Source organism: Plectrocnemia conspersa, unplaced genomic scaffold, assembly GCF_051122295.1.
Source record: "Plectrocnemia conspersa isolate PC_06_02 unplaced genomic scaffold, ASM5112229v1 ptg000002l, whole genome shotgun sequence".
Taxonomy (NCBI): Eukaryota; Metazoa; Arthropoda; class Insecta; order Trichoptera; family Polycentropodidae; genus Plectrocnemia; species Plectrocnemia conspersa.
The window spans coordinates 13,978,592-14,050,680 of NW_028277166.1; the positions used below are offsets into that span (position 1 = coordinate 13,978,592).

The 72,089-nt window shown below is 27.7% G+C and overlaps 9 protein-coding genes across 11 annotated transcripts; 8 read left to right on the top strand and 1 right to left on the bottom strand.

The window, feature by feature from the left end:
* Positions 1–629: 629 nt before the first annotated feature.
* On the top strand, positions 630–1,250 carry LOC148237764 (uncharacterized). Its single transcript, XM_088181367.1, has one exon. It carries the CDS (start codon positions 630–632, stop codon positions 1,248–1,250), a length of 621 nt encoding a protein of 206 aa, XP_088037493.1.
* A 25,669-nt stretch (positions 1,251–26,919) lies between these two features.
* On the top strand, positions 26,920–27,761 carry LOC148237765 (larval cuticle protein 1-like). The gene is made up of 3 exons (XM_088181384.1): positions 26,920–26,973; positions 27,051–27,181; positions 27,263–27,761. The coding sequence occupies exons 1-3, from the start codon at positions 26,965–26,967 to the stop codon at positions 27,489–27,491; spliced, it is 369 nt and encodes a 122-aa protein (XP_088037510.1). The 5' UTR covers positions 26,920–26,964; the 3' UTR covers positions 27,492–27,761.
* Positions 27,762–33,278: 5,517 nt separating this feature from the next.
* Positions 33,279–34,144, top strand: LOC148237766 (larval cuticle protein 1-like). The gene is made up of 3 exons (XM_088205606.1): positions 33,279–33,360; positions 33,462–33,586; positions 33,691–34,144. Exons 1-3 carry the CDS (start codon positions 33,352–33,354, stop codon positions 33,896–33,898), a joined length of 342 nt encoding a protein of 113 aa, XP_088061732.1. The 5' UTR covers positions 33,279–33,351; the 3' UTR covers positions 33,899–34,144.
* Positions 34,145–38,778: 4,634 nt separating this feature from the next.
* Positions 38,779–39,459, top strand: LOC148237767 (larval cuticle protein 16/17-like). The gene is made up of 3 exons (XM_088205418.1): positions 38,779–38,835; positions 38,913–39,034; positions 39,114–39,459. The coding sequence occupies exons 1-3, from the start codon at positions 38,827–38,829 to the stop codon at positions 39,319–39,321; spliced, it is 339 nt and encodes a 112-aa protein (XP_088061544.1). The 5' UTR covers positions 38,779–38,826; the 3' UTR covers positions 39,322–39,459.
* Positions 39,460–39,750: 291 nt separating this feature from the next.
* Positions 39,751–40,395, top strand: LOC148237768 (uncharacterized). The gene is made up of 2 exons (XM_088181369.1): positions 39,751–39,856; positions 39,973–40,395. The coding sequence occupies exon 2, from the start codon at positions 39,985–39,987 to the stop codon at positions 40,393–40,395; it is 411 nt and encodes a 136-aa protein (XP_088037495.1). The 5' UTR covers positions 39,751–39,856; positions 39,973–39,984.
* Positions 40,396–40,786: 391 nt separating this feature from the next.
* Positions 40,787–42,816, bottom strand: LOC148237769 (endocuticle structural glycoprotein SgAbd-2-like). The gene is made up of 4 exons (XM_088205441.1): positions 42,657–42,816; positions 42,465–42,595; positions 41,282–41,357; positions 40,787–41,212 (listed from the first exon to the last, which is right to left on the bottom strand). Exons 1-4 carry the CDS (start codon positions 42,663–42,665, stop codon positions 41,024–41,026), a joined length of 405 nt encoding a protein of 134 aa, XP_088061567.1. The 5' UTR covers positions 42,666–42,816; the 3' UTR covers positions 40,787–41,023.
* A 5,164-nt stretch (positions 42,817–47,980) lies between these two features.
* Positions 47,981–52,128, top strand: LOC148237770 (endocuticle structural glycoprotein SgAbd-2-like). The gene is made up of 5 exons (XM_088205472.1): positions 47,981–48,025; positions 50,534–50,724; positions 51,227–51,317; positions 51,670–51,745; positions 51,818–52,128. Exons 1-5 carry the CDS (start codon positions 48,014–48,016, stop codon positions 52,018–52,020), a joined length of 573 nt encoding a protein of 190 aa, XP_088061598.1. The 5' UTR covers positions 47,981–48,013; the 3' UTR covers positions 52,021–52,128.
* A 220-nt stretch (positions 52,129–52,348) lies between these two features.
* LOC148237771 (uncharacterized) lies at positions 52,349–54,316 on the top strand. Of its 3 annotated transcripts, none has more exons than XM_088205476.1 (7): positions 52,349–52,474; positions 52,539–52,615; positions 52,685–52,865; positions 52,936–53,661; positions 53,725–53,819; positions 53,882–54,059; positions 54,136–54,316. In XM_088205476.1, the coding sequence occupies exons 1-4, from the start codon at positions 52,466–52,468 to the stop codon at positions 52,966–52,968; spliced, it is 300 nt and encodes a 99-aa protein (XP_088061602.1). In that variant the 5' UTR covers positions 52,349–52,465; the 3' UTR covers positions 52,969–53,661; positions 53,725–53,819; positions 53,882–54,059; positions 54,136–54,316. The 3 variants fall into 3 exon arrangements, with proteins under 3 accessions (XP_088061602.1, XP_088061603.1, XP_088061601.1); XM_088205477.1 differs by having other exon boundaries at positions 53,899–54,059; XM_088205475.1 differs by lacking the exons at positions 52,349–52,474; positions 52,539–52,615; positions 52,685–52,865 and having other exon boundaries at positions 53,531–53,661.
* An 11,141-nt stretch (positions 54,317–65,457) lies between these two features.
* LOC148237772 (endocuticle structural glycoprotein SgAbd-2-like) lies at positions 65,458–68,162 on the top strand. The gene is made up of 5 exons (XM_088205473.1): positions 65,458–65,626; positions 66,182–66,366; positions 66,876–66,964; positions 67,372–67,545; positions 67,617–68,162. Exons 1-5 carry the CDS (start codon positions 65,618–65,620, stop codon positions 67,724–67,726), a joined length of 567 nt encoding a protein of 188 aa, XP_088061599.1. The 5' UTR covers positions 65,458–65,617; the 3' UTR covers positions 67,727–68,162.
* The last annotated feature ends 3,927 nt before the right edge of the window (positions 68,163–72,089 follow it).

Genomic DNA, 72,089 nt, shown 5'->3' on the forward strand with positions numbered 1-72,089 from the left:
AACGCATCGCGGAAATTCGTTTTTTTATACTTTAATTTATGAATCGAAATTAAATTATGTCATCAATATTTCAATGATAATTGTGATTTGTAAATACTTGTGAATATATTTATACGTTATTTCGACTGTTTTAATATTGTCAACTGTTTTTGTGATTGGTTTTTATTGTTTGTAATAATTAAATAATAATAATAATAATTACTATTAAATACTTAATAATAAATATAAATAAGATATAATTAATAAAATATTAACATTAACTCTTAGTAAATATTAAATAATAATAATAATAACAAAAACGATTCCTTGTCGTAGCATCATTTTATTTTACTTGTTCTATTATTTTATAATTTATTTGTAATGTGTTTATTTATTTACATTAAATTAATACCATCGTGACCTAACAGGTTACCCCAATGCGTCACGATGGTCGTTAAGTTTATTATTTATTGTATATATGGCGATCCCGAGACGACCGTCCGGGACGCATCATACGCAAAAGTGAAGTCCCGCTGAGCCGCGCGCCCGAACTAAGCGGCGTCGTACAATGACGCCGCATTCCCGCAGCCGCAAGCAACGCGAGGAGTGGGGATATAAGGACGACGGCGTATCATCCCGCGGCAAATGGGATGGTCGAACGGCTCCACAGACAGCTGAAAGCCGCCCTCATGTGCCATCAAGACGAGCAATGGACTGAGTCATTACCCGCAGTCTTGATGGGAATCCGCGCAGCTTGGCGAGAGGATCTAAAAGCGACTTCAGCCGAATTAGTATTCGGACAACCTCTCCGATTACCGGGAGAATTTTTGGCTCCACGCACGCATAATTATACGTCACCGACTCCTGATTATGCCGAACGACTACGACAACGGATGGCCGAATTGACACCGACATCGCCCAAGCGGCATGGACCACATTCTACCTTCGTCTTCAAGGACCTGCACACAACCTCTCACGTTTTCGTGAGGCATGACGCAGCACGAGGCTCACTACAGCCACCATACGATGGACCATTCGCTGTTATTAGCAGAACGGACAAATGCATAACAGTGAATATTCGAGGCAAACCGAAAACCGTTTCAATCGACCGTTTGAAACCGGCTTACATCCAGACAACGGATCAAGATACGGCGCCTATTCAAGAAATACCAGCGGATTCTACTCCACGGGACGAGAAGCCGCCTGAACGCGTTATCAAACAGACAAGATGCGGAAGAACAGTGAAATTCCCAAATCGCTTGAAAGACTGAGCATCCAGCAACAGCTTCACAAAACGACAGACGAGCTCTACACAAATACAGATAACGACGCAGGCAGTATCTTGAAATATATTTTTTTTATTACAGTAATAATATTATTTATATTTTAAGGTAGAACTATGCACATTAGGACACCATTGGAGGACCATGTCATGCGCAAGTGACAAACGGACCCCGAACCCCTACTTTTTCGTTAGCTGAGAGTTTCGTAAGGGCCACTTTGTACAGTTCGCTGTACATACGTCCACACAATCATCAACCATCTGGTTCTGCTTCATCTGCGCCGACCCACGCTGCGCACGAAGACCACATCAATTAGAACGAGCCATAATTTCTCCTCTTGGTTGAATTTCGCAACTGTAAATTGCTAAGAGGGGGAGTACTATGGCGATCCCGAGACGACCGTCCGGGACGCATCATACGCAAAAGTGAAGTCCCGCTGAGCCGCGCGCCCGAACTAAGCGGCGTCGTACAATGACGCCGCATTCCCGCAGCCGCAAGCAACGCGAGGAGTGGGGATACCTTAACGCACCCGACCGGGAATATAAGGCGGGGCCAAAAGCTCACTTTACACATTCTACTCAGGACTTCTGACACTGCAACACTCACTGGACTACACGGATTCTACACCTCGCCTCCTGTTCGAGCAACCATCTCCAGGACACGCGCTCGAGGTTTAATATCGACGACTGTCGAAGGATCCCAGTCAACACGTGTCAAGAGCGTACCGGACGATTTCATAAGGGCCACTTTGTACAGTTCGCTGTACAAACGTCCTAGCACAGATCGTCAACCGGACTGCCGATAACTACAAAACAGAAGCGTAACCCACGACCGCTTCATATATATATGTGTGTGTGTGTGTGTAATATATATTACATATTCCGCCTGGAGTGTAGATATGTTACACTCTTGCCGGTCCCAAGCCCGGATAAAGGAAGAGGGTTTCTATCATGAAGCAAACCAACCAACGTGGATAAATCCAAATAGTTATGAAAAAATCACAAAGAAATAATAAATCCGCCCCGATTCATAATGACCTAGACCAGAGGTCGGCAAAGTGCGGCTCCGGAGCCGCATGCGGCTCTTTGGTCCCTTAAGTGCGGCTCTGGCACAAATATCCACGGGCATTCGCACCAGATTTAAAAAAACAAGAAAATATGGAGCTCTAAATTCGAACGTCTTTGTGTTGATTTGGAAAAGTATAATAAAGGTTTGCTAAATTAATAAATAGATTTGGCTCTCAATTTTTTTTTAATCGTTGTAATGTACATATTTGGCTCTTTGGCTAATAAGTTTGCCGACCACTGACCTAGACGATCGAAATCTAGATAAACGATTGGACTTCAATTTTGGAAGCTGGAATGTGCAATATTACAACCAGGAAAAATGCAAACAATATCGGAAGAAATACTAAAACTCAAGATATATCTAGAAGCCCTACAAGAAATTAGGTGGAAATGCCAAAACCGATTATCGGTTGTAGTGCCGTGGAAGAATAAGAAGAAGAATATGTATATATTATAAATTATACATATAATTATATATAGTTAAATGTAACATCGTATCTTGCTATCAAGTTTTATTATTTATTATTTTTATATATAAAGAAATATGACAACCTTCAACAACAACCAATTGCAAACACCATTGATCAAAAACAAACGGTTTGGTTATTAGGGTTATTTTTGTGTACGATATATGTGATTTTGTATGCATCAAAGAAATGTTGTCGATTTGTAAATTTTTATAACAGGATGTAGGTCAGACGAAGAAAAAATGCGTTGCAGATTTATATATTAAAATTGTCTCAGTGTGAGCATGACCCTGCTTGTCGTTCGCTTGTATAGTGCCGCGCGCGTTCATGTGTGTGTAGGTGTGTGTACGCGAGCCAACTCGCGGCCCAACGAATAGATTTAGTTTTGTTCACTCCATATTTCCAACAATACGACTAAAAATGTTTGTTTATTGATATAATTAGAATGTTTAAACCATGTTAATCATACATATATAATTTTAAAATATAAAAATTGAGTATTTTGGCTGTAATGATGTGTTAAACAGAGTAAGTAGCCAAAAAATTATATCGCTAAAAACGCATGGCGTACAGCGAGTAATTAACAATTTACCGGTCGGCGGTCTAAGGGTTAATTATGTTTTTGTGAGAAATACTTGTTCTGATTTATTTTCGTCATGTTGTTATGGCCAAGAGATGTTTGACTCGAGCCAAGTAAGAACTCCCGCTCGGTCGTCCTTGAATTACTGGCTTAAGCACTGCACGGACGTGATAATGAGCCCACTTATGATTATAATCCGCACAACTGTACGTCTCATTGTATATTTCGCACTAAACATATAAAGTAAACCTAAGTAATATTATAATGATACAAATGTTGCGATGTCGCAACTACTGCTCATAGAGTCTTATTAGATGGGTCCAAGTATTAGCCAAATAAGTAAATAGTTTATTAATATTTAAATAAATGCACACTGCCATCTCTGTCACAACAACAGTAAACTGTGATAAATTACGATCTTAGAACTAGAAAGAAAATTCATATAAATTTTTTGCTAAATATTGTATGACACGTTACAACATGCAGACGAGAATTCACGAATTCAGTGTCAAAACAATCAATGTTTAAAATTACATTTACTAATAAAAAATATTATAAAAGATAAAATATCAGATAGTAATAAAAAAATATGTTGCAATAACTAAAACACAGATATTAATACTTTTACAGATTTTCAATAGATGGCAGTTTAAGATAAAAAAAATTTTTTTTATTTTTTTTTGAATAATTAAAATAAATAAATACATTCACAAATTAATTAAATCATTTTTGGTAAATACTTCATTTAAATATTAAAAATACTTTAAAAACAAAATTTTACGACTTGTTGCAAGAGTCGTTAAATTAAAATTTACAATGAATTTACATAAGATATTTTTCTTCTTCGCCTTTTTAGTCACATCAAGGGCAAAAGGTACCATCAAGTTTTCTCGTTTGAGTGAAGATGTTACCTTTATGAATACAACACAAAACCGGATTGTTTTGAAACTCAATTATGTCGAACCCAGAAAGTGATAATGCGCCTTTTTGGAAATAAAACGACTATAACTCTCCGTTTTAAAACAAAGCCATGTTGTAACCTAATTGCTTGCTTGATTTTTTGAGAAGAATAAAAAATTGCATCCTTTGAGATGAACGAAAAAAGAACGAACAACACTGTGGGAGCCGAACGCCAAGGTCTGCTCGTCTTCAATCTATCAATAGATCAATTTAAAGAAAATGTCAGGTTTTTTTACGGTCAAAATCGAAAGCAAGAGTGAACATTAACATAAAAGTGCGTCATAAATTCTTCACACTTAAACTGAAGAGGTTTCGTCGTTTTATCGACGCTATATTTTCTTTTGAATTAATCGTTGACCTTGAATCCGAAGCATCCAGTTGCGAATCGAAAAGAAATGGCGTTATGTAAAGTACCATATTTGTTGAATCAAGTTTTGCAAATTTTTTATTACTTTTTTATGTATTCATATAACGTCACTGTGTATTATAATTTTTTGGAAATATGCGAAAAATGAAACAATGATGTAATAGTATATTTTAACTTCATAGTAAGTTTGTTAAAAATTATAAGCGTGTCTGTTACTATCTTGATACACAAAACAATACTTATATCTTTTCGATTTCAAGATTAGACTTAAACTTGCTGGAACAAAACATTACTTTATATACGAATGTACGAATATAGCGGCTTTATTATTGCTTTTCATTACATATATACATTTTATATATTGAAAAGCAAGCTGTATTGATATTAAATATATATGTTAAATTAGTGTAGTTTAACAATTGACTTAAGCTAATCGACACATTTATAATATTATAAGCACATATAGCTTGAGAAGCTGACAAATGCGTTGGCTCTGACGCAATCTGTTTTTATGCGCACCGATTTAATATCGCAATAATTCGGTGTCTATAAAATGTATATATGTATACACATTTATTTATATATATCTAAAATTTATAAATAAATATTATATTTTTTAAGATTATTTATCTTTTGAGATAGTAAATGGATTATATAAGTTATTTTTTCTTCAGCCGTTGAACCAGTCAGCATATACTAAATATTTTTACATATGCTCCTTTTATACTCACCGTTTTTTATTAATGAAATCGTCTGATTTTCTGTCTCTCTTACGCACACCAAAATAGATAATTTAATCTGCCATTAAAAACAATTCATTGTAAATTAAGATTTTAATTCCAGTATTTTGGATTATTTTTCAATACCGTTATTTGTTTTTGTAGAAGTATCGGTAGTATAGTATTGTTTATTAAATATATTTTTTTCTGTGTAAAATATTTCAAATATATATATATATATGTTAAAGTATATCTAAGGTGAATTTGTTTAGCATGAAAAGTTTTAGTAATAAAAAATTCTAACTCTTTTATTTCTATATTTTTGCATATTATTGGATACATGGAATATATTTATAGAATATTTTAAGAACTTTATTTAATTGATTTTCTATTTGCAAAGTATCATTTGCTGACCTAACATAAACATTGTTCACCATCTATGCAAAACATATTAAGTGATAGTGATTCTCATCTACAATATATTTATTTTGCTTTTAAGAAATATCTATATGCTTTGTGGTTTGTTGATATGTTTGCTATATTGTCGAACTGCTATTTGCAGATTTAATGATACAAAGGTGATCAAGACACACTATCATAAGTTAGATCCATAAAATCGATACGATATACATATACAAATTAAACATTAGGAATTATACTGTAAGGATTTTGATCTGTCGATGATGTCGCAATTGAAGTATTTTTTTATAATTAAACAGAACATTTTATTAATTAAAAAAATACATTAAAATATATATACTACAATAAAAAATCATATATAGAAGGCTAGAAAAATATGCCAATGAAATACTGGGAGAATATCAGTGTGGATTCCGAGCCAATAGGTCTACATTTTGCTAAAACTTATTTTCTTTTATAGCAATATATTTTTATTTACGACTTCTCTTATCTTGAAAATGTAATATCTCTGATGGCGTAGTCAAAATTTATTATTTTTTCTTTCAGTATAATATAAAAATATATAGCATAGCAAAAATCTACTAGCATTTTATTTCGAAATTGAATACACACTTCACATTTATAAATAAAAATATTTCTGATATTACTCATTTAAAAATTGATTCCTTCGTCCTTGGACCAAATTATTTTATTATCGTATAATCATTAATAAAATAGAAATATTATCTTTAATTTATTATATTGCAGCTAATGGTGTCAAAGGGCTAGGCGTGAGCTCATTAAGCATATGATTAAAGCCGCCTCTTAACAATTTTCTATTTTAGGAATTATCCGAGCTACCAAACTATGGCTAAAAAGCGAAAACCAGCCACATTGTGCTTATGTGTGTGCCCACAGTTATGTAAACTAGTGGGCGAATGGGATGATCACCAGTTGACCTTGCGAGATATTAATGCCTCATTGGTCAAAATGGTATTCCGGTCAATAAATATCACACACTGGGGAAACGTCAAGAATGTGTACGTTAATTTGAATATTGACCTTTAATTAAATTAGTGAAGAGATGTATATATAAAAAATCATACAAAATAAACTTAAGAAGACACTCGAAGTTGTAATAAAAAGAAAAAAACATGTATGATTAATGAGTGTTTATTTCGAAACAATTTTACATTTTTCATACATTTTTAATTAGGTTGATTGGTTTCGTCATGGATATTATATTTTATTAATTATGTAGTTTAAGATCGAGAAAGTCATTAGAAATATGTATGCCATGTAATAAACACTAATTAAAAATTTAAATATATTTTAGAACAGTGTTCCCATCAGAGCCTCTTTTTTGCATAATTTTCAACGAAATTAAAAAAACCCCAAAAACTATCATAATATAAATGAAACACGGGCAAAACTTGACATTAATTAATAAATATACATTATATATTATAAGATATATATGAAACTCATTAATGTGATCCTTGAGATTGATGTCTATTACAAAAAACATGTAGATCACACACCATTTTGCTCATGCTATTCACAATAGCAAGTACAACAGCATATATAGTCAATAAGTTATTCAAGTTTTTTAATGAAACATTATTTTGACAATGTAATTGCAATGTAGGCAATTATTTATCATAAAGAATATATTCTTCTTGAAGTTGCTTATTTAACATATTCAGTTTTTCGAATATAGACATATACTATGTCAAATACTTTATAAATGCTTGACCATCGACTGTTCGTAAGAGTTTCATTTCAGGTTTGTCGTTTACAAATAGTATAGTGAATCATGAATCTTCTCAAGCAATTCCCCCGTGGCAATCTCATCTCGGTTTAAAGCAATAGTCTTATAAGGTCAGAGTTTTCATCTTCACAGCATTTTTAAAGAGGTGTTCAAATTTGTCATTAAAGTACGATGATATTGTGTCGCTATATTTTTTTTTGTGAATAACAAATACAATACATAAGCAATATTCCAGGTTTGTAATCCTTAATTAATTTTAAATAGCCACGATTTTTTTTCATTACAGGAGCATCATCAGTAGCATAATTATGCTTTATGTATATAGTTTTTAAATGTATTAAATAGCAATTGTAGAAGTAATGATTTTCAATGCTTCACCATTGTTAATATATTTTTCATAAGCCTTCAATACAGCTTCATTGTGTTTTAAATTTGATTCGTCTTATAAGTATTTTGGTAACAGTGTTTGCTATCTTTGTCATTTTTAATCAAATTAAAAATATCTAGAAAAGATTTAGTTTTTAATATTTTTAGAATGATATGAAAATTAATATATAGGGATAGCAATATTTCACCACTGATTCCTCTAACGTTTGCTTAATTTTGGTGTGGCAAAAATACTAAAAATTAGATTTTGGAAAAAAATTGAAAAACGCAGTTAAGTTTTTTCAAATTTGTGTTTCTGTTAAAATAAAGTTTGTCAATTTTTCTAATTAATAATTTATTAAAAAAAAAATATTATTCGATTATGTTTCTTAAAAAAACAAAATCTTTAGTGAGTAGAATGCCGGTTAAAAGCCAGTCAAATGTCTAAAAAAAGCGCAGTTAAATGTACCTTTGCATTTTTTAAAAGTAAAATAAAAGTAATTTTTTCACAACTAAATATCCACTAAGCTCATTACACAATTATCAATAAATATCAACATTTTATTTTGATGAGTTTTCCACACTGATTGTCACATTTTATCAAAAAGTAGTCGTCTGTTCAGAAATAACAGTCAGTAGGCAGCGTTTAATAAAATATTTAATTGGCTCATTATCGCCGAATCAGTGTATACATATTTAACTATTTAATTTGTATACCTATACTAACTATATATCCTGCTGTAAAAATAGGTTTGAAATACATTAGCAAGGACTAAATTTTTACCTATTAAAAACTTAAAATATTATGTGTATTAAAAAGGAGTTTTAAAAATGTGCATATTTGAGAATACCGATTATTTTTAATGATTAATCTATTGTTTTCAGTTGCATTTGCTAAGTGCAGTAGAGATGTATTGTATATTATATTTATTGTTGTGTCCTAATTTATAAAAAAAAGGTTTATATGTAAAAAAAGTAATTAATTTAGTTTAGCGTATTACAGCAACAAAAAAAATATGGTAAAAAAGACGAAGGTCGTTTAAAAACTCATATAACTTTCATTTGTATTATATTAAAAAATATTATCGAGACGAAGAAAAAAATGAAAATAGTTCCTGGTTATGACTCAATCTCTGGGGTCCTATAAAACTTCTTAATTCAGCCAAAAGGTTCGTGACGAAGAGTTGCTTAAATTATTCTCATTAACAAATCCGAATGCCCCCTAAAAATGAAAATATAAACCCATTAATTTTCTGCCGATATTATAAAAAGTATTCGAAAAATTTGTCTTAAAAATACTGGAACAAATCTTAAGTGAACATAAGCTAATTCTGGAACATCAATTCGGTTTTAGTCACCACTGTCGCACCACAGTCGAACAAGTTCATTGAGTCAATCAAATAATCAATACAAATTTTGATGAAAAAAAATATTTTCAGGCATTCGATAAGGTCCACACTCCTACTATTCATAAGCCGTACCTCAAAGAAAGATTACTTTTTCAATAATCAAGAAAAATTATGATCGCTCCGCGAGATAGACGCAGGGGCTCCACAGAGCAGTGTCATGGGACCAACTCTGTACTTATTGTATACCGCAGATATTTCAACGTCTAAAGACACCATTACTGCCACATTTGCAGCTTCTTCACAATGACTTAAAAACGTAAACAAGATTAAGCATTGACTTAAAATTGACAAATAACTTTCCCAATGAAAAGAAGAACCTGCCCACTAGTTAGGCTGAATGATCAGACACTACCTTAAGAGACTCGATAAAATATCTATTGATGCACCTAAACAGACTATCTGGGCTAAACGAGAATAACTAGGCCTAAACTTTGGCTCTATTGGCTACTTGGCCGAGCATTAATCTATAAAAACAATACTAAAAACGATCTAGACATACGGGATTTAACTTTGGTATACAGCCAAAAATTCCGACTAAGATATAATCGACGATTTCAATCAGAAGTCAAAAATTCTGGAAAAAAACCTGGATTTTTGATTTCTGATAAGGGATAATTGTTTTTTGCGTTCTTCTATTGGGCGACATTTGGTTTAGATGAGCTTTATACGATTCTCACTCGTAATATTGTTATAAAAAGACTTTAAAAAAATAATAATAAAAATCATATCGACTATGTAGGCGTATCTTAAAATGTAAAAAATAGGAGTGAAACTGAAATATTGCTACTTTTTTTTACTAATGAATATTTCTGAAAGAGATGTTCTACGTACTTCAATGACTGTTATTTTTGAATGAAGTATTTGAATTTAAAAAAAAATAATGCAAAATATTTGTCATATAGACGATTTGGAAACACTGCTTCAGAATTAATTTAATGAGAATTAATTTAATTAAAAAATATATGATTTATCTTGAAATATTAAACACGAAACCCAGTGTTAAAAATTTGACCTAAAAATGACGTGCCCTAGAAGCATTTCTTAAAGAATTTTTGAGATTCTTTCTAGTTCGTATTTATAATAAAACATTTTTAATTAACTAATACTAAACAAGTAATATTATTATGAAATATAATAATCAATATACGATTTTTGTGTTAGTAATATCATTGTACATATGTAATTATCAAACATGTCATTGGTCACTAACCAAATGATGAGGTAATAATTATTTCTTTGGCACATTTAACGTGATGTTTCTGCCGTATGCATACATATATTACGTGCATTAGCGATAATTTAACTCCAAATTAATACTCTATTAATTATAAATCGATGCGCGAACGAGGACAAGGCTGCAATCAAATTATTTATACCAATATGATGTACATCAATGATATTATTTGGTGTTTCATTAAAAAAAAAACAAATTAAAACACACAAGCAATCAAAGAGTTACGGCTAGTTAGAGCATCGTGACATTTGAGATTTTAACACGCGAAAATTAAACTTGAACGCTTTCGATTCTACTAACGACGATACGTAACGTCTTCTGGTTATGATTGATAGTTTAAAAATTGAGGCTGTGTGTATTGATGGGTCGCAAGATCTGATGCAACTCGCGAACAATTCGACTCTTATGCATTATGTGATGAAAAAAATCGAGCTAATCATTGCATCGTTAGATTTATTAGATTGGAATATTAATCCCAATCGTTTGCGTTCAGTTTTGCGAACGTCGACGTGTTGGGATATAACTTTCACCGTCAAATTCCCGAGAAAATGTCAGGAGGTCGCCGTCTGACCCAACCGAGTACTGCGACTTTGTGCGATTCTCATAGTGAAACATTTTATATACATATATGTACACGAAATTATTAAGTCAATTAACATCCAACGATACACATAGAAAAACTGGTTTTACGCAGTTTTAACCTTGGCCTTTATCGGATGTTCCAATTAACTTGCACATGTGTTTTAAAATCAAAGAAGATCACGGTCGCTGCTTAAAACAGATAATTTAACTAGCATTCTATAATTTATTACATAGAGCGATAGTACAGTAAATAGTTTGACTAATAAATTTGTAATATTATTATGAGAATGCAATTTTATTGAAAATGATTTCATTGATGCATAGATAAAATATTTTAATCAATAGTCAATTATCAATATATTATAGTTAGACTTTGATGTGTTTTTGATGAGGTAGTAAAAATATAAATCTTGTAGATAATATTGTAGTATTGACTTGACACAATTTAAAGCATTTAGTTGCGAAGTTAATAATAAAATTAATCAATAGTTTTGATCATTAACCTTTTTATATACATATATAATAAGCATTTACTTTTAAATGAAATACATAGATAATTTCTTTTTATATATTAATATGGTTGAAAACTGCATGTATATAATTTATGTATATTTTATTTAATATAAATCTTCCGTTGCAACATGACAGACTAGTCCAATGCATTACAACAGGGTAAACACTAAAAGTAAGTAGTGAAACATAAGTCTGAAATTAAAGTTTGTAAGTTATTGACATTCCTTTCATTAAGTATAAACTAGTATTACAACTTACAATCAATAAATGTCACTATACACGACATAGATCGATTTAATTTTAATTATTTTTCACGATATTCATTCGTGAGATTAAGTTAATCTAGAAAAATATAATCTGTGAAGATCGATTGGAACTAAAATTATTTAATAATCACTAATTTCATATGGAATTTGATCTCATATAGATATTATTGTTTTTTAATTTCTATTGTGTCTGGGAGGTCAGAATTAGTGATTATTAAATAATTTTAATTTCGATCGATCTTCCCAGATTAGGTTTACCTAGATTTTTTTAATTTCCCGGATGAATATCGTGTTGTGTGTTTTAATTTATTTCGGTCAATTCGGCGTGTTTTCGTTTGGTATGAGTTCAGCTAAACTCTTGTTTATTTTAAGTGGGAAGAGAAGTGGTAGTGTGGGGACCACATAGCTATCTTTTGTGGGAGACCTTATTCTTGAAACTCGTGTAATTACTGTGACCAAAAATAATTATTCATTAATAACGATCAACTAGACATTAGCACGATCACAAAAAGGCTCTCGTTATGACTAGAACTAAAGGGTTCTCCTATAAATAACACTCAAGGGTTCTCCGTTGCATTTAATGAATATTTATTTGTTTGGAAATAGTCACGGGAAACAATATATCACCGTAGGGTTACAATATTCCCGTTATGCAATTCACCTCTGATATATCAATCAAGCAAATATCACTTTCTAAAGTCGTATACTTATTTCATCGTTCTAAGAAGCGAGTGCAATGATTGGCTGAATAATCGTTGCATAATTTTTATTGGTCAACAAGTTGTGCAGCCCTGAATATTTAAGCCTGGACTCCAATAAGGAGAGAGCAGTCACAAGCAGTCACCTGGCAGACTCCGGAAGACACTAGAAAAGATGTCCGCCCGTCCACGGACAACATATCAAGGACGCTCATATCAAGAGAAGGACTCCACAATATAAGCACCGTAGCAGAGAGGGATCAACCTCCGCTATACTGTCGCTGACATATCACTTACAATGCCTCTGAGGATCTTCCACCGACAACATCCCTGCGCCAGTTTCTCCACCACTGTTCGGAGAAAACATCTCGCCCATCATAGTCTGTCGCAATATGTACCTAATATAATTTAATACAATTCTAACTAGTTTCCACCTGGTCGCTAAGTCACACCCCTTATGGATATCAAACGTTAACCCTTAAATGCATGATTTTCCAAATTCAAAAATAATAATATTTATATACTAAAATTAGGCTGAAAATAATAGTTATATTCCGCTTTAAATTACCTAACAATTAATTATGTTTATATTGTCGGTTAGATTGACTTTTAAGTAAATTTTAAATATATTCAACGTAACATTTTAATAATATTAGATTACTAATGAGACTTTCTAGAATAATAGTGGAAAGTAAGTAATAATGCTTCTTAAATTAATTATAGTGTTTCTATCACATAATCATATACATTTGATTACTTCTAGCATAAGTGTTTCCAAATTTTAAAATTTATGAATACATTAATTAAAGCTATCATTTAATAATTCAATTAAGTCTATTAATTTAATAAATAATTTTAAGTAATTTAAAAATATTTATTTTAGATTATAAAAATATGCAATATGTTTATTTAAATAAATATATTTTTGATGATTTTTTCGCGAAACGACTTACAATAAAATTTGATATCGTATTGACTTGATTGCCTTCGTTTCGAGAAAATTTCATAATCTCCTGTTGTTTCACATACATATAATACCAATTAAATATAAATTTGACATCCAACGCGTGAGTTTTAATGTAATTCGATTCCAAATTTGATTGATGCACACATGAGATTTTTTTTAAAATAAAAAACTACTTAGCGAAACTTTACTAATTAACGGTTGTCGTAATTTATGATGTTATGTAGAGATTAAATGTGATTTGCAGATTAGAGATAATCGTGAAATTAATTTCACAATAATAATATTGAATAAATATTTTCCTAATAAAACATATATTAGTTTTAATTTTTCATTTTATTATCATATCACAGTGATCAATTAAATGTAATGGTTATCTCATTTACTATTCATCATTTCAATATTCTCCATTTTTTTAAATATAAACTTGGAAATAATCAGCAGTTATAATTCATAAGATAATTTTAAATCTAAGCATTATTATAAATATATTTTTAATTCAACTAATAATATTTTATAAACAGAAGTAAGTATTAGTAAATGAGATATTATATGTAATATGTTTTATATTGCCATTAAAAAAATTAATAGTTCTTTTTCTAATATTTAAAAACAATTTTTATTAAAGGTCAAAAAAAAATATTTTTAATTTAAATATTTGAAGAGTCTCGACATATAATAATATGTCCTTGACCTTTAGCGACAAGTTTAATAAATTTTATATTATATATTTTTATATAAATGCAAAATGACCTTAACCCATGCGCATGTCAATTTGGCATCAATTTTCATTTTCTATGGTTTTATATATGATTAATAAACATTTTTTGACCTTCGTTCGCGAGCTTTCCTTCCACTTATTTTCATAAAATACAAACAACTTGATTTTGAATACGATATTTTGTATAAATTGTTTAATAATACTCGCGAAAGACCTCCAGAAGTTATTAAATTCACAGTTATTAAAACAGCGAAATAAAATTCTCAATGATTATATAAATAATTAATTGTTAATGAACAATAAAATATACTTTTAATTTACCTACAATATTATAGCGTTTTTATGGTTTATTAAACAATTCTGACCTCGAAATTGTATGAAGAAAATATAAAATTTCATGAATATCATCATCGGTGGTCATTCGCTTTATACTTTTGGCATATTTATTGTTCTCGTCAAGCGTGTTTGATATCCTTGAAATAAATAGAGAAATATTGCGAAAATCCTCTTAAGAATAGTATATATTGTTATACATATTTTAATAATTAATGAGCAAATAAGATAATAATTATTTCTGAATATTATTATTACATAGGTATTTATAAATTGCATCACTAATAAACATAAAATATTAATTTAAGTTTTCTAGTGACATGATGATGAATCAGCAACTATTTCTCTATAATAGTCTATGATCAATTTTAAATGACTTTTTTGCAAAAAATATACAATATGCGTTTTGTTACGATGCATAAATTGCTATTAAAAAATAACCCCAATTTGACCTGTGACCTTTTATTATCAAATGTCTTTTGCGCGATTCATACGTGTACAAATTTTTAACATTATATGTTATACAACAGCTTCAATCAATCAACTATTTGTAATTAGAAAAAAATAAATGACAATAATTTGACCTTTTTAATATAACTTTTTTATGATCCTGTATTCGATACATATCACAAAAACCTCATAAACTAAATATGTTTTAATGTTTATATTATATAACAAAATCTAACGATTTATTAATGGTATTCTACCACGAAAAGTGCAAATAGCATATACTATAATTATCTCAAATTTCCTATATTATTTAAGTTTGTGTCATATCAAGCGTTGACATTTCTTTTATGTGATTTCATACACTTTTATAACAAATCAATTAAACATTTATTCTCTTTATGCTTTTAAATTGGCATTTAATTATTTTTTTTCCTAAATAGTGGAGATGTACAAAAGACAGTTTGTAGGCATCATACCAGTTCTTGTTCCTTTGAATCTAAAAATCATGTTAATGTAGTCTGCACTGATTTTTATGTGAGCTATGGTATTCGTAGCTCATACGAGTATTTTGTCCTTAGAACATGCTGGCTCTTCAGAAGCAATTATTACTAGAGTTTACTGCCACCAGTCGAAGCCCAAGAATTATTTTATAATTTTTATTTTTTGATTATTTTGTATTAGCTGCATTTTCCAAATCTCTCTGCTAGTGATTTTGTCATCGTTGAACTGCTCAGAGAGGCTATGGGAGGATATATTATATGTTCAAGTTTAGCGAATAGGTGCTGCAGGCAGTGCACGAATGTTTGCACACTCAACCAAAATCTAAAAATATGTAATAGCGTTAGTAAACTTGCATTAAATGTTATAGATCTAATAGAAATATAATTTTTTTAAAGCATTTACGTTTAATTATAAATTACGATATATATATATATATATATATATATATATATATATATATATATATATATATATATATATATATATATATATATATATATATATATATATATATATATATATATTTTTTTTAAGATAAGCTTTTTTAATGCTTTTATATAAAATAAAACATTCAAGTCGGTAAGTTTCGTTTGAATTGCATATAGATTATGACTCTGAATAAATTATTTTCGTGTGACAAAAATGATCAAGAATAAACTTATATATACTACTGTAGAGTTCACAACGTAACAAAAAACTTGTATGTAAACCACTTTTTTTTGTGAGCGAATAGAAACCCAATCCAATGCAGTAGTCAAATATTTTTTTTTACGAATTAGGATTTTTTCAAAGGCAATATCAGTATTCTTTATTATTGTTTTAATTTATTAAGATATAATTACCATAAAGTATTGATTTTTTTATCAACTGGCGTCTATCAACCAATACACACTTTAAACCAAAGCATTGTTGAACACATTAACACAAAATCTTATACAAATATGGCATATAAAGTTTATTGTACAGCGTAGTGTGAATTTTTGGATATTTACTTTATACTGAAATTTTCTTTAAAACAAATCTTAAGATAAAATAAAATATCTAGCGTGAAAATAAAAATATTATGCTAATCAACTAAGATCTTCCTTGATAGTTAAAAATAAAGATTCACAAAAAAAAATGTTGAGGTTTAATTTGTCAAGATTTTTTAGGTACAGACATGAATCTTTATAAATAGTTAACTATTAAATAGCAATTTTATAAAAAAAAGTTTAAATAATTTTAAAGGTTTAGTTGATAGTAATGTGAGAATATATAATTTGTGAATTTTACTCAAAATTGTAATATAGGGATTTGAACCTTTTTTTATATAATACATTTCCTATATTATTTTATTTATGCTTTATTCATCAAATTTGTTTACCTATTGCGTTGCAACAAAGTAATTACAATTAAGGGTAGTACATCAGACTTGAATCAAAATCTGTAAATTAGTGCTCCATTCTCTATTTATTAATGAATATATATATATTTATTTATTATTGATAAACAATTATCACAATCAATATAACAATCAATATATGTTACTATCCATGACCTAAATTTGATATTCATCCATGAGATTAGGAAAATCTAGAAAACAATTATTTCTGATAATCAATTACAATCGCATTATAATAATATATTAATCACTACTTTTAATGAAACAAACACGATATAAATTAAAGACATTAGGGTTCATACGGGATTCAAATTCAGGTATTTCGGATATAAGTTACCGATTTTTACTGCCCATTGGTTTATTGTGCTAGTAATGTAATATTATACATAAACTACTAAATGCGCGCGTAGAGAAAGCATTAAAATTACTTAAACATAATATCTTAGTAATAACCAAACACATGGTGGGGGTTGGGAGGAGGAGGGGGCAGAAGAGGTAGCTGCTCCGGGTCTCATCTTGGTAATTCAATATGTTGAAATTCTATCTAAATTATTAATAATATCTCACTGTCTTACACATTAAGATAAAAATATTTTATTGAAAAATTCATATTTTTATTAAGTATTATTTATTTTTCCGTTGTATACTGACAGGCATAAAGCCCAATGCGTTACAACGGGGTAAATCTGTACCAACTGAGTAAGTCAATCAGATATAATGAAAACCTATAAGTAAGTATTCCCAGACTAAAAGTCTGGGAATGGGTGACATCTGTAATTATAAATTATTATGTGTAATATAATTTATAAGTAATAGATATTATTGCAGATAGGGCCGGTTTTTTTATAGTAGCTCATTTTTTATAAATACAAAATTCCAGTGCCGCTGCCGGGAGCTCGAACCTGTAGCCTCAGAGATACTAGTGTGAGAGGTTACGGACTACCTACGTTATTCATACGCTATGTATATATTGTGCAAGAAGTTTTTCTGCTTGAATATAGCAATTGTACATTTTCTGGTTGTGGGAAAAAAAAAAATTTTTGCCCACATTTTTTTAATATTTGAAGGGCCTACAATTTTTGTCCCGGGCCTCGCATTTTCTCTGAAAGGTCCTGATTGTTGCAAGTTTTAACAAGTTGTGTTAGGATCAAGTACTTTTATTAATTTAATTTATGTTTAAAAATGGTTCAAGTGCCACGGAGTTCTACTAGTGATTGTATGGCTTTATGAACGGATGGATGTTTCCTAATTAATCAAATCATTACTACCTTAATTCGCCCCCAAAGTTGCTGATTGGTTTTAAGCAGTCTCTTCTTACGCTGTGAACCGTATACGTATGTACCTTCGGGGTGTCTCTCTTTTATGGCGCCCTTACATAACGCCATTAGGCTTTCAGTATGACACGGCTGATTTATAGTTGGTCAAATGCTTAGGCAAACGCGATGGGTTCGTGGCCCAGGTAGTTGGTAAATTGATAGCACGGGTTACGCCACCTGTGTTGCAACCTGGCGGGTTCGAATCCGACTCGTTCAAAGTAAATAAAGAGCTGTCCCAGAATCGACGAGAGCGGTTACGACAATTGAGTTGCCTATTTAATATATCCTCGTTTCACTTTCACACCTTTGGAAAAATTATGTACAACAAACATTCATGTGGTATCATATAATAATTGATATTACATCACACGCCGCGGACGATGACATCTTTTTTATTATGTGTATATGGAAAACGCATTTACGGGTCACATTTTTTTATTATCAGAAATGTTGGGTAATTTTGAGTGTAAATGTGACATAAGGCGGTCCCTTTTTGCGCAAACGTCTGCTTTCACGATGTGTTTATTGATTAAGATTTGTTTTAATTTATCTTCTATTATTTTTATTGATCAATAAAAGTGTATTGATGTTTTTGGATGTAAAGTAGTCGTTGTGAGTAATCATTAAATAAATCTTGTTTATTTTATATAAGAATAAGTAGTGTAGCTAAGCATTTATAATTTAAAATATTGAATTCTGTTATGGTAGAAAAAGTCAGGATAAATAAAAAAGCCACAAAACTGGTGACGGTCGAGTTTACTTCTGATATAACTGGTTCAATAACATATGCTAATTTGAGATATTTCCTACAAAGCACCTGCTTTAGAATAATATTTATATGTGAAAAATGCAGTGCTGCTTACCGAGTAAAATAATACCCTTATATTTTTACTGACCTTGTATTTCTACCTCTGAATATACCTCGTATTATATTTTACTGAAAAATGTTATACAGCACTACAATGTTATAACTATTATAATGCCTAAAACCTAATAATTTTTGTGAAAAGTCAAGTATTAGAGAGGTCAATGTTTATAAAAACGAAATTAGGTTATGTATACAGTTTAATAATAAATTATAAAATAAAATTATACTTGAAAAAGCATCTTGAAATGTAAAAAAAATATATCCTACGTGACTTGGTTACAATACACATATTGTTTAAACGAGTATTATGTCACAAATAATTTATTCATAATAAACAACTTTGAGAGCTGTTTTTGTGCCTCTATAAAACCGATAAACTTGCAATATAAAGACAATAAAATGATATAAATAAAAACGTCAGATGAAAATGGGACAAGTTCAAATTTTTTAAATCAAAATTTAAATGTAGAAATATTGTGAGATCTGTACCATTTTTTACTACTCTTGCAGACAAAAATGTGAATCCACGAGTTTTAGGTATCTTAAATTTTTTTTCGTGAACACTGAAAAATATAAATTTGCTTAATATATAATATGTTAGTAACTTTTATGAGATAAGCGGTTTAGTGCTACGATAATAAATGACATTAATATTATGTTAATACCCAATAAGTTTCAGTGAATATATTATACAATGATTCGATTTGAAACATTAGTATGTTTGAGGTCGTATGGGGGTCAAATGTCGTTTTTCGTTCACGAATCGAGTGTGTGAGCGCTACGTGTGAGAAGCTTGATTTATTCAATGGTTAGACTGCGTGGAAATACTAGTTACAATTAAATTTACATAAGACTAGCTTTTTACAAATGTCGTTTTTAAGCATGGATAATACATTACAGATGTTTATTTTGGGCGAAAAATTATAATATTATAATTTCTTATGAGATTTAAAGTTGTTCGATTGATTTGTTATATTTTTATTATGTGTGTAACAAAATTCTATTGAGATATAAAAAAAACAAAAATTGAAACTAAGAAACATTTTTTTTATTATGTGGAAAATATTAGGAAAGATCATAAGTTATATCTCTAGAATTCTAGATTATAAAAATATAATATAAATATTAACAATTTCTGTTGAAATTACTGTCATGCATTTATTTTTGTATTTAAGACAAAGTTATTTTTTAAATTATTATTATTATTAATATTTAACATTCTTAAATCCCGTAAAATTGTTGTGTTATTACTTATGAATTTTCTATGTAACCGTAGCCTGATCTGCATCTTGTATAATCCGTCTGGAAAGTTTGGGTTCAACTCTGGATTTACGACTTTGTAGCAACTTCATGATTAACGAAAAGTGGGAAGCAGCTGCTTCCTCAATCTTGATGCTTGGCGCTTCGCATGGTACAAACGAACTCTCGTGGTTTCTAATTCGGGAGTATCTTGATGAAAATTTCTGTATTTAACTTCGCTTAGGGGTGCAATAAAATCTATTATTTCATGCTGTTTTTCTTGTTGAGAGTTGTCAATACAATACAATAACATTTGTACAAACACAAAATGGCCATTACTAATGATCTATTTGTGGATGCATTTTGATCGTCATGTAAGTCGTAAAACAGGTTTCATTCAGATTTATTATGCTTTTAACATGTATTTGCGTCTCTTTTCTTACGAACAACGGGTGGTCCTGGAAAATTCCAATAAAATTATATAATGGCATAAAATAAAATATTTATTAATTAATTTATTATTTTGTTAAAATACACATAACTTATTTATATTTATTTATTTAAAAATAATTAAAATTGATTAAATTAATATGTATTATATATTAAACTTTTAATGTTTTTTGAGTCGAGTGCCGTATAAATGACGTTTTATTTCAGAAACATATATAGAGAAACATATATGTGCATATTTGGCGATGAATTTAAAATTATTGATCTATGATATCTTTGCTGTATTTCATATGAATGCATCATAATACCTGCAAATAAGTATAAATCAGCAGACTGAAAGTTTGAGAATCGTTGACGTCTAAATAATTTATTTGAAACTATTATGTATATAATTAATATTGCAGGTTTTTAATAGTAATGCATTTTTTTACTTGCATAACAATACCTGATTTTATAAATATAATTTTTAATTTTTGCATCAATTATGCAATTTTTTATTAACTATTTTATTTGTGTTTGCAATACTTTTTTAGATTGGCAACACAGTAATATGAGCAATATTGCTGTCAACTGACAGATACTCGTGGTTCATTGTCAGCTTTAGTGAGAAAGTGCACTTAGAAACCCTCAAAATAATACGTAAAATCAGTATAAAGTTCAAGGGCAGTTCCTGAAAGACCGCGGTTGACAATTTTTGTTACATATGTGGAACATATATATCTGTCAAACAGATAAATAATTTAATTTCAAAAATTTAAACTGTATTTTTCACTACTTCGGGTGTCATATTGGTGATCAAGACAAATTATGGGCTTTTTATGTTTGCTGCACATATTTTAAGGTAAACCAAACTCAGTGGTTACATGGAAAAGGAAGAACGATGTCATTTGGTGTTTCAATGGTATGAAGGAACCATGAGGTCATGTAACAAATTGCTACTTCTGTCTTACTGACGTCACAGTATTCACAAGTAAAAATAAATATTGCAAAAACTTTCATTTGCCATAAGACAATGATTATTTGTATTTTAAATATATTTTTTTAATATTAATGTCGACTGTATAAATATTATGAAAACTTTCTGCTTACAATCATACATACAAATTAGTATGTCTTAGTGGCAAAAACGTTAAAAAAGTTAAACTATATATTTTACATTTTACATTATAACTATTTAAGAACGATTCTTGTACAGAATGCTAAATAAAAACTGCCAATTGATTCAAATGAATATATGCATAATATATATACAAGTATTTTACTATGCATTATGTATAATATATGTGTTTACAAGTATTTTGTCAAAATAAAACTATTGACAAGTCTATAATTTACATATAGATCAAGTAAACTATCCTAACAACTATATTTGTTGTGTTATTTACGAACTATTTGTGGTAAAAAATGTACGATTTGATAAAAAGTATATTTCCAATCTAACTGACAATTTCAGGGTTATTAAAACAACGTATTTTGATGCAGAAATGCATCTATAACATATCACACAAATTTTATGCGCGTCAGTCTCTCGAGCCGTCTCATCTGATTAAAATGTCACTGTTATTAATCGATCGATTATCGAATAAATATTTTCTATATGGGAGTCAAGTTGAGGAATGCAATTGATCATCGATTGCGAAATCCTCCTTCGGGCCAAATGCGATTTGTCGGTTGGTTTCTCCATTTTTCGGATCTGTGTCATCGTTGACCACCTTGGGTTGGGTCATTGAGTGACATCGGTCGAATTTTGCTCTATGATGTTGCGACAGACTCTCGAAAATCGTGTGCAAAAATTAATTATTATATTAAATTACCATCGCGAGTGCATGTGCTAATGCATCGTTTACGTAAAATTTTAATAGATTAATTGCGTGCGGTGTAAAGGTCAAGCCACCGGTCGCGAGTATATTCGCGAAAAGGTCATACATGGTCTAACTCTTGTCTATAGCCGAATGAAAATTGTATGAAAAATTTACGTTTTAATAAGGCGAAGATGTCCTTAAATGTTTAAGATGCAAAAGATTTACGGTAGTTCAAATCAAGTGTATTCTAGGGCAATAGCCATGTGTGTCGATTATATCAATCAGTCTTGTTTAATTCCATAATTTGTATGGAATAATACATGCTTATGTTTCAATATAAATAATTAATAGAACGATGTTCTTCTTTATATGCTGTTTTTAGTTTATGTTATATTTAATATAGTTAATTTATGCTAAACAAGCACTTTTTATTTAACTTTGATAAACTCGTACATAAGATGACCTAATACTATTAATTTTAATTCATTGAAATATTAATCTACATTTCAAGATTTAAAGAGACTATTCAAAGAACCTAAAACAATACTAATAGCAAAAATATGTATATACACATGTATCTTAAATTATATTAAATTATTAAAATATTATTTTATATTAATTTGTGATCTGATTTTAATTATTTACTTTGCAATGTTATAATGGATATTAAATTTATTTACATGCTATTAAATTATGCCACATTATATATATATAATAAATAGATTTATAAATAATTTTTTAGACCATATTTCGACTATGGATTATTTAAATACAGATTATATGAAATTTAAGTAAATTTAAAATATTTGCTTAGAAATAATATACAATTTTTATTTATGTTATAAAGATTTTTCTAACGTAATTATATGTTAATCAAATTTTTCGTACAAGGTTAAGTTTTTTTAATTGATTTTTCACTAAACCATTTTGTAACCAAATTGATAACCAAAAATTTTGTAAGCAAATTGATTTTAACATATTTTTTCACAAATATTAAAATATATTTATTGTAGCTAATATAATATGGAGAAACAAGTTTTATAATTATGTTACTTAGATCATTTTTTAAAGTTTAAATAGTAAAAAATAAATGCTCTGTATTTTTTGATATAAAATGTGTAAGGTATATTTTTTTTTACTTGATTTTACATCGATTTGATTTTTATGTAATATTTTTGTTTCACAAATACAATTTTTTTTTGATATAGCTAGTTATGGTAAAACTCGTTTTAGAATATAGTTATTTGGATAATTATTGTAAAAAAGCAATTGCTCCGTCATTTTATTATAAAAATATTGCCTATGAAATCGTATTATTAGGAATATCTCAGTTTTTTACTAATTTTATAAAAATATATCTGCAAATACTATTTTAAGAGCATATAAAAATATTTTATGGAATAAAACTATACGTATAATGATCAAAAGTACATAAAAACATTATAAACTACTTGAATTATTTTAGTTTTTTTTTGATGAGATTATGAATGTTTAAGAAAAAGGTACATGGAAATTTAACCCTTTTTTTTAAACATATTAAAGTTTTTGATATGTGCATTTTAAGTTACTGGGCTGTTGGCAAACTTTTTAATTAACTTGAAAGCAAATTGATATTCAGATTTCTAGTTTGTAAAAAAGCAATAAATTGTTCAACATCGCGATTGCTATTTACTTTCCAAAGAGCACACATAATTTTTTAGCGAATACATTAATTAAAATGTATTTTTCCTTCCTGATGTATATAAATGCATTACTAGTTGACATTAATAATACGTGTTGAAATAAGCGATTAAATAATATTTTTAAACTAGCTTAGCACAAATTTAGTGTGTCGGCAAATATTGCTTAGCTAATTTACTTATTTAATTGATATTTATATTTCTGAAATATATGAAGACATTACAAATAGGTATAAATTTATAAAATAACATAATTATCTAATCAGGTTAATATAATTGAAACATATAGCTAGTATATTAGTATTGAAAGTGTTTATATTAATAATTCATAGTGTTAATTCTAGACTGAAATTAAATAAATTTATTTTGATTATTAATATATATTGACACTCATAAATTCGGAACATTATATGTAGATAATTATGACGACCTTTATTTTAGTACTATTTTTTTAATTTATATTAGTAATATTTAAACTCTGGATGTATGCTATTTATTTAATACACGAATTGTTATCTTATTGATATATTATAATACATAAAATAATAGGTGTATTAGCATTATTTAGATAAGCAGGTTTATTTTTTAAGAAAATCAATTTTTATTGTATTCACGTGTATGGAAATTTATTATATAAATTATTACTTAATTATTTAAACACCCGGATAAGCAGTGACTATTTGTATTTTATTGTATTAATTATTGTTATAAATGATGCATTGGAGATTATGATTAATGATTACTGTTTTTATTCATTATATATATGTAAAATTAGCTTGAGATCTGAATAAATTTGTAATTAATTTAATTTTTAATTATAATAAATGTTTTTTTTAATATTTTCTTACCATTAAAAAGCCTGTTTATAAAATGTCTTTAACGTTTAAACGATGTCTTGTCTCGTATTTAAAAAAATCCATAATTCAATTACAAAAAGCTCTCTTTTGTAGATATATTTTTTTGTATAAAGGTCAGTTTTAATATTTTTATTATTTTAGTATTTGAAGGTCACTTAAGTTTTTAATATTTTTATTCCATACCTTTATTATTTTAAATATATCTTTCACAAATTTAGAGCATATATATAATATTATAATATTCTAAAAGCCTATTTGGGATATATTCACATCATCGCCGTTTTTGACCGACCTTCACTTTTTATCGGAATCTTCTTCTTTAATTTATTTGCTAGTTCATCGATAGCTCGTAGTGACATGGAATCCTTACGACTTAGAAAGTTAACAGGTTAACCAAGGTCGACCTCACCCCGGAGCTTACTATTCTATTAACCATTTTAGGACACGTACATAAATTTATAATATTATTTCTCGCAAATATGTGAAACTAATAAAAGCAATGCTGTATGAAATGTGTGTGAAGTATGAAACGATTGCAATTGCAACCGGTCGGTTAAACAATATGTGATAATTGATCGTGCATTTGATTGCTTAACGTTTTTGTGGAAACGATTTGATTATGAAAGATAAATACATTTCTGAACACGCTGTGCCATTATTTGTTTGTTCAAAAAAATATAAGCGTATGCATAGCTATTCAATTTTTTTATTTCACGCAAGAGATTAAAATTGGCATATATAAAATAGATAAAAAAAATTATTTTGTATATTTAAAACGAAATTTAAAATATTTTTTTAATGCTTTACTTACTTTTAATTAATCTAAATATTATTACAACAAATTAACTTTTAATTAATTTATTCTAAATAATTGACATTTCAGTTTTAAATAGCAGAAAAATATGATTTTTTGTATTTATTTATATAAACGTTTTTTAAGAAAAGAAATTTTAATTTAAAGATAAAAAACCGCTTCTGTTCTTCGAACAATTAAATATATCATATACTTTATATTATAATATTAGGTATTTATAAGTATAATGAAGCAATGTGTATGTCATGCTTACGAATTAGAGGTCATTGGTTCCAATCCCAAATAAACTCTGATTAGTTTTCAATTTTCTATAGAATTTAAGAAATTTAAATTATTGATTATAAATTCTATTATAATACAAAATTCTTAAATCGTGCAAAATTAAATTAATATAGCACATCTGATTATTATATATGTATGTATAAATATTACTTTTATATATTATTAAAAAAAGGTCAGTCAATATGGCTTACTTTTCTTTCATCGAATTAATTGTTAAGTATATTATAAAATATAATGATTGTAAATTAAATAATTCTTTAATCAAAAATAAACGAAAGTGTTATGCCATTTGATAAATGTAAAGCGCTTTAAAACGAGTTAAAAAATAGGAAATATAAAGAATTAAATGTGCTTCTTCAATTTAACGACATTAGTAAAATTTATACTGGTTTTTTTTTTGGCGATTAAAAGCGGCTCTAGAGCTTTTATATTATATTATACATTTCATTCAATATCGAATTAATTTTAATTTATTCAACTGATATTATAATGTAAGATACATAAAAATCTACACCGCACACAGCGACAATTTTTTAGTTGTGACCAGTTTCATATACGTGAAAAATCAGTATATAAGATGTTGAATTTGACGGTACTTTATCAGTCTCCTAACAGACGTAGAACGTCCGTAAAACTAAAAAATAAAAATGAAACAGGTTACACAATTTTCTTAAATGTAGTGCTTGTTAACATTTATAATTTTATTAATGTAATATTTTTTGTGACGTTCCAGACATTCCTTTTCTTCTTCTTGGTGGCACTCGCCTTCGTTTCAGGAGCCCCAACTCCTGATAAGGAAGTGCCATTCATCAAGACCCTTAAAGAAGCCTTCGATATTGATCCAGCGGGTTCATATTCCTTCGGGTAAGTCATATAAAAGCAAAAGAATAGGGATATTTGTGTGTTTTTTATGTGATGTATTTATAATATTTGGTATTTTTACAGATTCGAAACCGAAAACGCCATCGTTCGCGATGAAGTAGGAGAACTCAAGACCATCAAGAACGAAGAAGGCAAAGACGAGCAAGTTCTAGTCGTTAAGGGATCTTACTCTTACCAAGATCCCGAAGGAAACCCAATCACCGTGACATTCTACGCTGATGAGACCGGCTTCCACCCCGAAGGTGCCCATCTTCCCGTCGCTCCCGAAGTAGTATCCGCAAGGAAGAACTAAGTGAATTAACACCAAAAGAGGGTAGACACTAAAAAAATGCAAAGGACACGGATTAATGAGAAAAACTAGTGATATGACTGATAGTGAAACTACTTACGTGTTTCCTAAATTTTATTAGGGAACATAAACGTTTACAAACGGTGGAGACAGTATTATTATTTTTATTTAATGATCGCTGTTACACTTAGCAACAACCCCTACACTATACCAGCAACGATGTAAAAAATATGTACAAAGAATTGATACTCAATAAAAGAATTCAACTGTAAATCGTGTTATGATTTCAGGTTTTCTATAATTAATAAGCATTTTCTTGATAATATAAAATAGGTATTTCAAGTGTTCTTATTCATATAAATGACTTTAATATTCGAAAAAAATACTAACTGAAACGACAATTTTTTGTCAATTACAAGTTTATTTATTCCAGTGACTAAAAAGGTGAGTTTTGCAATCGACAAAATATCGCAATTCACTTTTGAGAGCATCTTAGATGTTGAAGATTTTACCCTGTTAGAAGTTAGTAAATTTATTAAGCAAATGATATGTTGATCAAATGTAGACAAAGTAGATTGGAAGACGCAATATTTTAGAGTTCTTCTCATTTAACCATTGAAGGGTCAATCGTGCATTTTTGTGCAAGAGAATAATTTCAGCCTAGGTGCGTACGGTAAGATACATTCCATTTCGCTCGCTCGCGTGTTAAGTGACGAGAGTGAGTGAGAAGAAGTGGGCGTGCGGAACGCATGTAAAGCACGCCCTTATCTCTCACTCGCTTTCGTCATTTAAAGGGAATGTATTTCACCGTACGCGCTTGAATTGCACCTTTTTGACTGATTAGTACTGGGAGCAGACGTCGCAGTTCTTGCTGAATTTTGTTCATATATAGACAATAATCTCAGCTGTAATGGTTTAGCTAGTATTAAAAAAATGTGATAGATTTTACCAATCAACTATTACACCATAATTTTAATATGATGTAATTGAGCTTTGTGAAATGCTTTGGAATATATTTATTTTCTAATCATTAACTTTTTACTGTCATGAATAATCCACTTTTAATTAAAAGCTAGAACACCATAGAAGAATGGGTTGTTTATGTTACATTCTGCGGAACTGTATTTTTTCCTAAGTTTGTGTGGGACTCATTTGTCAAATATTTTACTTTTTATTTTATCTAATTTAAGTGGTGTTGAGAACCGTCAGATTAATAACGCTTTTTCCGTCGCGTTGCCAAATAATGCTGCTGTGTTGTCAGAGAACCGCGTTACTCTAGGGTAGCCAACTGAAGTTAGTACCACCCGCGTAACTCTTGTGCAAGATCTCAAATTGAAGTGCGTGGTTCTGATTCAAGTAATGTCTTCAGTTGTTTGCTATCAACTTAAGACGGATGCTCAAGAAACATTTTTTTTGTCCCTAGTACAAAATTATTGGAACCGCCATTGAATTGCACGCTTTTTAATAGTATCCACACACCAAAAATATTACTTAGCTTACAAGCAGCTTCTACTAATTTACCACCCGTATTAAACTCGCTTCCGAATTTAATTGATCGTTGGATGGTTTTGAAGCAAAATTATAATAAAATCGTATTTGATATTACCTATAATAAAGACTAAAAAACGTACTACAAGAATATTTTAATATAAACACAATGAAATGTAATTTTAATTGAAAAAATTAATCTATATTTTAAAAACAAAACAACAATTATTTTTGAGTGCAAGAAATTAAAGTGATTAAATTTTAAAATGATAAACAATTTTTTTTTATATAAAACAGCTAGTAAATCGTAGTAGGGGCTCTCATTGTGGGAACTAAATTTTTATTTCTAATAAAAATTATAATTTTCTTATTTTTTAAACCCTTTTTTTGGTGTAATTATTATTTAACAAAAAATCCATTCTTCAGCTATTCAGCAATTTGGTGTAATTGGTAGATAAATATCCGAAGAAATGTATTTATTTAATGATCAAAATTATTGCATCGGTCCTAATCTAATTTATTAAGAAAAATGTCATTATGAACTCTTAAGTTTTAAGAGTTTTATTATTACATTTAATATTTTTATTTTATTATTTTTTCTGATATTGTAATATTCTGTGTAATTTAAATTTAGCAATTATAATTATAATTATAATTATAATAAATCCACCATTAATCGAGTATGTCATCTCGATATATATAAAAAAAATTAAAATAATTTTTATATTTATCATCATTATCATTATCATTCGTATTATAAATTATACATAGATCTAGTATTTTACGAAGTAAGTTAATGACAACCAGATAAATATGGTCATGTTGAAATATGGCTCATTTTGTATACAAGATTATCTTCTTTACATTTGCTGTTTTAAAGATGAAATCAAATACGTTCTAATAAATTTAAGGCGTACAATATTTTTTCGAAATAAAAATTAATAATTAAAAAAACCTAGTTTTTAAAAATTTTATTACAAAATATTAAGATAAGACGTTGGTTAAAAATTACGAATATATTTTAAAAAATATTTCGAGGGATTTTAACTGATTTGATCTGACGATTTGTTGAGAGTAACGAATATTTCTACAATAATAATTGACGTGAAAAATTGTCTGATAAAATTTAATTTGCAGGGATGATTCAAAACTTTTGGATTAAAAATACACAAGAACACTGGCTAATGAATATGTGATTATAACAATACATATATACTAATCTTATGTATTTATAAAAAAAGTGTATATGAATAAGCCAGAAACAACAATTTTAATAAAATCAAAGCAAACTCGTCTGAAATGCTAAACGAGTTAAAAGAGCTAAAAATGGAATAATAAATCGTGGCTCGAATTTATCTGATATTATTTTTAGAACATATTTAAATAAGATTTTTTCATTAAAGTTAATTTTTTTATAGTTCAAAAGTTTTTATGTTCACAGCAAAATATACCAAAAGCACAAAACTGCGTTCTTTATGTTAAATCTTTTAACAATTTTAAAACAAACAGCCATAATAATTGGTATTCGGATTTTAATATACATCGGAACTTTGACACAATCCATTAACCCTTAAATTAATTCACCGGGTTTGGAGTATTGCGATTTGTTTCCCATTTGACTAAAGCAAAATAATTTATTGCTTATTGCTCTAATTACTGTTTATTTAAAACGTATGTATATATTTTAACTACAAAGCATAGATTTAACTATTTCTTTTAAATTAATATTGTTACCTTACTATATATTTTAATATTTCTTATACTCAAAAAAAAATATTATTTATATTGAGTGAATTAATTATTTTAGATTGCATTACAGCAATAGCTATTATAGCAGCAAATAGATAATTTAATAAAATGTTTTGCTAAGAAAATTAATAAAAAATATTTAAATGAAAGGTATAACATTTGCAAATAAAATAAAAATACTTTACAAAATATTGCCCTTCGCCAAAAATAATACTATCATTTTTCAAAATTTGATTAATAAGCTTAATATATATTGGAACTATACATATTTTTACATTTATTATAAAAAATATGTATAGCATAAAACAACACATATATTATTTAGTGTCTATTAGTATGTGTGAAAATAATATAGTATTTATTATGTTAAGCAACACAGCTGTTAAACTTCATTATTTATTTGTTTCACATCATATCGAAAGCTTTTTCTATATCTAGCATTAGCAATATTATACTTTTCCTACAATCAAAATTAGCAGAAATGTGCTTAATTTTTCTGTTAACTTAGTCAGGTTTTAAATTAATTTTGCAAAAAGCAAATTATTTGTTTGTAAATTAAGCGAATGCCAATGGGATGATACTTTATCGAAATGCAATTTTATATCCCGAATTTTGGCTATTTGATAGTGAAGAAAATTCCCAAATTATATATAAATATCTTAAATAAGAGTTACTCCCTGGGTATTTTTTGTATTTTTCCTATAATAGAAATTTTAGCATTTTACTAGGTTAATCGTCTGATTATCAATCACTGATTTTTCAATGTTACGAATCACACGCATTAACGCAATTCTTAAAAAAATATTTTGTTGTGACTGAAGTTTTATTGGGTAAATTTCAATTATTATTATAGATTTAAAGATAAGTAATTTATTTTTAATATTTAATTTACATTTACCGCAAAGTCGAGGGTACAGTTTCAGTTTATCTGCATGAGATTTTCACGAAAGCTTAAAATCTAAAAGGAGACCTAAGTAATTTGCCAGTCTATAAAATTGTTATACATTATAATTTTTACTAATCTATCGACAATGAAGGCTTTTTTCATCTATGAGTGGGAATTGCAGTAACTTGCCATTTATTGAACCATTTTTAAATAATTATTTTTTTATTTTCAAGTGTAACTACTGCTTGATGGGTATTTTTATAAAAATATAAAATAACCATGTTATCCGCGAATAAAACGGTGATATCATTTCTGCGAGGTTCAGCAAGGGTCCTAAAATTTAATATTGGGGGACTTCAGCAGATAAGGGTCTGGAAATTGATTAATAATTTTAAATTTCAATTCGAAAGATTTGACTGCTGGAAAACGAGTTTATTAATTTAACTAAAGCTACTGGAAAATACATTTAAGCTAGTTGCTTTTGTAGTAATTTTACTGTAAAAGCCTTTTTCGATATATTTCACAACTTGATGAAGTTAATCCATGGCGGAATGAAAACAACTGAAGCCATATTGCTCATCGGGTTAGATATTTTTATTGGTATGTTCTAAGACTAAATTTTTATTTATCTGTTCCTAGATTTTTCTCATGATAGATAGTAAGCATAGGTCGATAATAATAAGCCAGCGTGCATTCATTTTGTAAAATCTCTGCAATAACTTTAGCTTTTATTCAACGGTGAAAACAATATTTAAGGGTTCGCGATGTAATTTTTTTGACATATTCCACAGAGAATTGTCCTCTGGGTAAATATTAAATTAAACCGTTAAGTTCGTTTTCCCAAGATTGATTATTATGCTAAGAAATAGCTATTTTAAATTCGTTTTGTATTTTATTATATCGTTTTTCCCGATAATTTTAGCACAGGCGTCTATTTTGGTCGGTAAGGGGTCCTGTTTTAATTATTTTATTTTTAATTCTGTGGCGTTTAATAGATTTTTTGGTAATGTTTGTAAATTAACTAATTTCATCGTTGATATATATTTCATTGCATAAGATATTGGGTTCCGGAATGGATTCCTCAACGTAATTTTGCAATTAGTGTGTTCTACTTAATGCCTATTGATATGATATTGATATTGCGGTTAACGACTTACATATAATTTTTTTATACGTGCTATTAAATAAAGATATGTTGTATATACGATAAGCGTTGATTAGAGTATTTAGGGCAAAAAAAAACTTAATCATAATAATTAAAATTATTGGTTTTAAAACTACCAAATGTGAATAATATTAGTGACATTCAAAGCAATATTTTAATAATAAATAATAATCTGTGACACAAGAGATATTTTAAAACATGATCCAACATTTAACCTATGAACAACGATTTGTTAATATAAAACGTAAACCTTATCATCCAAATGTTAAGACGGCTAATAATGTATTGAAAATGAACGTTACATGTGCATAGCTTTTAAAAAACACACACACAAAACATTTTTTTATGTTCTACGTTGGAGTCCCGCTACATGTGATGCTATGATGAACTCTTAATTCCGTATAAATGTCAAAGTAGGTACGAAAAAAAGTACGAGGTGAGTTGTAGTAGAGGAGGCGTCATACTCGTTTTTAGACGATTTTAGATTTGTATAAAAGAGGATCTCGCAGTGATTATGGCATCAGTATCTCATTTTGCGTCTGTCAAACAGAACCAGCAAACAAACACTCATCATCATGAAAGTGGTAAGTTGGCTGATCATCTATGGACATCTTTTGAAAATTGTGATTGTGCAGTGATAAAACTAAGTGATCAGTGACTAAATGAGATCATTTGTCCCTTATAGGTATTCGTCTTCTTCGTCGCCTTGGCTTTGGCCTACGCCGCTCCGGCCGATAGAGATCTTGCTCCAGTCTTCAAGATCTTGAAATCCACCTTCGACCAAGAGCCAGCGGGACCTTACCAATTCGGGTATGTAGAAATAACTTTCACGCGCACGAAATGTTTGTTTTAATAATATAAATACGATATTGACCCGAATGCTTTAACATAATGTGTGACACAATATTGTTTAGATTCCAAACCGAGAACGAAATCGTCCGCGATGAAGTCGGAGAATTGAAGACGATCAAAAACGAAGAAGGCAAAGATGAGCAGGTCATCGTCGTCCGAGGATCTTACTCATACAAAGACCCTGAAGGAAACCCAATCACTGTCACTTTCTACGCTGATGAGACCGGCTTCCACGCCGAAGGAGCTCACATTCCACAGGCGCCACAATAAGCTCGAAAACCTATCTATTGACAACTGTATAGTGATCTAATGAGACTTTTTGAGTTTGATTTTATCGTTTACAATTAAAACCGACGAATGCTTGTTATTGACTATTGTTTTCCTATATTTTAATAGGAATGCATAGTAAACGTCTAATCAATATCAGACACTGCCATTTTTATTTAACTGAACATTGTTTGGTTGAATATGAAAATATGTAATATAAAAAGATATTTAATAAAACTATAAATATTATATCAATGATTTTCATTAAAACTATTTGTCCTATAACCTCGTTTTTAGGTCAGCAATATTTTATTATATAAAAAGTGTGATTTTCACACGAAGCCAAATTAGCATGAATACACATATAAAGTATGCCTATTGAACGGCACACACAACGTTGACCATTATGGAATTGATCATTTCATAAGAGTCATAGGTCGTCTATGACAATTTTTCCATAAAAGTCGTAATCACATGAACGCATCGTCAGTTTGTTTCGCAATTGTTGAGTCCAGATGAAAATTTTACTAAGGTTCTAGTGACCCACTGAACAATGACGTCTAAGAGATAACCTCCTTGAAAAGTTGCTCCTACATTGCACTCAAAGATATAAATAATAGTAATTGTGGTTTTTAAATAGCTTAACTTTTTTAAAAAAGCGTTTGTTTAACATGTAGACAAACAACGTGTTAACAACATTATAAAACGTTTAATGTTTAATGCTTTTAACAACTTTTACCACACCTATCTGGTTTTTTATTGTTGACTCGTGTCGTGGATTACCATAACCAAAAGTAAAAGTTATGTCATCGCAGTATAATAATGCTAATGTATTTTCAATGTATACAAATGTGTGTTTGTGTATTTAAATATCTGGATTTCTTGACTAATATTTAAGCTATCAAAACCAGTAATATTGCAATAATATCCTGAAAGAACAAATATACATTTAATATTTTAAATAAATTATGATTTTATGATACAACTACTAAAAATGCAAATTAAAATGATATATGTATAGTTGGCATTTACAAAGTCGTAGAGTAATTATGATATTGAGATTATTAGTGATAGTGAAATAATCGACTTCATTAAGGGACTACTAAACGCATGCGTTTAGTCACCGAATCAAACTGTTTAGTGGTGGGAGCATGGGAGGACATACATAAAATTTGGATCAATTTTTTTTATATAGAAAAAAAATTTTGGAACAGACTTCCTATTATATTACTTTAAGTAATATATAAAATAAATAAAAAATAACACATTTGAGTTAATGCCGCTAATATCACATACAATTTTTTTTACAGTTGCGCATATCACATACAAATCTCATATATCCAAAATAGCAAGTAATGATAAAAAATATACTGAAAGCAAACCTGCAAATCTTAAAAATAATTGTACTACCGAAAATAAAGAGTACTTTATTTCAGCCTGTAAAAATAACATGAGGTACAAAAAAATGTATATTTATAGTAGATAGAATAAATATTAAAGATCTGATAAATCTATTACTCAATTTGAATTATTTATTAAACTTAAATCCACATTTTTTTAACATTCCGAATATTTAAAAATAGTTATACAAAAAATAATTATTAATGGCTAATATATGATAAATAAATACAAGAGTGCGGTTGTAATAAGGTAATAAATTATTATTATTTAATTGTTTGGGCTCCGCAAAATAATTTTTGTCAATCTAGTCTAAATTCTAGACTAAGATAATAATTTTAAGAAACTGAAAATGTTGTAGATGAGGGTAATAACTAAGGTTAAGTACTTAATATTATCAAAATGTGTAACATCCAAAAACCATGTAAATTTATAACAAATAAAGAACCTGTTAAATTATACATAAAAAATAAAAAATAAAATATTTAATGCTTTTTTAATGCAAATATTTAATTTGATAAAATATATTTAGCGAATATCAAATAAGAAAAAAAATGTTTTTGTATAAACTTTTTCTGTGAAAAGAAAAGGATAAAATAAATTACTTTACTGTTAGGTTAATAACTATGGAGATAGACATTTTACTTTCAATGTCACCGGTACGCATCTCAATAGTTATTTATAAATAAGTATTATTAAAATTAATAATTTACTAATATATTTAATTATCTGATTTTTATTTATTAGTTTATGTTTATGATCGAGACTATGGTGAAATATTTACTTCTTTTTGTAGCTAATTTTATCTAAAATTAATATTAATGCGTGTTTATTGAACGAAATATCTATTGTATAATTTGTACAACTAATTTTATTTTATTTATTGTTTTTTATATATATAATATTCTTACAAAAAAAAATACAAAAGAATCATACGATAACTAGGATTTAAATGAATAATTACACTTTCACACTTTCGAATTCGCAATAGTTTTTGAAATTGTTTTTTTTTAAATATTGTTTTTAATAATATTTTTTTCGAAAAATTCATGGTTGTTTACTTCAATAAAATAAAATTTCATGCACTCTTTTTGCTTTAAAAAAATAAAATTTCGAAAACTTATATTAAAATATATATCGTATACATATACATAAAATTTATTTTGTGATTTAGATTTTAATTATGAATTTTTAATTCAAAAAGTAAAAATTGCTAGTGGATATCGTAGTTATTTTTGCAATAATATTATTTAAAACTCCATTTAATTACGTAATTTATTTACAAATATTATATTTATAAAACTACTAACTGAGACGAGGCAGTCTTGCAAATTTACAAGAAATTTGCATTGTCTTGAGAAAAAATTCATAACTTTTAAACTAGTAAGAATTAAAAAAACAATTAGGGGATGTTTGCTCATTATCCGAAAAATTCACTAAACATATATTTTTAATGGTTCTTAATTTTTGTTACACTTTTTTGAAAATTTTGATAAAATTATTTTGAAAACTTTAAAATTGTGAATGGAGTTTTATTTTTTTTATTCAATATACATATAAATGAAATATTTAAAATGAGTTTTATTTTTTTAAATGAGTTATAAAAATTTTTTTTTTTAAATGAGTTTTATTTTTTTATTTGTTTAAAATGAGTCTTATTTTATGAAAATGAGTTTTATTTTTTTTATTCAATATAATATATAAATGAAATATTCGATGGTTCTCAATTTTTTATTAACACAGTAAAATATAAAAGCTAAGTTTTGCGAGATAGATAATAAGATATAAATCTAAAAAAGTAATATTTACTCTAGAAAAAGTTATATTTATTAACAATTTCTGCTTAGATAAAATATTTAAGAACTACACGTATTTTATATAAACTAATATATTATTTTTACTTATTTACATAGCTTGTATATAAACATATATAACTATATATAAATATTAGACTTTATATAAATTTATGTAGATATATATTATACATAAAAAAACATCAAAAACCGAGTTTTGTGATCCAGATTATAAAAAAACAATCATAAAAATCTAAAAAGATAAATTCTCTAGAGAAAATTTCATTGGTAATTACAACATTTGCTATGATATTTTGTTAAAAAACTTAATTTAATTACATAAACTTAGCTTATAAATATGAATCTTGAAATTCTAAAAAGAAAAATTCCTAGCTAATCAAAATATTTGCTATAGTAAAATATTAAAAAAGTACATTTATTACATAAACTTAGCTTGTAATGTATACTTTAAAAATATATTCTATAAATTCAACGTTTAATTTTAAGATGTAGTTCATAAAATGAATTTTGAAAATCTTAAAGCAAAAAATCTCTACAGAAAAAATTATTGCTAATCACAATTTTTGCCTCGATAATTTACAAACTATATTCAATTTATATAAACTTAATAATAAGTTATAAAATAAAATAAGTAACTTAGCGTTAAACTGTAAACTGTATGTACATAATCCATATTTAAACCAAATTTTCAATCTATATTAAAAAAAAATATTTTTGGAACATTGTCATTTTTGTTAAAATACAATGCTGTATTTTTTTTTGCATGTACATTTTTTATTATTGTTGTTAATTTTACCATGTTACACAGTTGCATATGACGCGTACCTAACTTTCCCTTGAATTACACTTAATTACAAATTTTTACCCTAAAGATTTAATAATCTGATTTATATGTTAAAATATGTTTTGATTCTAAATCTGTAATAATTGAATAAAATTTAACATTAAACAACGTATATATTTTTTTTGATAAGAAATATTATTTTATAAAACTAAATATATTTTTACTTAGAACTTTTTAATTTGAAATTTATACTTAAAAAAATATACCCTAATTATTTGTTATATTCTCTTGTAATAGTAATAGAGTTTTAATGCAATATGATTTGTAATTTATGATTTTAAATGTCTTAAATATAAGCGTTTCGCCAATTTTTATAGTTTTCTCTCATTGAAAAAACATTCTATAATACACTGTAAGAATTTTTCGCACAAACATATTAAATTGTATAACATCATTAGTTTGTTATGCAACTGGTTCTCAAGGATTGAGCACAAAATGCTGAAAACGATTATATTAGTAAGCGTCGATGCAATTTCACTTTCATTTTCAGAATTTACCGTATATATTTTTTTGATATTAATAAAATATGAAAATTGTAAAATGCACATAAATTACGTTCACAATTTAAATTATTGGACTATTAGAAATAAATTAAAAGAAATGACACTCAGCAATTTGATAGCGCGGATGCGATATAAAAAAATCGGCAAATAAGTTGATCTTATTTGTAAAAATACAGCGAAGGCTATCTGTGAGCATCTTTTTTTTAAGTGTATTATGTTATTATGCAAATCGAGGCATACAAAAATGCAAATTGTCAAAACGTATTGCGCCAATAAATTTCACACAAAAAAGTATATAAGAAGATGCTTCTCGTCGAGATTTTCATTCGCTCATCTCGATCGCATCTCAGTAGTGAAGAAAAAAATACCAAAATGAAAATTGTAAGATTTTTATATATTACAAACATTTTATTGGTATTTTAAGTATTTGTAATAATTATGTGTGTTAATTATTCAAGGCATTCTTATTCCTCGTCTCCATCGCATTGGCTTATGCCGTGCCAGTTGATAATCCAGATCAAGCCAGCAGGATTGTCAAATCTGCATTCGACCAGGAACCATCCGGACCATACAATTTTAAGTAAATATATTATTAATTTAACTCAATAATTAATGTAATTTATGCAACTATTTAATACTTATGTTTTATTTATTTTCAGCTTCGAAACCGAAAACGCAATCAATCGCGTAGAAAGCGGTTCAATCAAGACAGCTAAAGATGAAGATGGCAAAGATGTTCAATTTCTGGTGATGAGCGGATCTTACTCTTACACTGACCCCGAAGGAAAAGTAATCACAGTTCAATACACAGCTGATGAAAATGGATTCCACCCAGTAGGAGATCACATCCCACAAGTTCCAGCATAAATTACATCTGATATGTGAAACTGCCATTAAGTCGAAAAACAGTGATATTGTTATTTTTATATATAACCTGTGGTTATTAAAATATTTTTAAAAATACGATGATAAAATAAATAAAAAACATACGCATTTACTAAAAAACTTCTTTTCTTGTATCCTAAGATATCTTATAACATTCTTGAGATTGGAAAATAAATATTTAAAAATAAGATTTTAAGACCTTGACATTAGATATTGAATATCAAATTAAATATATTTTATTCATTTATGTTATAATTTATTTTAATAGTATATTGTTTAGTATAATATTCGATTACATTATAAAATTTCTATTATTAATACAAAGCGGATCTGTATGATGACATTCAAATATTATTTGAATCGGTCCAATACTTACAATAGGATATGAAGTAATGTGAAAGCTTAATTGTACAACCTAAATTTAATTTAAATAGTCAGTGCCAAATCATAGCTATCATCAGTTTAGTTTGGTAAACAGACAAAGACTACATAACTATATTCTTCAGACGCTAAATAGGTAAGGATAGACGGATTAAAAAAATATTGTTGTTAGATATTATGTATTTTTATGATTGTTTTTCATAATTCATATTTACGTTCTACAACAATAATCTTTACCTGTTTTATTTGCAGACATTTAACAAGATGAGCAGCAAAGTCGTCCTTCACCTTTTGCTAATTGCAATTGTACAAGCTCTTATCTGGCAATCCGCTTTTTCGGCGCCGGTCGAAGAAGACGAGGTTATCGTGATGATGCCCCATGTTGGAGATTTAGAAAAAGATATGGCAGATGCTGAAGGAGACGGAAGAACTTTGGGACACTTGGTAGATTTATACAAAGTTCCTTTTAGGATAGCTAGCAATTTGGCTCACAGAGTGGGTTATTTTCTTCATCCTCATCATCACGGTTCTGTGCTTCCGGTAATTCCTGGATATCACGGATATCGTCTTTCCGATGCTATACCAATGTCTCTTGCAAATAGGGAGGCCGATGATGAAGAACTCATTAAAAATATTCCTTCAGAATTTGAAGATAATTTCGAAGAATGGGCTTAAAAAACTTGGTATTCAATTTATTTTGTAATAATTTATAAATAATTTATTTATTTTCATTATGTTTAATTTAAGAAAAAATATATTTTGAAGTATAATACCATCTGTTTTATTACCTTTTAAACACACAGTAAAATCCTAAGAATATATTACATATTTTATTTCATATTAAAGCTAAGTTTTAAACCAACTTCATTGCTTTTTTCTCGACCAACTATTGAAAGTTTCATTGAAAAAGCTTAAAAACATATATTTTTATAATGAATATAAAACATAAGTTGACATCTATGCATTAAAAATAAAACTTTTTAATTTATCGAATATTTTTTTAATAAAAATATTACATTATAAAATATTCACTCGTTAAATATATTATATTATATAATGAATATATCATTAAAAAAACATAAAATTGATCTCATGCATATTTTTATTGTGTCATTTTACACATTTAGTATTACATTATACAAAAATATTATTAGTAAATAAGTTAAAAGTTATTTTAAATATAAATCATTGCCAGGTCGTCATTTTTGTATAAATAAAATAAATTATAAAATATCACAAATATTTAAAAAGAAAATATTTTAAAGCTCCTTAAAATGTGATAGTATTTTAATTATTATTATTATTAATAATTACGACCTTGAGGTTCGGGATGAGCTGCGTTATAAGCTAAAGAATCTCTGATTGCCTTTGGAATTGGTGGTGGTGTTGGAATATGAGCTCCTTCAGCTCTAAAACCATTTTCGTCAGCAATGTAGTTTATAGTATACACTACACCATCAGGTCCTGTGTATGAGTACGATCCTTGCATGACCTTGAATTTATTTTGGAAATACAAATTAAACAAACATTATTAAAATAATATAAAAGCAATGGAAATTACTTGAGCCTCTGCCTGAGATCCACGATTTTTCAAAAAGCCATCTTCTTGAGCTCTAATACCGTTACCAGTTTCGTAGCTAGAATTTATTAAAAACATATATGTTAAATGTTAAGGTGTTTAAATATAAATATTTATAACTATTATTAAAACCTAATCTAGCTATTTAATAAAAAAAATATTTATTGAAAGTCTGAAGAAGGTTTCAAAAATATTATTCGATATATAGATAGTTAGTTATAAACAATTCTACTAATTCAACTAGTTAAATATAATAAATAACAATCAATAACAACTAAGTGAAAAAGACAGAAATTAGTCTGTATATTAATAATATTTTTTATTAAATATTAATAAAATTTACAATTAATAACTGTCATGACCTAGCATAATTATTTAATTATTCATTACGATATGTTTCCGTGAGATTAGGGAAACCTAATATGTGATGATCAAATATTCTAATCTCATAGACAAAAAAATCGAAAAACCCTAGGATCTATATCGGATTCGAACCCTGCTTTTTTCGGTTTTAATCATTGACTTCCACTGATCTATTGTTCTGGTAATTATTGGTTGAAAATACTTATATTTTTATTAAATTTTGTGTGAATGAAAAATAGTCTAATTTTAATAATATATATTAGATTTTAAATTTTTATCGCGAGATATATATTTTTGATCAATATTGGCTACGGATATATATATATATATATATATATATATATATATATATATATATATATATATATATATATTTAATAAATAAATTTTGATTCGTAAGTATTAATATTATTGGAATCTCGGGATTCATCACGAAAAATTCGTGACCATGGCTGTAACATCACAGCCGAAATATAGAAAAATAAGTTTAAATGTAATATCTTCATTTATTTTTTAAAATAGCAAAACACAAAATCGAATCAAAGACAACGCAGCTAAAAAGTATGGCGGCTGAGTTAAGATTAAGATTACGCCCTAGATGATGACTCCAACATCAGTGGTCGAAACGTCGGCAAACGAGATGTGAGTAAAAAAAGGCGCGTACCGAAGCCCTTACATCTCAAAAAAGTAACGTGTTGAATAATATATAATTATATCTAAAGTTAATTTTATCTATATATAATTAATATGTTTCATACTTTTTGTAAGCATATTTATATACGATAAGATATTAATTGTATACTTGTATCTATAGGATCCATCCACGTTAGATTCACTGTTGTATTTCAGAATTGGAACATCCTTCAGTGAACCTCCATATTGCTGCCTTTGAGCTGAAACTGCCAACACGCAAAACACGACGAATGCTGAAATCTGAACGCAATAACGTTATTTTTATGTTTTAAAAATTATTCTAAAAATTGTCACTACTCACAGTTCTCATCTTGAAGCTGAGGTCTGATCTCTGATGGTTCTGATCCGAAAATCTGATCGCTAATAAACCGTTGCGGATTACGGCTTTAGCTTATATTCCGACGGTGGTCCTCAAACGCGAATATAACAATGGAGTCTGAAGTGTATGGCATGGATTACATTGTTATTTATAGTGAATGGTGTTGGTCGGATGAGGATGGTATTGCACACCTCCGCTCCATCGGATCTACACCTAGCGCATTCCCAGGACTATGAAGGTTTCGACATGCTATCAAAAGTTTGCGCAGAGACAGGTGATGACCCCTTTGTCTGCTCTCAGATACGAATCTTAAGGTCATGATTTAGATTTTTCAATCGCGAGAGATGCGCCCATTTTGAAAGTAGCGCCAAGGTCTAGGGGGATGAGTCGTATTGCGAACTTTGCTTTGATTGCATTTCCTCATTTCTTTTAATGTCAATGACGACGCTTTGATTGATTGTAATAAAATAGAATTGACAATATACAAGTCATTAGTAACTCTATACAATAGCGGCTTTATTGCAATATATTATACTTCAATTTTATATAAATCTGACATATGTAGCGAGTTATCATTCTCATACCTTTACTGCTAAAAAACATTAATAATACGTGTCCATGTCAACCTTCAAATTAATAAAGTGAAATAATTAATTATTCATTAATTAAACTCGTATATAGAAACACCCATTTTAACCATAAATGCTGGATAAATAAATTAAAACTATTACTATTACGTAATTAAAACATTATTGGAGCATAAGGAAACTTTTGTCAAACAATCACTTTGTGAATTAAAAATGACTTCTACATTTTGGACCAGTGATTTTAATATTAACGTAATTGTAAATAATTAAAAGAAATATAATCATCACTCTATCAATAGGCAAAATTACATTAAATGCTTATTACAAATCTGTTTTGATACAGCTAGTAATTTTTGCTATTTTTTTACAAAAAAATCTATTTTATTTTTAATGATAAATATCATATGTTATAAGGTAATTTAATAAAAATATGAATTCAATATATATCTATCGATAATTTTAGTATAAAAGTTATAATCCAATAATTTTATAAAAATATATTTTTGCTGTACCTAAAAATAAAAAAGTACATACTTTTTTAACACCTTTATAAAAAATATCGTTCTATCAGATTAATCAATTCAATTCTCCATTAAAAAATTTGACTAAATTATTAAGTCAAAACATAGTCGAAACGCTTTTAATTTAATTTACAAGCGCGAGAAAATATATATTATGCTATTAAATAACATGTAATAAAATATACATATGTATATCTGATAATTCATCGCTTTATTCATCCGTAAGATTAGAATAACATCAGAAAACTTAAAGAGTAATGATCTATTGGATATTTAATAATATATTTTCTATTAAAACATGACAGGGGTAAACCCAATGCGTTACAATTAGATAAATACATTCAATAATTAGAAAGTAAGTAGCGGGACACCAAAATAAAATCAATGAAAATCAATGAAATATATTATATTATATTTATTTTTAATTTTTTATTTAATCCGGACATTTATTCGTGAGATTAGAAAAATCGAGAAATATCTAATCATTAATAATTGATTATATAATAAACATTAATTACGATATCTCAGACACGATAGAAATTGAAAAATATTATCTATATTAAATTTGTACTCTACGACTTTTAGGTTTCAGTCACTGATATCATATATATGTATTATATATAAAAAAACTCAACAACGATTTATTGACTAAATTAATATAAAAAAAACTTACATATGTGTAAATGCTGAATTAAGATATGTAATAAATTTAGTTAATAAATATTTTTTAGGTTTAAAGTTGTTAATATGTAATCGTTCATAAAAATAATAAAATCGTCTATGTCTGGTTATATAAAACACAACAATATTATTTCTACTCTTTGTAATTATTTCAACAGAAATAGTTAATTTTTAATTATATTCAATAATTGGAATCAGATTCATTTTGTAATATTTCTATTTTAAATATATAATTCTTTCTATGTGATATAGACAACTTTCTAATGATTTTTGCTATAATATTTGTAAGTACGTATTTGTGAAATATATGATTACATGAAAATAATTTTGCACTATGATAAAAATATCAGTTAACATTTAAAAGTTGCAAAGTTTTCATAGTTAAGATTTTATAAGTTCGATTAAGTAGGAGGATCCTTCTAATTCTCATTGTAAATTATCACTTCTAACAAAGTTCATCGTCTACCCTTCGACTTGGCGCACAAGAAGAGATCGGTTCAATAATGTGTGGGCGTAATTACAAATAACCGATTATGTAAATCTCCTCCTCATATTGTGTGCACTTACATAATTTTTACCTTTAAAATTGCGTTATGCGAAAATATATTCACAATAGTTTTCGTTGATTAATTAAACGTTATAACGTTTGGTCTATCGCACGTGGGATTCGATTGTATACATTAAAAATAATCATATCATTATAAGTGCATAACCAAAACATTATTCGTCTTTGTTCTCACACTACACGATTCATATTTTGAAATTGGCAATAACAATTTCAAGCTTCACTATTATTCTCCCTATATAAAGCTGCTCCAGTACCGAACGGGAAAGGGCAAATACCTTTTAATCTTCTATAACTTTTCATTATATTGACTTGGTAAGGTCACGCCGCAGACGATTGGCGTTTATTAACGCCATGCAGATTATTGCCTGTGATCTGTTGTACGCAAAGATGAGAAATTTTCACTCCATATACAAATTAGCGCAAAATAATTTGCGTATATTATATATCATTAAACTCGTCACTTGAAAAATCTATTACGAAAAATGTAATCAATTAATTGAGTCAGACTTACCACTCAAGGTAAATCACATATAATCAAGTGCTAATTAAGAAATTATCTCATTAGCTATATTCAATATTTATTATAAATATACACGCAAATTATCAGGAAAATCATTGTGACAGTCATCATGAAAGTAGTAAGTTCATAACAATAAATTACTCTATAAAAATTTTGTTTTTTTATATTCGTGTTTTTATTTTAGATATTTGCACTTTTGGTGTGTACCGTTTTGGTGCGGTCCGATGAATATGGATTGCCCCCAAACAATGAAGTCAACCTTGGGTTTATACCAACAATCACACAACCACAGCATCCTGGCCCTTCTCACGCATTTGTGATCGACCTCCACGATTCTGATTCATCGTTGATAGATAAACCTATCGTTGTTTCAGATATTGTTCCTTCTCATGACACTTTATCTCAAGCTTATTCTATTGATATTCACGAAGACGGCTCTGTGCACGACCACCCAGCTATCGGACTGTTGAAACCATCGTTCGTAGAAACAGAGCACCATGGGGGTGAAGTGGCTGGTGTACCATCACAAGCATTTACCATTGATCTTCACCACGATGGGCATGTTGACGTTCCTGCCGCTGGAGTCGAGATTAATCTTCCCCACGAAGGACATGTAGACAGTCATTTTACTCAAGAACATGCTGATACATCCTCGCATCATGTTGAAGGAGATTTAATTGTTGATGTACCATCTCAAGCTTTCAATATTGACATCCATCATGATGAAAGCGTTCCCACAGTTGGTCATGTTGAGTCACATCCCTCTACTTTAGGACACGATGATGTATCCTCGCATCACGTACCATCCCAAGCCTTCAACATTGACATCCATCACGATGAACACGTTCCAGCATTTGAACATATTGAGTCACACCACGAATCTCACGCACCATCACAAGCTTATTCTATTGATATCCATCACGATGGGTCTATAGAGAGCCACATTACTCCAGATTATATTGAACCATCTTTGCCCCACGTTGAGGGTGAAGTAATTGATTGTAAACCACTTGATATTTTCAATACTAACATACATGATCACGAATCTCACGTTCAATCACAAGCTTATACTATCGATCTCCACCACGATGGATCTTCAGATCACGCCGAAGTTGAAGGTGGTGTAGGTATTGATGTACCATCCAGTGGATATACAATCGATATTCATCACAATGAAAATGATTTAACTCCAACAATTCCTATATACAGTGTTCCAGCATTGATATATGGTGTACCAAGTTAATAATTTAATATAGATATTAAAAATGTGATTAATATAATAGACGTATTTCGTAAAATAAAATAATATATTAAAAGATATTTACCGTATTTTATTATAATCAATATATTTACAATGCATGGAAAATAATTACTAAATAGTGTTTTCGTTGTAAACGAGCACGAACTAATTTATTCTGTCTCGATAAGATTAATGTTTACGTCTGAAGATCGACATAATGTTTAGTAAATATGTCGAACATTTGATTGAACTTTAGGTTGAAATAACCCTATATTATAAAATGATTAAATTTAGATTATAATTCGATTATAGTGTTTATAAATTGATATATTGCAATATTATACAGTTCTACATATATATTTGTAATCGGATATCGTAATAAATCGTTTAGGTATAGTCATTAATACCTAATTAAATTGAAACCTCATTTTCATGGTTGTTTGATGTTAGATAGTAATAAACATTGGCGAATACAATTGAATTTAATAAACGGTTTATTGTTTTAAATTAACGTACATACTTATTTTAAATACTATGTAAAAATAGTGTGAGACCAGGAGCTATAAATTAAAAGTATTATATCTATTTATTTACTTTCGCGTAACATTTTCTTAAAAAAAAAACAATTCCCATATGACAATTTATTACTTACACTTTTGATGAAATATAGCGCTTCAACATAAAGGAACAATTGTTACGTGCAATTAATTAGGCGAGTTTCTCATGCCGTTTCGTTTAGAATAAGTAAAATAGTCATTTAATAAATGAAATTCTCACATTTCCGTCGTGTTAATTAATAAAAATTTGGTCATGAATTATGCAAATCTTCAAATACACAAGTAATTACTTAAACGGGGACTTTGTTGCGATAGGCGTAAGAGTACGAAATAGTCTAGTTATATTTTGTTAAAAGTACTTCAGAACAATTTAACGAATTATCTTAACAGCACTGGCATTTATTGGATGCGAGCTTTTCTGCGGCGTTTAAAACCACGCAAGCTCTCAAGCATGCTTCGATTCTAATACGAGATGCAAAAATTACTGGTGTTATGGTTAATGATGATGATGAGCCAAGAGCACGGTGTGTGTCTGTAATGTATTCGTTTATCATACTGGATAATAGATCCTAGTCATATATAAATATTGAGGAAGACGACCGTATCTTCAGTTCGCCAAATATCACCGCAAGCACACCATCGTGTATAGACAACCCTTCGGAAAAATGAACAAATATGTAAGTTAAAACAATATATTTATTTTTATTTTATATTATTAGTTATAATTTACTATTTAAGTATATTTTTGTTGACTTTAATTTTATTTTATCTTTAAAAGTATTTGTTAAAAAATTTAGTTTGCACATATTTAAATACAATTATATTATTATAATAAATTGTATTAAAAAATTAAAAAATATTTAACATAAACATATGTTTTATAAAATATTCCAAACTAAAAATAATGACAAATTATAATGTTAAATATTTTAATCAATGTATGGTTTTAAAAAAAATATTTTTTTTTTATTATTTTTTGTCGATAGTAACTGAACCTAATTTTTTATATTCAACTAATAAATTTTAATTATTCATAGTAAGGTAAGGTAACATATCTGAAAAGTATATGTTATTTTATTTTATCTAATTAAACTTTTATTTATTTGTTAAAAATATTATAAAATTAATTTTTAATCTGTATCTGAAATTATCTTTGAAATATCAAACGCAAATTATTTTTGTATATTTGTGAAACAATAAAACAATATGACTTATCAAATTTTGTAATTAAAAAATGATCCAATGAATTTGCGAATTTATAAAAATATACTATTAATGATTAGCTGTAAACGAATTTTATAGATCATTTATTTTCAATATGTTAGTATGTTACCTTTCATGTTTTTTTTTCTTCTAATCAAACTATTATTGGGTTGCAAATCTGTATCTTAAATTTTACCTCAAATCTGCAATATTTTAAGCCAGTAATTTTTGTATATTTGTGAGAAAATAAATATTCATCAAATTATGGAATTATAAACATTTTTTTACAATTAATTATAAATCTTGTATAAATACAGCATTTTAATTTTTATTATCTATTACAACATGTGTAATTTTCACTTAAACTGTCGTTTATATTATATTGATTTTAATTTTATTTAACTAACCTATTATTTAATTGTTAATTGTTAATTATATAATGGGCTGCAAAGCTGTTTCCAAATTTTATCTCATATGTCAAATGTAATTCAAATTCACTTCTGCAATATTTCAAGCAAATTATTTTTTTATATTTATGAATCAATAAATAAACATGAGCTAATGATTGAAAAAATAGTTTATATACTTTATCTTTAATTACTAAGTTTTTATTCTAAATTAAATTTGACTTATTCTGTCGATTATAGCATGTTATATTTACAATGTATTTTATTTAATATTATATGTATATTTTTAATATTACACATATTACTTAAATGTTGGGGTTAATATAAAATAGGTTGCAAATCTGTATCTCAAATATGAAATACGACGCATTTTCAGTTCTGAAAAATTTTAAGCGAACAGTTTTTTTGTTGGACTATAAATTATTATGATTTATGAAATTTTAGAATTCTTAAAAAATCAAAAAATTTGCTTAAACGTTTGTATTCAATTTTATCTAATTAAATTATTATTTAATTGATAGGTTTAGAATTAAAAAACTGTACCTCAGATTTTATTCTTAAATGTTAAACGTGACGCATTTTCAGTTCTATAATATTTAAAATTATTTGTGTATTTGTGAGATAATAAAGTATTATGATCTAAAAAATTCAATAATATTAAAAATAAAATATTATAAGTAGATTAATCTTCAATTTATATTTTTTTTATATTCGATTTTAACTAAATATTTTATTATCTTCTATAAATAAATATTTTTTAAATTTTTAGTTAAACTGTTGCTTATCAAATCTTACATTTTCATTTATTTACTTTGTCTATATTTAATTGTTTTGATTAATATAAGATGAGTATCTTAAATTTAAAATCAAATGTCAATCGTGACGCAATATTAGTTTTACATTATTTGGAGCAATTTATTTTTATTTATAATATTTTTGAGACAATAAAATATGATTTATTGATAAATTGTATTATATTTAAAAGTAATATAAAACCTGTATTGACTTTCATAGTATGAATATATTTTATAATAATAAGAGTGCAACTGCAATAATTAGTTCTTCAGGATAGTTATTTGACTAATTTAACAAAAATATTTTTTCTTATAACAAAAAAGTATTTTTATCATAATTTACGATCGCCAAAATTATAGGAAAAATTAAAATATTCGACTGCTTCATTTGAAGTAGTCGAATATTTTAAATATAAAATAAAATATAAAATAATTAAACTACATAATATAATAAAATATAAAATTAATTAAACTACATTTGTAGTTTAATTAATTTTATATTTTTTTCAATATTACAGTAAGGACAAAAAACTGTATGAATACTTTGATGTTTCTTAAAGAATTGTTTGCTATTAAAAATGTGTGATTTGCATACTGTTCATATCATAATGGTGAGAAAAAATGACATTATCAAGTCACTTTTAATCAAAAGTTGGGCAAATTTTATTAATATAGAAATCAATAACTTTTTTGCGTTACAAGAAATATACTTATATAGTGCAATATGTTTTTGTTTTAGAAAATATAATTATATCAATGAGTCATATCGTTTTTGTTCTAGAATTTAACCATTTTATTATTGGTGGCTTCGATGGCTACAGCCCAACAGCCCATTGCTCCAAGAACTGGATTTTTCAACAACCCCTACAACCCTGGAGTACCTTTTGCTCCAACAAATCCCTACACCGTTCCCTTTGTTCCTATTTTGGACTACTCCAATGAAATCAACGTCGACGGATCTTACAAATATAGGTAATTAATTTTTTAATTCGGGATATCCGCTCATCATCAGAACAAAGGTTAAATAATTAGCATTTATGGTAATTAATAAGCAAATACGGAAATGACTCGTCAAACAAATTATACATCACACCTATGCAATACATATATTACAATTCATACATTTCAAACACAATCAAATCCCACATTATCTGATATAAACAGGTATTTTCAATTTATTTGGAAACGATACATACCTTGTCATATTTTCATTCTTTATGATAGATAGACTTATAATGAGATTGTATCTTGCATACGTTCGGCATTTAGACAATAAAGCCTCAGTAGGAAATTATTTTCTACGCTCTAATTAATTTCATATGAGATCTTATGCATTGTTTCGGAGTATGGAAGAACCTAAAAAATATATATAGAAAAAAAACATTGCATACTTTTGATTGTTCTCCGTCGTTTGAGCATTACAAATCATCGATTTGAAATTAGCAAAGGTCTTATCTTATGCATTTATCTCTAGCTTCGTGACAGCTGACGGCAAACAAGCCGAGGAAAGTGGATATTTGAAAGATGTGACTGTGGACAAAGATGGACAACCGGTGGGCGTACAAGTATGTAATTATATAATTTATTAGTCACCTGTGAAATATATATTTACATATTCTTCATTTAATATAACTTATTTAAAGCTATGAGCATTTATTTGAATAATTATTTGTAATAAATGAGCTAAAGTCATAGATACATATTGTAATATGCACGAGCCTTTTCTATTATGCACCACGTAATCTTAAACGCTTCCTGGCCAATGCTCTACTTTCAAGATAAATGTTAAACAGTATGCTTTTGTAATTGTGGATATTTATTAAAATTATATAGTAATGCTACTATTAAAAAATTATAATATTTTTTAAACCGATTTGATTTTTTTTTGTGAAATATAAAAAAAATAATATTTTATAGGTTGTTCAAGGAAGTTATTCGTATACATCACCTGATGGTACACCTGTACAAGTTACTTACATAGCTGATGAAAATGGTTTGTATATTGGATATAAATTAAAATATGTACATATATTTGATTACTAATTTAATTTATAATATTTTCTAGGTTTTCAACCAACTAGCATTCGAATTCCATCAGATGGCAGGCTAATTAATAACCCAGCAATTAATCCATTAAGACCAAATCTTCTCAATTCGCCCTATAGGAATCCATACAACCCTTACAATCCATATAGCGCCGGAAGATACAATACACCAATATTGAACAATTATAATAACCGTGGGATTGAAAATCTAAACAGAAAATAATTGACACTTTGTATCAAAAAATATATAAAACGACAAACGCGCCTTATCCTTATTCATTTATATTATAAAATAGGTTGTAGCATATTTATGTATTTATATAAATTATGATTGAATAAAATATAATAGAAGCACATATAACATATATTATTTTATTTAATTACTGTATTAAATACTAAACCATAGATAGAAGCATACATAACACAAAATATTACTGCCATCTATTAAAAACGTAGCAAAAAAATTAAAATATTTTTATTTCATATATTGTATAACAAACTATATATTTCATGATGGATATAAAACTTTTTTTTCTATTTGATCTTGTATAATTTAAATGTCAAGGTTTATATGCAAGATATAAATATGGATGCATCATTGTTTGTCTGATTTGTTTCTTAGTAATATTCGTTGAAGATATATCTCACATTTAATCATCAGGACCAAAATGAAAACCGTGAGTGTTTCTTAAAAATAATTTTTAAATGTATTAATCTTAAAGATTTTTAATTACCTTTCAGGCATTGATTTTTATATTTATATTTGGCGTTGCATTTAGCATTCCAGTTGATAATACTACTCCGTCTAAAGCATTGAGGTATGAACATTTTAACAAAGATAAAGAAACATATTATTTAAATATGTTATAATAATTTATGTTATACAGCTATGAAAACTCTACAGAAATTAATACAAGTGAACGCGAGATCCCAGAATTTATCGATATTACTAACGAAGGGCAAACTACAATAAGGGTTGATACTGATGAAATTACTTATACTGATAAGTATACAGATGATGAATATGATTCTGAAACCGAAGAAGAGCAAATTACGATGATTTATTCAGTAAGTTAAATTAATTAAATATTTATATTAGATTGCTGTATCGTAATATAAAAATATTTATTTTTTTAAGATGCAGCTATTAGAAGAAATAAAAAGTATGTAGGTAGATTGAAAGATGAATAAATACCTATATTATATTTTATTTTGTTAATTTAAAATAAAACAATAAGGTTCAAAAAATGTATTTAAAAGCATTTCTTATTAATTTATTAATTCAATGCATGATATCATACTTGTAAAATGTTTAAATTTAATGGATTAAATACGTATTCATGAAAATGTAAAATTTGCAATGAAAATTGTTTTATTTTCGTAAAAAATAGATTTATATAATTTACTGAAAAATTTATTTAATAAAATGCTTTTTGTTTATATAAATATAATAAATGTTTTTCGTAAAAATTATTTTTACTCAATAATTACTTAAGAATAAATTGGAATACTGACATTAAATTGATTAAAATAATTCTATCATTGAACAACAGATGTAGTAACAATACAACAAAATCTTACTGCATTTTTCCAATGTTTAATAATTTAAAGCTAATAATAATATTTATATTTATATAACAGTATTGCATAAAATTATAATAAAGTTACACTTAAAATAAAACACTAAAAGTTTTCTTTAATATGTTTTTTATTTTGCTAGTTTTTGATGGTCATCGTCTAATGTTATTGTCAAGGTTTTCCTTAAGTTATAAATATAAATGAATCAAATTTGTCTGCATTATATGTTTCTAAAATTCGTTGAAGTAGCATCTTCATCTTATCACCGGGATAAAAAATGAAAACTGTAAGGTAATTTATGCATAATCATATTAATAAAATAATACATTGTTTTGTATACGATTTTTAGGCATTATATTTACTGTTTATATTTAACCTTGCATTGAGTATTCCGGTAAATAAATATGAAAAATTAAACGATGGCGAAGGAACACCTAATTTGTCGTAAGTTTCAAATCTTAATAAATAATAATATTTATATATAAGTATTTATTTAAACATTAAAGCTATGATGCGGACAAAGTTTTAAGAATTAAACGTAATATTCGTGAATATATGGAAACTCCTATGGAAGCTCAAACTCCATTAAGCACTGGTCCTGATGAAATTAATTATACTGATAAGTATACAAATGATGTAAATAAATCTGAAGCTAATGAAGAGAATATTACAAAATCAAATTCAGTATGTATATAACTTATTAATTCAATACGATAATATTACATTTAAATATTAAGTTGTAAACTACCTTACTTTTTAGGAGATACCTCCACATGTATATGCGCAATTGGGACACTTATTAGGCTAGTACAGGATTTTTTAAAAAGCGTATATTACTACAATATATACACAATAATAAAGGTATATGGTATTTTAATTGGGTTTTGTTTAAAATGTAGCAATTAAAGTTCTTAAAAATATATTTTTATTTAGTAATAAAATTGCTTTTATTTTTATTTATGTATATAGTACGTATAAATAATATAGAAAATTATTATTTATAAATAAAATAATTATATTTAATACATTTATTACTAAGTACTCAAATAAAATAATAATAGTCAATCCAAAATTGAATAAACATAATTAAATACTATTATAATAAAATATAAACCGTAGAAACCACCAAAAATAAAATGTATATAGTAATTGCTATTAAAGGCAATAAATATTTAATAATATTCTTAAACAATAATAATACAAATAATTAGATATTAATTTGTTGTTAGTATGGATTTGTTGAAGTGTTTTCTTGTTATTTGCTATAAGAGTCATCTGCAAACCTAAGTGAGTACGTCTAAGCATTATTATTCCACCTTTGCATAATAAATTACCGTGTATAATTTTAGATCAGGGATAAAATGCATCATTGTCTTACTACTTTAATCGCTTTTAATTTTTAAGTTATTCTCATGTATTACCTTACGACTTTTGATTGCATTCTCTATAACCCACAAATCAAAAGACGACTGATGTCTATGACTTTTTTTAATAGTGAAAAATTGCATTTCTGTATATTTTACATTATAAAATATAGCACAATTAAAAATCATCTGCCCCTTAAAAACAACCAGGTTAATAGATAGAATACCAGATAATGCCGAAGTGGCATTTTTTTAAACTACTCTCAGAGAGCTAGATCTTTGATCTTGAGACTTGTTCTATACCAACATAGAAGCTCCATAGAGTAGGATGAAAAAATCCATTTCGTTGTAATGTTTTCCTCTCATCAACGCCACATTTTTTGCGTGATATGAAAAATAAAACTTGTCATTGATTTATACAGCATTAATCAGGAAAATATGAGGGAAGGGGTTCTGTGAAGCACTAAAAAATATGTAATAAGAATATGATTTATATTTTTTGGAAATGTATTATAACAATTTTTTTTTTAAAGTCGTTCCGAGCAACATAGATATCGTCTTCGGGTGTTAAAGAAGGTGTCAAACGTCACTACAGGACTATTTTAACAGAACTTTAAAATTTTTACCAGTTGTTATTCGTGGTTTTAAATACTGTTGGTTTCAATATACTCTCCTTTACATAATATATATAATTTTTCGATGTATTTTTTTCGTTTTATATGCGTCAAAACATATTTTTTCGATCATGTATCTTCTATACCTTCACCAAATTTATAGTATTATTATATATATTATTGTTATTTCCCCTACTTATAATTGTTATCCTTGGAATTTAAGCGAGCATATTTTTTAGTTACCTGTATGTAAAAAATTATATTAAAGTGCTTCGATGATAATATGATTGCAACTTCCTTTCACTCGAATAATTTTTAAATTTTTGATTGACTTTTAGTAAATTGATGCTAAATATAATTTTTGTATGTCAATACATTGTTTGTATTATATTTATTATTATATATTACTGAACATAAAACTTTTAGTATTGAAACACAGATGGTAGTAACTATTATACATGTAAAAAAACAATGAAATAATTCTCAACATATTTTTATTTTATTATTTTTGATCATCAATGTCTAATTAAAATGTTAAGGTTCACCTTGAGTTATAAAGATAAATTAATCACTATTTGTCTAATTTATTTCTTGGTTATATTTGTTAAAGTGCCATCTTCATTCCACTGCAGGATAAAAATTAAAATCGTATGTATACAATAATATTTTTACTGTTTATATTACATGGCCTTGCATTTGGTAGTTCGATCAATAAAATTAAAATACTGACTAAAATATTAATATATGAGAACTTAAATATGATAAGGGAACGATTTTTCATAAGTATTTTATTTATTAAAAAAATATAATGTGCTATAGAAATTAATATTAATATATAATTTTTATATCAATAGGCATTAACTTATTATTAAAGCTATTCAGATGGTAATATTAAAAATCTGGTGTTCTAGAAAACGCAGAAAATTCTGAAATATACTGTTAAATATACTGTTAAATATACAGCTGATAAAAATTGTTTTCAACCTGAAAGCCGGCATTTTCCTAAATCAGTTTCAGGATGTTGAAACTTATTTATTATTTTATATTATATATATGTAAATGTAATATATGTATTTTATTATAATAAATATTAAAAGAACATCTGATTGCGATATATATAATATATAATGTATCAATATTTTTGTGCTAATAGTACTATCATAATTAATACATCAAACTATTATTTTATTCTATTAAAATAAACTGCGTGTCTAAAATAATATATTTTTACGCAATTGATTTAATTGCAAGTTCTACTAACATTTTTTTTATTGTATAATATTTCAAGAATACATGTTCAAATAGCATTATGCTGTCTGCAAAGAGTTATCCTTGCAATGTATAAATTTATTATTTATAAGTTTTTTTTATTTTTACATTTTCAATCGATTTTGCCCAACTGCATCATTGAATGATGCTTCTTCGGTTAACTTCGATAATGATGGCCATTTAAGGTAAACTTTAACCTTCGGATTCATGTCGACAAGTTGCAGACTAAATGGCTCGATATTATTTTCAATTGCACGTGAAAAAGAATCATATATTTCAACAAAACGTTAAGTGTTGTGGGCATTTCATCAACCAGGAAAACCCTTTCATCTTCTTATACTGACTAAACCGGTTGTTCGATACGTTTATTCGGTATGAAGAGAATGAAGGTTACTGATTGAACAACCTTCCAACTTTGTTACTAAGGCTTCCGAATAAGTGCAACTTTTTTTGTCCAATTATATATTTAGATATTATTTATTTTATAGTATCAATTTATAAAATTTTATTCACGTTAATTAATGGTTAAAATAGTATTAGTAAACATTTCAATGTATTTAACTGACTAGAATTAATACACCGTTAAAGTTTTATGGACTGAAAGGTCTTCTTTGGAATGTTACTTAAGCATTTACTGAGATATGGTTACATGCTTACAACAATTAACCTTGTTTAATCGTTATACATATGGTCAATGTTTGCACGTTATTCATAATTTCATGTTCAATATATTTAACATGTCAGAAGATACCTTATAAAGTATGTAAATATCGCTGAAAGATCAAATCAAGTGATTGTAACGGATACAGTCGTAATTATGTATCTGTTGTGTTGATTCATCTTATTAATAAATTATTTACTATCATTGTTTATTTATTATGTTATATAGTAGTGAAGACAATAAAGATATACGTTTTAATCTACATCCCTTAGACACAATTTAGTATATTTTTATCATATTTTATCAATTATTGTATATAAGTTTTTATGCTATAGACCAACCAAAACTCTAATCGTAATTCAACCGAGTATAATTTCGGACTAAAATAAATTCATGAAAATATTTATAAGATACATCTCTTTTTGCTTCAAAGACATTTAAAAATGATAGTTAATTTAATCTTAACTTTATCGATGTTGTAGTTCACTACAGCATTAAAGATATATTTAGACAGACATTATAGTATGAGGTAATTCATCATTCATAAAATATGTTTGTTCACTCACTATCTTTAAAATAATCAGAAGCTTTACTTCCTTCACTTTTATATAATCGCTTTTATGCTCTTAACAATGTCTTTGTAATATATTATAAATAAAAATATTTTCTAATTCATTATGTTAGTAAAAAAAAGATGTATATTATTGTATGTGTGATGTGTTTTGAAGAGAACGTAGACTGATTTATTGTACTTTTAATTGTTTATAATTATAATGATTAGTAAAGCCAAGTAGCCGATCTTCTTTGCTTGTATAATTAATCTTTTCATTGATTAAACATGAAGATCGCTTACAACGATTAAACTGTCAGCTACTAAATAAATAATTTATTCCATATTTTATTCGGTGCATAGTTTTATTGTAGATAGAAGAAATGTATAACAGTTTGATATGTTGAGAGAATTTATTAGAATTTATAATAATAGCATTTAAGTATATTAAATGCTATTATTATAAATTTAACCTCATGAAACCCACAGATTTTTTCATCTCAAATTGCAGCTTCAGTGTGAGAAAATATGGGAAGTCAGTCACGTTTCGTTTAACGTTTTGGTCATCGTCCTTCGCCATTGAAAAGTAAAAGTAGTCTTCTCGGACAAGTCGAAGATGTCCGGCGATGCTCCTTGTTCTGCATTAAATTGCGGCCCTTGCATGCCGTAACCGGTTACACAGTGGCGGCTCGTGAATGCAATTAACGACACGGTTAAAACGATTATACCTTTCTGTTTGGACGTTACCAGATTATGTATGCCCCATGTGTATGATAATCTAACCGTTAAATAATTGACAGAAATTTAAAATGACAAGTTTTATTTGCTTAATATTTTATCTAGTACAATTAACATATAACATTTACATCTGGCAATGTATAATATTTACCTTACATATGTGTTGTTTTGACGTGCTTTAAATGTATTTGTATTAAAGAAATTGTAATATGTATAATAAATAAAGTAAATTTCAAGATAAATAAATGGACAAGATATATAGTTCTTAACTTACGTATTTAAATGCTATCTTAAGATTTCGTGCAAGAGTTAAACATCTTAAATTTAAATTTAAGCAATATATGTAATTAAACTAATAAATTATTACTAGTCCACATGCGTCTTACTGGTTTCGAAGTCACACCTCTTATGCCTGCACTACACTCTTTGGAAGTTGTCCGAACGGAAGTTACAACTAAAGTCTGCCGAGACCTACGATTTCGAGTAAGCAACCACACTGTCGCAAATTTCATATGTCGTCCGGACGGCGGCTTCTGTCACGTACAGCCCGCATATTTGCTCGCGATCGAAAAATGTGCCAAATAATCGCAATTTTTAAATTATCATATTACTAAAATTACGCTACTGATAATTATAAAAGTTTGTGTGGGCACTTACCAATACAATATCAGTAAAAACTTTTTGGTCGTAAATATTCAATTTACGCAAAATCTTTGTCCGCTTTTGCAAAATGCCATAAGGCATAAAAATGATACTTCAGAATACGAACACCACATCTGTGACGATCCTAGAATTTGTGGCCATTGATTCTAAATTATAGTTCGTTATGGTGTGATATTTATATAAACCGATCTAGAAAAATACATAAGGATATTCGAAACGATTTTTTATAACAAAACAAGTACCACTGATTATTTTTTAATTTTTTAGTTTTATATGAAAAAAATATAATAACGATATCTGTTAGAATAATATACTATCAAAAATATAATTAATCTTTTTTGGTGCCCTAAAATATTCAAAGATGTCAGTAAGAGTCTGTTGAAGTCCCCGATAAGCATGTGGTATTATAACTTGACCACGTGATCACGATGCAGGGCTTGACATGCGTGTTAACCATAGGACGCCTACGCGCATACTGAAATTTAAGAAAGTTACTCGTTCTATCTCAGTTTGCGAAACACCATATCATTATATATCTCACTTTCGTCACTTAATAAGCAAGAGAGCGAAAGGGGAAGTATCTCACCGCTCGCGCTCGAAAGAGCAGCTCTGACTTCGGTCCTTTTGCCGACCATGTTCGAAAGCGCTCGAAGCTGGCCAAGTCAACTGAATTACCCCTATTTTACCTCCTGTTTTCGGTAACCTTGGACATTTTCCGAGAGATTTTAGAGCGGACAGAACCAAACTTGATCGAAGTAACCCACTATATTCTCCGTCCTGTGTCAACCTTGGCCAACTTCCAGAGAGTGTAGTGCAGACATTAGGGTTACCAAATTTTAAATAGGTATAAAATAATAATCTTTACAATATTTTTCTACCTTTTCCATAATATGATAATGAAACTAGTCTGTTAAAAATATGTTGTTATTCATGCTCTTCAAATATATTTCCATGTAACATATGGCAAAGCTTTGTGAATTAAAACCCTTGGTTTTCGCTGCGGTAAATTAAGTGGTTGATTATTAGCATTTTGCACACAACTATTCCTTTATTTAATTTTTGACATGAATCCTATTACATTTTCTGCTACTGATTCAACAGTTTTTTTGCAGCATCTCTAATATAGTTCAACGTCTAAAAAAAGGTTAAAAAAAGAAAAAATGCTTTTATGCAGAATGACAAAAAACAACCAAACAAAAAAACTTGGAATACAAATTAATGCAACAAAGAAAAATCACAATACTTTTTGTTGAGAACGATTAAGTATAGAAAAAAATAAAATCCACTAAGAATAAAAGTGCCAAAGACTCAAAGTGAACCAATTTTGGAAAAAAGTTCAAACAAAAGATATACACGTGTAAGAGAAAAAGAAGGGTTATAATAGCTGAATAGCTGAAAATATTATATCGATGGGTGGAAGACTTCAATGACCTTTTAAATAAAGTTTTATAATATGAAAATGATAGCTCTATAGAAACATAACCAGATAATTCGAACCAGGATAAGCCACTCCTTGATGAGATAAAAAAAAGCAGTAAAACGTCTTAAGAATAATAAATCACCGGGTACTGATAATATGCTGACAAAATATAAATATTCAGAAGGGGTGGAACAGAAATTCTGTAACAAAGTGATAAAAATCATCTGTCAAAAATACACTATGCCATTAAAATGGAATAAAGGTATCGTTTGTTACCTAATAACGTGTGAAAATCATAGACCATAGTGCTATCTAATATAATAAAGAGAAAATATCCGGAGATTTACCTTACATAAATGAATTACCTTATTTAAATGCATACATCTCGTTAATCTCATCCAATTATTCTTATTTGCTAGACTCGACTTATATGTTTTGTATACACCTCTTGTATATACTTTTATTATAAATATTAAATATAATTTTGACAAATAGTTCATCATATTATAATCTAAGAACTACGAGTCGCCACTGCCTTACTTAGAATACGATATCCGAGCGGTTTAATTTTTTTTACTATATTGCAATGTGATCTCATTTATTAGCTTATATCGGGCACTCGATGATCATATATCTACATAGATGAACCGGTAGCAAGGTTAACTAGGTACCGGTTCAAAGATGCACCTCTCTAGTAATACATTATTAAATTAACAATTAAAGAGAATATGTTGCGATAAGAACAACCCCCCAAGAATTCCGTTAAAAAATTACACCCATATAAAATTCCAAGCATTGTTGTTTAGTGAAAAAAAGTTTTAATTGATCGAGAATACCTTTTACAGATCATATGAATTTGTCCTTTGAAATTAACGCAAGGTCTTTTAGGACATCTTACACGCACGGTGTTAAGTTTCATTTTAATTTCTTTATTATTTTTTAATCAAGATAAAATATTGAGGTTATCGATTACTGCAGCTGAATATTTTAATTATTTGTGGAATTGGCAATGTATTATTGCTTTAAAATTATAATCACATACCTCGCGAGAATACTAATTTAAGCCTATTCATAACCTGTGATTTTGCCACATAAAGATGAATGCGATAAGAACTTTCAGAGGTTTACTCGATACAGTATTTAAGAACAAACTCGTTTTTCAGGCCACCTGTTCCTCGTCCATTGCGAGTCACTGGATCAAGGTTAAAAAAAAGAACGAAGAAGACCAAACGACATTATTTATTGCTTTGGGCCTACAAACCAATTAAAGACGGAGTTATAAAGAGTAAGGTCACACGTTTAAAATTATTGGTTCATGTCATTTTGTAGATGTCAAATTTCATTGACGATATCTCTTAGTACTGAAAATATTGTGTTGATATAATAATAAAGTTAAAATTAAAATGTATCAACTTAATAATAATATGTAAAATAATTAGAATTAATATTCGTTCAATCAATTCGATAAATTTTATCTTATAGATCAGAAAAAAAATATAAAATTCACTTATATTTTTGTTTGAGAAGATTATTTTTTACTTTATCATTTTAGTAAATTAAAGTTTATAAATTCACTAATTTTATAAAACTATATAATAACAATGTATGTAATTATTGACTGTATTATATGATATTAAATCATATTATTTCTAAAATACTTTCTAGATACAATCATTCTAATGGAGTCTTTGTCGAGAATCTGACTTATGGTCTTTCAGTTACATGAGAATAATTTGAAATATTTAACAGTAGCAAAACACTACGTCAAAAGATCGCTTAGTGAACACTGTGTGACATTTACAAATAAAAATTCAGATCACGATTCCCCTACTAACTTACACAACATGTATGCATTTTAATAATATATTCTATAAAATGTATTTATTTAATTTTATTTAGTATGTAATACAAAATGTATACATGTATATATAAATTTTAAAATAATTCATTCGCTTGAAGAATATGGTGGTTTTATTTTATAATCACCATAAGTTCTTTTTTATAAAACCCGTATTCTCGATTATAATTATTCATGACTTCCAGGTTACACATCCCAGGATATTCAAGGTGTTCTGGTATCCCACATCATGTTGGTAGATACATATATACCATATATGGCAAAATTCACTTGCGTATAATAATTTCAACATTTATATCGATTAGTGCGTTTTGCATACATAATGACTGGGAAGCCAATTAAACGTTAAATCGACAGATAGAGTCAAAGGTTAAGTTAACTTGCCAAAGTCGATTTAAACGTATATATTTTTATAATGATGCAAGATAATTTTCGAATATCAAAGAAGAACTCATCGGTAATGTAATCGACCATCAAACTTGATATATGGGTGCTAACAGTATCACATAGCCATTGAATGACAGTTAACCGGTTTATCGTTTGGATCGTGTGCCATATTTTTTTAGATTAAATCATTTTAAAAATCGTACATGTTTCACACTGGTAATTGAGATCCTTGATTGCCTAATGATCATTTCATTGCTAAATCGAGGCATCATATTTATTGGCAATATCGATTTGTTAATGGAATTTAAAAAAAAGGAAGTATGTTTGTAAGAAAAATTATTATTTATGTAATTTGCATAATTTTAATGAAAATTGATATTTTTACTCCAATGGTATTCAATACTCTATAAATATGTCAATCGTAACCTTATAGGAAATTTTATTCTGTGTAAAATATGCAAAGATAATTTTACTGATATATAATCTTTAAGTATAATACAAATCAGTTAATTAATTAATTTATATTACTGTAATAAATAAAATGTATTATTATATTATATTTATTCCGGATACTCTTTATAATTATGTAAAGTTTATTTTTTTGAATAAGTGCTTAATATAAATGTATGTAAAAATGAACTTATATAAAGAAAAATATGTAATAAAATAAGTTTGTTTTTTTGGTAATACACTGTACATAACCCATTAGCTTTAATTTTTGTAGTTTTTTAAATAATAAATAATTATTAATATACACATAAACAGGTAAGTTATAAAGTAATTAAATCATTATTATCAATAAACTTTGCCATAAACCGTCAGTTAATCTCTAATTGCGTTTAATAAATTGGTAAGTGGTACCGACAATGTTTTTGATACATACTTATATACACAAAATAATATTTTGAGAATTATATGTATGTGGTTTTTATATAAATAAATGATATCTTTGAACTTTAATAAAGTTTTTAATTCCATGTCTATAAGAGCATATAATATTGTTTTTATTAAAATAGCAAAAAAATGTAATAATATAACACTTAATAATATCCAGACAGATAATAAAAAACTTACCCCTAATTACAGATCATTTATTTACATTATTAGAAAAATATTTAATGACCATAATCAATTAAAATTTCTTCCCCATTAGAAACTGCTATTTTTTAATTTATTATTATTCTAAATTAATTTACATTACTTAAAGCTTTATGTTAATACTAAAATCATATATTTATTAAGTCAGTCAGTTACTTTATTAAACAATTGTGTGTCTGTTTCTTAAATATTCTGTTTTGAAACTAAAAAATAGTTTTTTATATAGACTGAAAGCTAATATTTACATGGGTAAGATACTATTCAATGCTATACATTATGCATTTTTTAATTGCTCTTTGAAATCGACTATAAAATAATATTGTAATAGCATATCTAGTGTGAAATATTAAAAGATTTGGCAATAAGTTCGTTGTTAAGGCTAAGTTGTAAGTATAATGGCTAAGGCCAGAAAACGGCCAACGAGCGCGCGACTACAAGACTTTGTTTATGTATTTAAATTATATATGTTACTTTAAATAATAATATGAATTTAAGTAGAAAGGTAATAAAAAATTTAATACGTTTTGATATTTTAACTATAACCAGTTAGTAAAATCAAAGTTAATCAGAGCTTTACTGATCATTAATAAAAGTTAATTAATTAATACAAAATTAATAAAATTACATCTTCAAAATTATAATTATTAAAAAATAAATATAACTAACTAAAAGCTATACTAAAAAATAACTAAACCTAAAAATAAATCGAATCAATTATTATGATCTGATAAAATAATACTTTTTTGTTTTTCTATAATATTTTTAATCTTTACATCTTAAGATTAGAGTTATTAAAATAGTCAATAATAATGCAGTAAATAAATAATTGCTTTTGCTATATAACGAATGATACTATATTTGATTTTCAGTTACATTGGTCTATACTCTGTGCTAGTGAAATAAACTACTAAATATATTTTAAAAAGTTATTTTACTTAATACAATAAAATATCGTAATAAAAAGCTACGAGAAACAACTTTTTCGTTTATTTAGAAAACTCACATCTTTAGATTCTATGGTTTAATAAAAATATATATAAGTAGTATTTTAAATTTAATAAATTTTCAGAAATATATAAACGTTCCATATAATACAAATTACTTAAATATAATGTAAGGTGGCGTTATGGTAATTTCAGTATATTGAATAATGACTTCAACGACCTCGACAATGTCAATGTCTGCGTTATTTCGCCTCGCTCATCTCTGCATATTGATCACTGGTTCGCTCCAAATTGCTCTCGGAAATCATGTTAACCGTGAAAAGCTAGTCTTTATGATCCAGATCTGAAAAAAATAACTTTTTTGATGATGCAAAAGTGTTTTCGGCCTGAGGGCAGATGAGTGCAAGTGTATTGGTGCACGCAAACTGACCGAACAGCATTCGTTTTCACCTGTATTTGTGTTGATACAGTACTTTAGATTGTATTAAGTAGGTATCAACATTGCAGAGACAAGTGAAGAGCACTTGCACAGTATAAATACTGGAGCATCTTTGGTAGAACATCATTGAGTATCCGTCGATACAGTTTCAAACTGATCTCCTCCTGACCAAGAGTTGCTCGCTGAACTCCGTAAGGGTTGCTTATTGCCAGTAAACAAACAATCAATATATCAAAAATGAAATTGGTACGTATTATTTAAACAATATTTATTTTTAAAATAATATTTATAAATAATAAACACAAAGTGTTTAAAATTAGTATCTTAATTAAACTAAAATATATATTTAACCTAAAATCCATTATATTATTCAGATTTTTTTTTATCTAAGCTACAAGTTAATACATATAATAATAATTAAAAAATATTTGTAGCAAAACTATTAAAAAAATATTCTACAAAACAAGCAAAATCATTATTTCAGAAAATACACAAAATATTTTTAATAATTGTTTATATATTTTTTTTTTAGTATAGTAACTAAAGTTATTGAGATGATATCTTTCTAATTATTGAAATTTATTTTTATTTTTAATAACAAATTTTACTATTTTTTGCATTAATTTATAAACATATAAACTAAAACACTACCTTAATTAAATATTGAATAAAATAATATTTTTATTTAATGTTTATGCGATTATTTAGTACAGTAACAAATAATTTATTTTTATACATTCCTACCATTATTTTTATTATTTTATTATATATAATATTAAAAAATAATTGTATTTCCTACAGTTCGTATTCGTCTGCTTAATCGCATCCAGCTTCTGCGGAAGATTGGAAAACACATACTTGCCTCCTTCAGGAGCTGGTAGCTCAGGAGGTTCTGGATTATCTGCTCCAAGTGGTCCAGCTCAACCTCCAGTAGAAATTCTATCTCAAACCAACGAAAACAACGGTGACGGTTCTTACCAATACAGGTTAGTAAAAACGTCATTAAAATTATTCAATTAAAATAACCATTCGACGCATTTACTAGTTTATGGTTTCATCTTCAGTATTGCAAAATAAATTTCCCAATGCTACGAATGCAATAAGCATCGAATACCTACCTGGGAAGACTCTTGTATTGCCTTTTTTAATACTTTTCATCAGTGATCCTATAGCATGTTTACATAAGTTGAGCTGTAACATTTTATTATTATTTAATTATGAAAGCCATCTATGGCGAAGTTTATCAACGTCTCAAATTTTTTTTATTAAAAATTATATTTTTATTAATACTTAGCTTTAAAACCACAGATGGTTCTTTTTTATATTTTTCAAATATTAAATAACATATTTACATTTACGAAATGCATGTAAAATCATTCCTTTCACTCATATTATATTATTAGAAATATTTAAGTCGCGTCATAAATATAAATTATGATGCTAGTTTTCAGTACCATTAAAACGACTTTATTACCCGTTTATTTGCATTTTAAAGCTATGAAGCTGCCAATGGAATCAAAGTTGAAGAAAAGGGAGAACTGAAGAACAAAGGCGACCCAGAAAAGGAAGCTCAATCCGCCGTCGGTATGTTATCGAGAATAAATATTTATTATATTACTTAATTTTCTCTTAAATTGCGTTATTTATAGTCTGGTCACGAGAAAGGAGCTTTTATTAAGTGAATATAATACATAAAATTTAGCTAAATTGCCACATTCTGAAATATGATATCGTACGATCTCGGTCACGAGCTTCGTTAAAGGTCACAAATTACCTAGACAAAATGTGGATTAACAAACTATTAATAGCTAGGAAACAAACGGTAGTTAATTGTTCTTTTCCTATTCAAGGTAAATTTATTATTTTAATGTCTTATGTAGGACAGGACCTCCTCGCCAAAGTACCAAACCAGTTTTTTTAAAGATGCTTCTAGAGAAATACGCGCACATGTCATTGCAATCAGAGGTTTTAAATCTTATTTTTTTATTTAGGATCTTATTCTTATCCTGCTCCCGATGGCACCATTATCACAGTGACATACATCGCCGATGAAAACGGATTCCAACCCCAAGGAGACCATCTCCCAACTCCTCCACCAATCCCGGAAGAAATCCGCAAGGCTTTGGAGCAAAACGCAGCCGAAGAAGCAGCAGCTTCATCTTCATGTAATACTTATTATTATTGTTTAAAACAATTAATTAAGCGAGGTGTTAAGTTTTTAATTAATGGATTTTAGCGTCGTCCTTCAACGGATACCCATCCGGAGGACCATCTAACCAATATGTACCACCAAGAAAACCAGCGCAAAACGGAAACGGAAATGGAAACGGAGGATATAGATATTAAGATAAAAGCAATGATACAAAACCGACATGGCTTAAATAATAACAAAACGGACGACAAAAAACCGAAACGAATATGACGCAATGACTAATTATGTTATTTATTTATTGAATTGTACATTTTTTGCACTCTCGTATTTTTGATTCGACAGAGGCTGATCGAAAAGAATTGACTTATTCTTATGTAAAATATTTGTTTAAAAATTGTCTTTAACTCGCATGATTCTCCATTTCTGTTTTTAATATCAATCGCTGCATTGTAAATATTTTTTGCCATATCATTCATAACACCACCATCGCACTTTTAATCCACATTTCTATTGTAAAAATGTGTTCGCCATGTAAAAAAATAAATGTATAAATCACTATTTGTGTGCACAATACCAATGAATATGTAAAAAGTATTTATAAAAGCTCAATAAAAAAATATAATAAACAAATATATTCTTTTAAATTATAAAAATAACACTAACCTTTCACATAAGCAACTTTAAAAACAATGAAAATACACTTTAAACAATTTAACATAAATAATTCAATTTTATTGAAAAAAAAAATCATGAAAAATCTAATATTATTAAACAGCAATAATCTACATAATATTACATTTAAATACATAATCTTTTTTTAGCTTTGACATAAAATAAACATAATCTTTCTATATAATTTATTTGTCACTATTTTATAATGGTACTCGTGAAATTAATGGAAAACTCAACTAGATAATCTATTTAAAAGCTACTTAATCGAGAAAATGGTTTTGCAAAAATATGTTATATGTTTTTTTAATTAAATATAAAATATTGTATATTCTCCTGTATTTTTAAATGACTCTAGCTTAGTTTTAGTATCTTGCAATAATATATTATTTTTACACAAAGTGGGAAAGTAATTTATTATTTAAAGCAAATCTTTATTGAAATATATTTATGAATTATTACTGATTGATGTCAGTACTAGTTGTTTTGACTAATATTGTGAAAGACAGACTTGAATTTATGATTTTATTCTAGGTATATTATTACAAATTATTTATTACGCACACATAGTTTGATATACCTGTAAATACGTTAACTCTGACGCAATATTATTTGTTTTGATTAATGCACGTCAGCATAAGAACGCTGCGCCTTTTAAAAAAATAATAAGAAACACATTTATACCTTTATTTTATTATATCGATATATTTAATTAATAATTTATATTACGTTTAAAAATACATTTATTTACAGAAGTAAAAAATATTTTGTTATTCATTTAATTTGTAATTTTATAAATCTTTTTAACAACAGTTTTAAGTCAAATCAAATTATAAATGAATGATTTAATTAATACTTATAAGTCTTTAAAATGATATGTATAATGTTAAAAAGTGTAATAATATAATCATAAAGAAACTGTTTAAACCTTAACCTAATAAATTTAGTTTCTAGGCAAATTTAAACTATCTTTGTATATGGAGTATTATTTTATAATTATTTTTTTAATAAATTAATTTGTGGCGGTCACACGTGTCGCACAGATAAAATAACAATAGCGCGGCGAGATAGGAGATGACTCATAAATGAACATTCTGGTGATTCAAAATGGAATAATTGTCAAAATTTCACCCGAAAAGAAAAAAAACACATAAAATTGTCACCGACCCAAATGAACAATTAATGAATATCATTAATAATGCACCACCGAAAAAAACGCGTATATATTACAAGGCCAGTTACGGAAAATTCGTGACACTGCTATAGGTTGTGTGGCACATGCATCTTAAATGGTGATTTATAATACTAAATAACCAACTTAAAAAGCTATTCTTTAATTCAAATATGTTGTGGGATAGAACTGTAAAATAACTTTGAGTGGGATTTAGTGAATCATAAGTAAAGTTAAGTTAAAGACGGAGCGGGGTTACCGATTTTATTTCGAAGGGTTGCAAAGTCAGTCTTGCTGCTCCTCTAAAATGTATTTTTGATGTCATTTTTAAGACGTCATCATTTTCTGGTCTTTGAAAATTCACAAAAGTTGCAAAAATTATTCTCACGAAGAATCACAATCGCGTCCTCTGTTGATCACCGTTAGAGCCAGGACGTCCGCATTGGCCGACTCTCCTATGGCTGTCGCCATCTGGCTCCTTGATACGCTGGGATTAAACATTGATATATTTAATGTCAGGTATGGGGAGCTGGTCCAGTTTAATATTTTATGATTTTGTTGTGACGCATTGAAGTGACAAATAAATAAATTATTGATGCAACGTTGGGTAAATCTGTCTATGAATATGCAAATTTCTCTAATAATTTTTATATTTATGATATATATTCAAAATAAAATAAAATATAAAAGGATAAAAAAAATTTAAATTATATGTTTTTTATAAATTAAGGGTTTTTAAAAATATACTTGTACCTTAAAAATGCATTAATCTATAACACAGAAATTGTATATCTTCCAAAAACTTTTACTGCCAGTCCTTAGACCTAATTAATTTCTGTACATTTACCATTATAGGAGGAAATTGGTATTCCATCCACATAGAATTTTTCTCAATATTAAAATAGAAAATTAAAATTATGAATTATTGGCGAATATATACAAAGAATTATGCTTAACCCAATAAAATATCGTGACACAAGTCGCGCAACGATAAATTATGTGTCTAAAAATAAAATGAAATATGTAACAAAAACATATTTTATTACACATTTTCATTTTAATTTTAAAATATCATTTATTTTTGGACCAGAATAGATGATATTTTTATAAATAATAATATCGATCTATTGCAATCGATTAGGTTTTTTTACTAAAAATATTTTATCATTAAATGTTTGTATAAAATTGCAAGGTACCAAACAGATGTCGTTCATAAATTTACTATTCACCTAACACGAGTCACTGATTTTCTATATATGGAACTAAAAAATGACTTTCCTGTTCTTTGATATTTCAAAATTTTATTATTAATTGTTTAAAACGTTGCATAAACATAAGACCATAAATAGTTTTCATTTTTTTTCTGTAAAGAATCAACTTACACCACATTGAGAATAAACGGCTCAAACACACAAATAAATCCGGCGAAAAGGTCATCGTCGTCGATCGCGAATTTTTCGGTCGGTTTACGTGGGACAATTCACATTGTTACGTAAAAAGTGACCCACGAAAGCAACAACAATGCGTGACAGCGTTGGCCAACCAGTGACGTGCGTTAAGCAAGAGCGCGAAGCTAGCCCGATGACCTCAGGCTCCTCAAAACCAAAGATGCTGTAAAGATGTGGTCAGAAATCCGATAGCGAGTTGCGTGGGACAAAGCATACGTGACACGATGCTCGATCATTAGAACAATAAGTAGATGAGTACTCTTACTCGAAGATATGAATTAATATCTGCATCTATATAAGTTTATATGTAGAAGTAAATAGTAAATGTTCGAAAAGTAAAGTTACAAGGCTATTAAAAATTTTGGCAAAACTTTCGTTTTCGCTAGGATCCGCGTAACGTGGCAGAGTATAAGACGCCTCAGTCCTACGACTAAGGCTTGATTAACTCTACCAGCAAGTAATTACTTAACATGGCAAAATAGTTGTAAGTTTAAAGAAAGAACATGTAAAAAATAGTATATTTCTTTAATGACTTTATTGGTTCGTGAGACTTATATAACGTTGGAATCAAGAAACTCGTTTCTATGCTCATCGAATTGAGATCCTTTATAACTATATATGTTGATACACGATGATGGTTCTAAGTAGGCGATTCTGAAATAAAAATGCTTTTGAAATAATATATGTACTTAAATACATCTAAAAATATTATAAACCACTAAATTTAACTAATAATATATAAGTTATATTGTTATTAATTAAAATTAAATGTTAAAAGACACTGCATTGGCTCTGAGTTGTAGACTTTAGAGAGTTTAAACAATTTTTTAACGTTTTGTAAGGCTTGGAATTAAATGCTTGAATTGTTTCTACGTGTTCTGCGCATCTTTGTAATTTATAAAAGCTATTCAAACGAAGCGGGTTTGACTTTGGATTCCAGAGGTCGAGCTAGCCCAGAGGATGCGAAGGATGTTTAAGTGTAAATGTCAGTAAAAGTGATTGATGTTTGCCTACGATCCCATATTTTCCCCATGGTCCATAATTTATTAAATGTTTGCCCCCTTAATGCTTTTAGGATATAATTATAAAAGTTTTTAAATTAAAAACTTACATATGATTAAAGCATTCAATTGGTTTAAAAACGAGTTGATTCGATATTAAATATCTAAGTTACGTACATATTTTTTTAGGAATAAGTCAAATGCGTTATAACAGGGTTAGTCAATCAGATAATGAATACTTACAATAAGGTATTAAGAACAAGACTAA

What these genes read in the sequence shown, in the direction of transcription:
- LOC148237764 (XM_088181367.1), top strand. Translation starts at nt 630, where the DNA reads ATGGTCGAACGGCTCCACAGACAGCTGAAAGCCGCCCTCATGTGCCAT.
- LOC148237767 (XM_088205418.1), top strand. An exon ending in TCCGGACCATACAATTTTAA is followed by an intron (nt 39,035 to 39,113) that starts GTAAATATATTA and finishes ATTTATTTTCAG; the next exon opens with CTTCGAAACCGAAAACGCAA.
- LOC148237772 (XM_088205473.1), top strand. An exon ending in GGAAGCTCAATCCGCCGTCG is followed by an intron (nt 66,965 to 67,371) that starts GTATGTTATCGA and finishes TTTTTTATTTAG; the next exon opens with GATCTTATTCTTATCCTGCT. An exon ending in AGCAGCAGCTTCATCTTCAT is followed by an intron (nt 67,546 to 67,616) that starts GTAATACTTATT and finishes AATGGATTTTAG; the next exon opens with CGTCGTCCTTCAACGGATAC.
- LOC148237766 (XM_088205606.1), top strand. An exon ending in GCGGGACCTTACCAATTCGG is followed by an intron (nt 33,587 to 33,690) that starts GTATGTAGAAAT and finishes AATATTGTTTAG; the next exon opens with ATTCCAAACCGAGAACGAAA.
- LOC148237770 (XM_088205472.1), top strand. An exon ending in GACGGATCTTACAAATATAG is followed by an intron (nt 50,725 to 51,226) that starts GTAATTAATTTT and finishes ATTTATCTCTAG; the next exon opens with CTTCGTGACAGCTGACGGCA. An exon ending in TTACATAGCTGATGAAAATG is followed by an intron (nt 51,746 to 51,817) that starts GTTTGTATATTG and finishes AATATTTTCTAG; the next exon opens with GTTTTCAACCAACTAGCATT.
- LOC148237769 (XM_088205441.1), bottom strand. An exon ending in GATGGATCCTATAGATACAA is followed by an intron (nt 41,358 to 42,464) that starts GTATACAATTAA and finishes AATAAATTCTAG; the next exon opens with CTACGAAACTGGTAACGGTA. An exon ending in GATCTCAGGCAGAGGCTCAA is followed by an intron (nt 41,213 to 41,281) that starts GTAATTTCCATT and finishes AATAAATTCAAG; the next exon opens with GTCATGCAAGGATCGTACTC.
- LOC148237771 (XM_088205475.1), top strand. An exon ending in GAAGGAACACCTAATTTGTC is followed by an intron (nt 53,820 to 53,881) that starts GTAAGTTTCAAA and finishes TAAACATTAAAG; the next exon opens with CTATGATGCGGACAAAGTTT. An exon ending in ATATTACAAAATCAAATTCA is followed by an intron (nt 54,060 to 54,135) that starts GTATGTATATAA and finishes CTTACTTTTTAG; the next exon opens with GAGATACCTCCACATGTATA.
- LOC148237768 (XM_088181369.1), top strand. Translation starts at nt 39,985, where the DNA reads ATGAGCAGCAAAGTCGTCCTTCACCTTTTGCTAATTGCAATTGTACAA.
- LOC148237765 (XM_088181384.1), top strand. An exon ending in GCGGGTTCATATTCCTTCGG is followed by an intron (nt 27,182 to 27,262) that starts GTAAGTCATATA and finishes GTATTTTTACAG; the next exon opens with ATTCGAAACCGAAAACGCCA.